Source organism: Aulonocara stuartgranti (genome assembly GCF_965226115.1).
Source record: "Aulonocara stuartgranti genome assembly, chromosome: 17".
Classification (NCBI taxonomy): domain Eukaryota; kingdom Metazoa; phylum Chordata; class Actinopteri; order Cichliformes; family Cichlidae; genus Aulonocara; species Aulonocara stuartgranti.
In genome coordinates, this window is record NC_138953.1 from 27,627,668 (window position 1) to 27,699,756 (window position 72,089).

The 72,089-nt window shown below is 39.3% G+C and overlaps 4 protein-coding genes across 4 annotated transcripts in view; all 4 read right to left on the reverse strand.

The window, feature by feature from the left end:
* Positions 1 to 4,303: 4,303 nt before the first annotated feature.
* Positions 4,304 to 9,213, reverse strand: lum (lumican). Its single transcript, XM_082509578.1, has 3 exons — positions 9,081 to 9,213; positions 7,327 to 8,205; positions 4,304 to 5,784 (listed from the first exon to the last, which is right to left on the reverse strand). Exons 2-3 carry the CDS (start codon positions 8,198 to 8,200, stop codon positions 5,630 to 5,632), a joined length of 1,029 nt encoding a protein of 342 aa, XP_082365704.1. The 5' UTR covers positions 8,201 to 8,205; positions 9,081 to 9,213; the 3' UTR covers positions 4,304 to 5,629.
* Positions 9,214 to 19,632: 10,419 nt separating this feature from the next.
* Positions 19,633 to 42,424, reverse strand: dcn (decorin). The gene is made up of 8 exons (XM_082511375.1): positions 42,180 to 42,424; positions 31,825 to 32,045; positions 26,898 to 27,010; positions 25,570 to 25,783; positions 24,302 to 24,415; positions 23,957 to 24,050; positions 22,521 to 22,659; positions 19,633 to 21,085 (listed from the first exon to the last, which is right to left on the reverse strand). The coding sequence occupies exons 2-8, from the start codon at positions 32,024 to 32,026 to the stop codon at positions 20,885 to 20,887; spliced, it is 1,077 nt and encodes a 358-aa protein (XP_082367501.1). The 5' UTR covers positions 32,027 to 32,045; positions 42,180 to 42,424; the 3' UTR covers positions 19,633 to 20,884.
* A 25,944-nt stretch (positions 42,425 to 68,368) lies between these two features.
* Positions 68,369 to 70,280, reverse strand: LOC309693038 (keratocan). Its single transcript, XM_082512019.1, has 2 exons — positions 69,975 to 70,280; positions 68,369 to 69,878 (listed from the first exon to the last, which is right to left on the reverse strand). Exons 1-2 carry the CDS (start codon positions 70,268 to 70,270, stop codon positions 68,792 to 68,794), a joined length of 1,383 nt encoding a protein of 460 aa, XP_082368145.1. The 5' UTR covers positions 70,271 to 70,280; the 3' UTR covers positions 68,369 to 68,791.
* Positions 70,270 to 72,089, reverse strand: part of LOC309692309 (uncharacterized protein) — a gene marked incomplete at its 3' end in the record, with an annotated part of 2,707 nt that continues 887 nt past the window's right edge. The window contains exons 2-4 of the mRNA XM_082510662.1: positions 71,913 to 71,975; positions 70,335 to 71,700; positions 70,270 to 70,300 (exon numbers count right to left, since the gene is read on the reverse strand). Of these exons, the coding sequence (XP_082366788.1) occupies positions 70,270 to 70,300; positions 70,335 to 71,700; positions 71,913 to 71,975 (1,460 nt within the window). The remainder of the gene's footprint in view (positions 70,301 to 70,334; positions 71,701 to 71,912; positions 71,976 to 72,089) is intronic.

Below are 72,089 nucleotides of genomic sequence, written 5' to 3' on the forward strand. Positions count from 1 at the left end.
GCATGAAGACTTAAATCAAACAAAAGGTGTGCACATTTCAACTCACTTTGTTCTTGCAGTTCTAGCTGGGCTTCTTTTTTTTTTTTTTGCAATACTAGGCTTTCCATGAAAAGGTATGCTACTTTGTTCTATTTATTCCTATTAAATGGCAAAAAGTGAAAAAAAATAAAATAAACCTTTTTAAGAGAACTATAGTGTGTAAGCTTAGTGGAAATTACAAAAACTGGGGTGATTGTTGATTGACACAGTTTATGAGTAAAAATAGCGATAAACAAAAAGAACAGCTGGAGGCAGTCTGGATTGAAGGATGATCTATGAAACTGGGTTGCCAGGCTACAACAGCTGATTATACTTTCACCTGCCATCCCAAGCAGGAAGATATTAGGCTTAAGGTTTTATAAAAGACTTTATTGTCTAGACATAGGCAGCAGGAGCTCTACCTAAGATTTAAATAGGGGCGGCACAGGAGGAAAAGGAGGAAATTGTCCTACACTTGGAATATGATTGTATAAAAACATTAGAGATGTGAAAAAGCTGTTAAAGTAAACATGTTACATTTTGTAATGGTGGTAGCGGTGAGGCAACAGCTAACTCTTTTACCTCCAGACTTGTATCAGGTTTACCTGAGCAAAAATAGCTAAAACAGACTGGATGACATTGGGAAGTGGTGTATTTCCAGCACCCAACGACAGACAGATAACTTTTCATAATTGGGTCAAACTGACGTTTACAGCAGGATTGAATTATAAGAGCCTAGCATGAGTCAAATGGGACATCTGGAATCAGTTTACATAATAGCTATAAGTGCCACGTATAATCAACTAACCTACTCTCTTTAAATGGTGTCTGATCTAATAAGAAAACCTAGACCAATGCACCAAGAAAGACGTTGTTCCAGCGCATATGGTGCTTATCAGCCAGGATTAGCAGTGTTGTTACAGTTCGTGTAAAGCTTTGCAAAGGCGCTGGTGATCCTGTGTAAGTTGTAATAAGTGAATTTTAAGTACATACCTAGAGTCAGTATGCGTGTTACTAATTTATTATGCACATTGATAATGAGGTGTGTGCATTAAATACATTATAGATGAGAGAGTTAATCACTGTGAAATTATCTACAGCTGCTTAAGACTCAAGCAAGGCTCAAAATAAAATAAAAAACCAGCCAAACCTCAGGCTTAATCTAAGTCTGACAACATGTTCAGAATGATATTTGGCAGCTGTAATAGTTGCCATGTTAATGATCTCATATGAGCAGAATGTGCAGTTAGAATGAAGTGGAATCAAATATTAGTTAATTTTGTAGATGCAAACCTAAAATCTGACTAAATTCTGATTATTACCCAAAACGGTTAAATTGATGTATTTAAATTATTATTCACGTAGGTGTTGTTTGCAAAAAAAAATATGGCTGTAAACTGTATATGTTCTCAGATAAAATGAGATGAGATGGCCGCCCCTCCCTGAGCCTGGTTCTGCCGGAGGTTTCTTCCTGTTAAAAGGGAGTTTTTCCTTCCCACTGTTGCTAAAGTGCTTGTTCATAGGGGCTCATATGATTGTTGGGTTTTTCTTTGTATGTATTATTGTAGGATTTACCTTACAATAGAATAGAACGCCTTGAGGCGACTGTTTTTGTGATTTGGTGCTATATAACTAAAATTGAATTGAATTGAAAAAAATGTCATATTTTGTACATGTTGAAACTTCTGCTGTGTTGAGGCTTGCAGAGATTTATAAACAATCTTTTTTAATTTCTAAAACAGGAACAGATAATGAAAATTGGGCATTTTAGCCTCTGACAAGACTCTTCTGAGGATAATTTTTCTGGTGATATAGGCACCTTTTGGTCCTTTTAAGATCTGCAGTTTAACCTCATGGTGAGAAGAATATACAAACACAATATGCAATTAAGTAATTGAGGAATTAAGGTTACATTTTTATTAAAGCGACCGTTTGAATTAGATACAAAGTAAATATGTTAATAAGTGTACTTTGTAGCTGTGTCTTTGACGCCTTGAAAACATCTCATATATTCATGCGAAAAAGAAGGACTTTACAGGCACACCCTTACTGCTTCCTTGGAAATTAAGATGGTAAGTAGCAGCTAATCAAATGCATTTGATTAATTAAAAGTGTGACCACCTAAATGACAATAGAGGCTTTGTCAGTTTGATGGTATGGAGCATTGAATTGTGTTAATATAATGCCACAACCTCACAGTACTGGGCATCTAGCAAATTCACCCCAAGGTCAGACCATGTAGAACCTAAAAAACTGCAAAAAAACCCCAAGAGCTATACTTCAGATTCTACAGGCTTCAGTTAGCAAAATGTTAAAGTTCATGACAGCACAAGGAAAAAGACTGAATGAGTATGTTTGGAAGGGTCACCAGAAAAAAAAGAGACTATTTTCTCTAAAAAGAACATGGCAGCACAGCTTGGGTTTGCAAAGTTGAATCTGAACAAACCACAAGGCCTCTGAAACAATGTCTTTTGGACACACCAGACCAGAGTGGACACGTTTGCTCTATGCCTGACAAAAACCAAACACAGGATATCAGCACAACAATATCAGGGATGAAGGTGGAGGGGTGATGATTTGGACTTGTTCAACAGCCACAGTACCTGGTCACCTTGCAGTCATTGCTCCTCTGTATACCGAAGTATACAGTCAAATGTGCAAGAGCTCAATTTAGGCCAAAACTGTGTCATGCAACACGACAATGATACAAAGCAGAGCAGAAAATGCACAACCTAATGGCTGAAAAAGAAAATAATCAAGGTGTTGCAATGGCCCAGTTGAATTCCGGACCTCAGTATGATTGAAATGTTGTGGTGGGACCATGAGAGAACTGTGCATGCCAACAAACCTCTATGCATAAACAAATGCCCACAAACCAATGAACTGAAGCCACATTGTAAAGAGAGCGGGCTAAAATTCCGCCACGACAAATGCGAGAGACTGATAGTCTTAGAGACGAGGATTGCTCCAAGTCTTTGCTACTAAAGGTGGTACTACAAGCTACTGAATCATGGGTTGGACTTATTTTTCACAGGACTGAATAAAGTCCAGTTTTTATCACATGACTGTATATGTAATCTCATATTTAATAATGATACATTTTCTTGTGAAGGAAAAGAAAGCATACAACTTTCCAAACACATCTACTTTATATTAACATTCAGTCAGCATGTTTAAATGGATTGTACCTCTCTGGAAAGGAATGTGTGGGTTTTATGTTTTTTTCCTCCTTCATACCATTAATCCCACATTTCTCAGACTCTGAGTCACTGTTAGTCTGAAAGCACATCATTCTTAAGATGAACATAAAACGTGATGCCTATTTTGTTCTCTACAGTTTCTTTGCAGAGGGTATGTAATCATAATAATAACAATAATAATCATGTTTATCACAGTTGACAGGAAAATAGAAAGTTAAAAATAGACCTTACTGAACAGTGAGATAAGTAAGAGTGGTGAGTCCTCCCTTTTTGTTTTGAAGGACCACAAGGAACCTTTACTGTAAAAACAATAATTTTGAAATCTTCAGCCACTTGTGGTTTCTATTTGAGACAGCTGGGAGGGTAGATTTACAGCAAAAATTATTTCCACTTAAGCTTATATCAAGCAAAACCCTGCAACCCCTGCCTACCTCGTGGACCAGCACAGCTGTTTTGCATAGCTGAATAGAAATATACACGATAGGTTGACTGTGCAGCTCCTTTAAATTAATGGCTAGAGAGAAACCTGCTGAAACAAGATGACGTTGAAGCCCACTATGCACTGTGCTTTGAAAAAGGTTGAATGTAAATAGTATGTTTAAAGAACACTAGCAGGCCTCAGAGAATAAATAAAGAATCTTCTGACTATAATAGAAATCTTATAAGATGTTATTTAAGGGTCTATTTCATTAGTCGTTCTTCTTCCACTCATTTTGCAGTTCCATAACTCAATAGTGGTCATGTACTTACTTATAAAGATTCCTATAAAACTCACACATTTTTTACAAGTGTTACAAAATTGAAATTTAGACTAGCCTGCCAATAGGCGTGAATGTGGGTATGAATGATTATCTGTCTTCCTGTATTAGCTCTGCAACAAACTGGCAACCAGTTCATGTACTCCCCTTTTGCCCTTGCTTCTGGGACACACCCCCAGCATTTCTAGGAAATAAGTCCCAAATACAGGATGTCAGATTAGTTAACTCAATTCTTTACATTTACACTAAGTAAGACTTGTAAGTTATTTATAGGCTTACATATAGGCAGGCTTACCAATGATATCATGAAAATATGTTCAAACATAGTTCGTTCAACTGTGTTTAATTTTCTTACAGTGAATCCATGAACAGTTACTGAGTCAAAGGTGTCAAAAGAAGTCATGAAAAAAAGAAAGAAAATACTAGACAGATGTAGTAACCTAATAAAATAGACACACCATTCGATCAACATGAAATTGGTGCCATTTTGATGTAATGCTGGTAAGAAACATTTATCAGTATTAAACACCAACAACAACATAGTAATGAAAGCACCTTAACTGCAAAAGCTGTAGTTTATTCAAAGAGTGGCACCAAAGGGTGCATGCAAGTAAAGAAAATGTTGTATACAAATTAGTAATGTGAATGACAGCAAATAGTTAGGCTTTAGTTAGTATACAGAAACAATCTAATCTCGAGATTACATCATTCTAACATCACAAGGTACAACTAAACAGAGAAACATATCAGCTTTAATAGTAATTTATTCTGAACAGAATTCTAATCCTTTGAAGAACTAGTTAATTATTAGGAGAAAACAGACATTTCTTAGTCAATTATCGTTTATTCAGTAAAAAAAACCCAAAACAAAAGTCAGTCATTGGGACTTCATAAAAATTTGTTTCAAACCAGTTTAAAGTATGCAGTATATAAAGGCAGACACGTTCACAACACTGATATATTCCCTAAAACCGCTATGATGAAAACACGACTGCAACGTAGCTGCTATTATACACCCACCCACCCCCATTTTCTTCTTACTCTACACATTAAATCCAAGTATGCAGTCCTTATGTGCTGGTCCTTTGCACAGCAATGGATTATTATTAATAATAAAATCCCCCTGATTATATTATACATGCTAGACACTGAAACATACAAGACAAGGAAAAAGAGAACACTAGGGCTGAATTAAGACATTGGAAAACTCTCGGTATTATTATATTGTGTCTTTATTCAGTGTGCTCAAAAACAAGTTTGGAATGTTTAAAGTGTGTGTTATAACCAAAGCATAATAGTTATTCATCTCATGGAGTTTTCGGTTATTTTTAGATTGTGTGCATTTCAATTTTTTTAAACTTCGTGATTTAGTATTGGTTGGTATGTAGAAATATTGACAATGAGTCATTTGGAATATTTGTTTAATGCCTGTTGAATTTATTGATCTGATTGCACGTGCATGCCTTCTTTTGTATCACACATTGGCTAAGCTACAGATTTGTTCTAAAGCTTGGCCAATGTTTCCCAGATTATCTAGTACCTATGTCGGACATGCAAAGGCATGGCAGTACTACGAAAGACGTATTATTAGGACATGTGAATCCAGAAGGTTATGGGCTGAGCTTTGTCATGATGATAGAGAAGAGCCGGTCCTTATTCGAACATGATATCTGAGGCTTGGCGCAGGCAGTTGACAGCGTCAGCTGGCATGCTGCTGTGAGTGACGTTGTTTCCATCGAGACGCAGATGCTTCAGACGTGAATAGTTCAGAGGTCCCATGTGCTTGCAGAAACTTGACAGGTCAAACTCTACAAATGATAAAAAGTGGAGATCGTTATAGCTGCCAGTAGGGATTTTTTTAATATATTTTTTTTACATTTTCAACCCCTTAACCTGGTAAAGAGAATGACAAAAGTGCCTTGGAGGTGTGCCAAATTACCATTCCTTCAACTGCTCTGGTTGCAGCTGCATTGAAGTCTTTGAGAAAAGGACCCTTCATTTTCCTCAATTGCTTTTTCCCCTCATCATAGGGGGAATTTTCTTTTTCTTAATTATGGCTATATCGCGAGAAAAATGGATGATAAAGCAGAGAATGCATTGGGGTATGGCGACGTTTTAACTGACATGTTGCTGATATGTGCATTAACTGCCCTTGCTTTGTCGCTCAGATCCACCCCTTAATTTGAGTTATAAGATACTTAAAAAACAGTGTAATGCTGTTCAGTTTTTATGTTAAGTACATTTAAGCTTTTTTTTTTAGGTAGTTAAAGTTGGCATCCCAAAATATATCACTAACAAGCTAGTGCTAGCCTTAGCATGTTAGCCCCAAACTTGGCTATGTCAGTTTTTAAAAAGCCAAAGTGATATGACTAAAAACGAGAGTTTCAAGACTTCAGAACTGTCAATAACTAATCAGAGATGCCATAGTCGCTATGTCCATCCTTTACATGCCTGCAGTCTATAGTTTAAAAGAACCTTGATGAACATTTGCATTACAATGCTTGTTTGCACATGCTGTAGAGTTGGAATTGTGCATTTGCAATCACACTGCTGCTTCTACTAAGAATCACACTTTTAATAATAATGATGATGATAATAATAATAATAATAATAATAATAATAAGGTTAAATATCAATGGCTTTAAATATAAAGTGAAATAAAAACAAAACAAAACATTACCTTGTGTTACCAATGTAAACTTCTCCATTTCTTCTCCATTTCAGGTCACATAAATATACACAGTTTAACCCTTCTTTTCATGTAAAAGCACTCATGCTGTAGCCAGCATCCTACTTAATGTCATTTTGTTTTACACAATGTTTTTGTTTTCAGATTTCAGCTGAAAATAAGTTATTTATATTTACAGTTTAAATTGGTTAGTTAGTTTAAATTACTCCCTTCCTCCTGATCTAATAATATGGATGTTTAGCATAGCTGGGTGTCACATGACTGGCACAGAGAACTGGACATGCTAGCCTGTTAATCTTTCATCTGGTTAGAAAACATTTAAAAAGGATCGTTTGGAAAGTTCTGAACTTTGTATCAATTACTCTGCTTTTGGAAAATGGTAATGCCAATACCCATGAACAAACTAAATGGCTTCAACCTAGAACCTCTCTCTGGTTTTACATTTGATAAGCCACGCCCACATTTAAGCTATCCAGTCATGCGTGTATAATTGGCACAAAACTGGCCTAACTAACCAATTAACCTTGGCCGTATTATTTTCACATGTTTAGATATTTCATTGAGAACACAGGAACTCGAACTTTGATGCTGTTCTAAAAAAACTTTAACAAAAAAGGCAAAACATTTAGAATCCTGTGATGTTAAAATGCTGATCACTCACTGTTGATTTCATTTGCCTGAAGGTAGAGTTGCTCCAACTGCTCGTTGATCTCAGGGATAGACTGCAGTTTGTTGAAAGAGAGGTCAAGCTCCAGCAGTGATGTCACATTGAACACTCCAGCAGGGATCCCTGAGTCCACCAGCTTGTTGTGTGAGACTCTCAAGTACTGAAGTGAGGGCAGCTTGTTCAGGTATCCTGCTCCAATACTTTCAATGACATTGTAGTCAGCATAGAGCATTACCAGTGAACTGGGAACACCAGCTGGGAGCTTCTTCAGCTTGTTGTGGCTTACATCCAGTGACAGCAGCTTCTTTAGCCCTTTGAAAGCCCCTGAAATGGCTTCAGAGGTTAGGTCATTGTGCTGAAGGTGAATGGAGGTCAAATTCTCCTTGTCAGTCAAGAGTCCAGAAGGAAATTTGGACAGCTTGTTGTTCATAATTCTCAGCTCCTCAAGGGACTTTGAGGGAGGAATGGCTGGCTCTGTAAGGTTGTTGAAGCTGATGAACAACTTCTCCAGGCCTGAGAGTTTGTCAATTGTGCCCTTTGCTATTTTAGCATTAGTGATCTGGTTATTGTCAAGTATCAGCCAGCGCAGTGTGTCAGTAACATTATCAAACACTCCTGCCTTGATCTCCTCAATCAGATTGTTCTGGAGGTACAGGTACTTGATCCCTGTTGGAACTATGGGAACAAATTTGAGCTTGCGGCTGTCACAATACATGGCGCTGGGGAAATTGAATGGGCAATCGCACTCTTGATTGCAGTTGGGCGATGATGGCCCCATCACTGGATTAGGTTGGTAATCATAGTCATAATACTGGCAGAGGGACAGTGTGACCAGCACAGCCAAGATGGGTACACGCAGAGGCAACATGGTGTCTGCAGATCCAATAGACAGAAAGAAAGGGGAGGTAGGAAATAAGATCAAAATGTTATTATTGAAAATCTGAATATATAAAAAGGAATAAAAAAAAGTAAGAATAAAATGTAAACTTTGAAGTTGAAAATTTGTTAGGATAACTCTTCACCCACCCAAGAGAATGCCACACCCACTCCCCAGTGTATTAAAGCATATTATATGATCAGTCAAGGAAGACATTACTAATTTGGAGAGCACTGAGCCCTAGATTATTTTAATAATCTGTTTGAATCACATCATTATAGCTGCAGCACAAGCCAAACTGCATGATAGAGGTTTTTTAAAACATGAATTGAAGCAGCAACATAATGTGGATGTTCCAAGAATACACAAAAGCCGATGTAAATGCTTCGAAGGCACGCTTTACGTTTTCAACATTTAAAAATACATGCTTTCTGGCTACATAATTAATGACTCTAACACATATAAAAACAAAAATCTATATTCGTTCAGAATCATGGCTTTTCATACTCAAGTCTGCAGACAAAGGAAAACCAGAATAATTGAATCCAGACCCATGAAAAATGCAGACACTGGATCCAAGAGCAGAAGATTATTTTCCAAAGTCTAAAGTCACCAAAGTCTGTCACACAGTCTTTAAAATGCATTGCAGACATATGTAAACAAGTAACAAACTAAGGCTCACACACCCAAATGCAAATGATCAAACTCCTACTTCTACTCATTAATTGTTAGTGCACATGTATTTTTTTCCTTCTCTGCTGCAGCACCAGCCAGTGCCCTAAAGCCTTGTAGTAACACTTGGTAATCCCAGAAATATGGAAGAATACTCAAACAGGAAATCACAAATCCATGCCCTCAGTCGCAAGCTTACCTGTGCTTCTCTCTCAGTGTGCGTGTGGGGTGGAGGGCCAGTAGGTAAGAAGAGTTTGGTGTTCAAAAACTGGAAGTCTCTGGAGAAAAACACAGAGAGAAAGAAGGAGAGGGGGAGGAGAGAGAGGGGTAGATGGAGAGACACAGAGAGGGAATAGGAAGGGGAGGAGAGGAGACGAGGGGACGAGGGGGGGTTGATAGGAGGCTTCTTCAAATAACTGGAGTCCAGGCATCAGATAAATTGAAGATGTCATCAAAATGAATTTCTGAAAGAGCATCATCCAAAAAGTTTTGTAAACTAACCAAGAGCAGGTGCATCAAGTAACAGAAATATTGCACCATGTACGACGAAAATAAAAGTAGTTTTCCCTTTTTATTGTTACCTGTCACTATTACAGTCAAACCATGTCATTGCATTTGTTCACACTGGAAAAAACAAACTTTAATTTTAGTAGGTTGTGCGTGGAAATTTTCAAAGGGCAGGAGAAGCTAGGTCTGGAAAAATGTGAAAACAATCTCTGGCAGACCCGTAACGCAGACACTGGTCATGAAAAAGAATATATTCAGCTGTTCTCCTCGAGCTGTGAATCAGGCTTTGGAAAATTTGACCAAGAAGATAAAAACAGCCAGAACAGACTTACATAACACTTGACGTAAATATTTCTTCTCCTCTGTTTTTGACCAAAAAAGCAGGTCAAAGCAGATCCAATTGATCCCATATGTCTACGATGTAAATTATTGTACTTTTCATTCTTGCACCCTTTATTTTGCTTCCCCACATTCTTTTACAATGAATATCTGTGTCATATTCATTTATAAACAAACAGTAAGACAAAAGAAGAATGCGGCCCGTGGTGGCCATAACTTCTCTAAATACTGCAGCTGAATAAGGAGGTTTAGGGGAGTAAAGGGCCAAATGTTTCTCTCATTCGTTGGTGGGCATCCATACCATCAATGCATTCCAGGAATTGGCACCTGGATTTAATTGGTTGCAGTGCAGCCTGTTAGCCGACTCGCATATAAATCATAAACACCTTCCTTGACACACCCCTTACATTTCATGGAGAAAACTCCCACATTTAAATTCTAACAACAGAGTTCTTTTTAACAGTTGGATCCTCGCTACACATAATGACATGCAAAGGTTTCCACAAAGCTATGTGGTTCTACAATTAATGCAAAGGACTGTATGCAGTTTCTTAAACTGTATGCAATTTAAGAAATTAAAAGGCCAATGAGGCATTATAGATATGCAGAGTTTGGAGAGGGTCCTCATGTGTCTCCAAGGAGCTCATACTGAATGGTTTGATGGGACCTAGGAAATGGGACCAACAGAATGTTTATTGGATGCTATTTTTTACGACTATGTTTAGGCACTCACTCCATGTGATTTATTAAAAAACATCCTGCAATTCTTTTGCACCTACAGTGGGATCACGTTTTCTAGCAAGGGGTCAGAGTCAGGGTACAGTCCTGTGAAAACCTTGATTCAAAAGCTTGCAGAAGCACCTTTAGCAGCAACAACGTGAAAAAAATTGTTTTTTGTCTCTCACATTGGATTTTGGCCCACTGTTTTTTACGGCATTACTTCAGTCCACAGAGGGTGTTGGGCATTCATTTATGCACAGCTCTTTTAAGATGCAACTGCAGATCTTCAGGTGGGTTGAGGTCTGGACTTTGCTGTTGTGCTTGGGTTCATTGTTCTGTTGAATGACCCAGTTTGGACCAAGCTTTAGTTCTCGGAAAGATGGCCTGACATTTCCCCCTAGAGTAGAATGCTCGACTCAATGACTGCAACGCGGTTTGTGCATTTTGGCCAAATATCTCCACTTTGGTCTTATCTATTCAAAAGACACTGTTCCAGAAGTTTTGTGGTTTGTCCAGATGCAATTTTGTGAATCTAAGCCATGCTGCCATGTTTTTATTTTAGAGACAAGAAATTTTCTACTGGCAGACCTTCCAAAAAAGCCATCCTTGTTCAGTCTTTCTAGTTGTACTCATGAAATTCAACATCTAAAATGCTGACTAAGACAAGTAGAATCTAAGATGTTTTTTTTTTAAGTTTCTCTGAGCACTGCATGGGACAATTTACTGGGATATTCATCTGCAGAGAAGATTGCAGCGCTGTGTTATACCCTCTTAATTAATTAAAGGCACAAATGGTGTACTTAAGTTTTCACTGAAATGCCAAAATGCTAAAAATCCTGTTATAGGTCACTCAGTAAACAAAACTAAGACAAAACAACCCAGTTTAACATGTGACAAATTGAATGAACCTGTCTAAATTCAGAAAGACATAACTCACAAACGTCTGGATTATCTTTGTTTTACATAGATGATTCATAGATGACAGCTAATGATGCTTTCAAGTTCCAGTTAATGTTCTTTTATTACATAAAACTTGCAGTAAATTTGGGCTACTTTTAGAGCCTCCATATTTTTAGTAGATATAAATGGCTTAGCTGTTATAGCAACACCTCAAACTCCAGACAGAGATAAGAGATGTCCAGATGGTGGTTATCAACTTTCTTCATAACAACAGGCTTTCATCTTCAGGTACTGTGCACACTCACATAAAAGGGAAGACTTGACATGTTATTTGACTCATCCTTCACACAAAAATCATCAACAGAGCCTCCCCTACCCCAACCAGAGACAACAGCAGAGGAACAGGTGACAGAAATCTATAAAGAACAGAGAATTGATCAAAAACTATAAACTATATTTTAGCTGATGCTCTCTGTGCTGCTGGAAGAGTAATCTATTAACTGCTTTATTGTGATTTATCTGTCACACATTATGTATTACAGCCCCATACTCCCTTGAAAAAAACAAAACAAAGCAAAAAAACCCCCCAACAACTGGATTTTGAACCCAATTCCCAAGAAACCTGCACTGATCTTTTGTGTTTAGGTGGACACAGACCAGAAGTGGTGTCCAAGTGACAGATGTATATCCACTACTATGTAACCATGCAGCTGCTCAGCTTCAGTTAATGTTCAGGAGCCGGTAACTTTTGTCTGTTTGGTGCGACGGGCGTCAGGTAAAAACACTGTTACTGTTACTGGAAACAGTGGCTGTAGACAATAAAGCAAATTAGTAGAAGTTGTGGACCATAAAACCTAAACAATGATCTTTAAATGCTGAGGAGTTCTGCTGAGATACGAAAAAAAACCCTCTCACTGGTTTCCTCATTATGAGTGACTTTCCTCCCACCTCACATTTAATTCATTGTTGCTGCAAATTGGAGCCAATAGTCCAGTGTGCACAAACAATAAAACCTCTTGATAATAACAACTGTCTTTGCATATTCCAGATTATATACTGAATAAAAATATTATTTCAATGGTCTCAGCACAGTTGACATATTTGCTACAAGCTGCCCAAAATGTTTATTTCTTTGAGGCGTTTGTACTTTTACCCCTGTTATTGGAACTGTTTTGTATGAACTCAGACTCAAGTTTTTCCAGACTGTTCGTTTAGTTGAGGCTGGAAAACAGACATTTAGTCATTTTGCTTAGTCACTATGTCTCTTTTTGAATGTGTTGATGTCTGCCTTATGCTGTCCTATCCTTTCCATTAGACCAGAGGACTGACACTGGCTCTCACCACAGTTTTCCTAATGCTTTATTAACTGTAACTTGTGTAACTCTTAAGTAATCATTCCAATTAACACATTGTTTTATGTGAAATATTATCTATATGGCTCACATATATAAATTTTCTCTTCATCAAATTTGAATGACAAGATTGTGCCAAAGTATTTTTTATTTTTATTGTTTTTCCTTTTTCTTTCAGAGCTCAATGTAATAACATACCTTTCCTACATTTAAAAGCCACCGTGATTCCTACTTCCTCCAAAAATATTATATATTGATATATTGACTAACAACTTATTAATCTAAAGGCTGAAGCTAAAAATGAATCACTCTAACCTGGATGACATATTCATACATCCCATGTGTGTCTGACAGAACAGATGCAGATGTAAAACTGAATGCAAGCAGTTAATGGCAAACGCTGGGGCTGAAAATGAAAGTAACATGGAAGTGTTACAAACCTCTACTGGCCTCTTGAGACTGGTTCCCAGAGGTAGACTATATGTAAAAGATGGCCATAACCAACCCGACATCATCCAATTGGTAAGGTCCTATTGTGAAGCTTTTATCGCAGCATTTTCCTGGTTGCCATCTTGGTCTTTTGATCATGATGGCAGAGCGGCGAAACTGACTGAGAAACCTAGGAGCACTTTCCGCCCATGTGGTAGTGACGTACCAGTCACAATGCTCGCACACATTATGTTAGAGTCACACTAGGGAAAACAATGGTTGGACAATATGGCACAACCAAATTTATTTGCAACTCTGTGCAATGAACTTGCGATCTTGTTACATTTGAAGTGGCTGGTTTGAAAAGGGGGACCAGGTTTGTGCCCACAGTAGAAATCAACAGAAGCAGAAATTCCTCCACAAATAGTGATATAGTTGCTGCAGGATGGTTATTTAACTACAAAATGACACTCAGTTTGTACGCATACCTTTGACGCCATGTGGATTAGAGAACATCCAAATTAACTTCAAACTTGTGCACCTTATTCTTATGTTTTTTAAAGTCATTACAAAAGTATGCTGTGTAATCATTCCACCCTGGAAAAAGAGTAGTTCAAACTTACAATATAAAGTGCCCTGAGGCAACTGTTGTTGTGGTTATATATAAATGAAATTGAATTGAACTCCTGTGTAAATGTGAAGTTGCAGAGTGTCTGAGCCATTTTATACTGCTATCCTGCAACTATGTTACTATTGGTGGAGGAATTTATCTATCAAATCTACAAATCTAGATGAATGTAAGCAATTATTGTGATTTATTTCCCCCTTTGAAGGAAGGGAGTATCTAATCAGTTCAAGTTGTTTGTTAGCAGTCTAGTGTCCACAATTTTTAGGATATAATTTTCATATGTTGTGTGATGGAAGATCCCAATAACAGTTCTAGCTGATTTAATTTAGGTGACAATTGGGTGGAGTTAAAGGTCCAGGTCAAACAAAATGTGAAAACTTGCCCACAGTTTTTTATGGATCGTCTTCAAACTTCGCAACAATATACTAGGCCTTGGCGGACATGTGTAACTAGACTGACAAAGCAATTCTCCTTGACCTTTATTGTTACCACCCAAGGTTAATCTCTTTGTACTGTAGACGGTAACAGGAATGGGATTGCTACTCATTTGTCACAGTTAACGGCTGCGTTATGACAAACAAAGTGCATGTAATTGCATCTTATTCCTGTTTCGTTGCTGTCTTAATGCACCAAAGTTGACTTCAAGACAGCTACTGGCTGTGAACAGACCTGGTCCCCATCTTTGAAGCCACCGTATCAAACGGAACAAGATCATAAGTTCAGTGCTTGCAGTCAGTTAAGTTAATGTTAGCCAATAACATAACACTCTGGTCACTGCTAGCAGTCAATATGGTGGTAACAAAGATCTAATACTGATGCTTCAAATGGCAGAGGCTCAAAAGATGGAGTCCACCTTAGTGATCATATATTGAAATATTCACACATTTAAAAAAAAAAACCCTGAAGCTCCACATAGCACATGTCCTAATGTTTGTTTTCTTTTAGTAAATTTCAAGGTAAATTACATATGGCTGAGGTTTATGATATTTTTGGAATCAGTAAAAATGGCAGCAAAACAGGAACTTGATTATTTTTTACAGATAAAATCAGATAAATCACAAAAAGGACGAAGGCATCCAAACATGGACATACAAATCACAGAATACTCTTCAAATGTAACTAGAAAAAGTGTTTTTCTTTGGTTGCTCATTGTCTTTGCTGTGTTCCTGTCAATGGTTTTATGAACCAATCTGAAATTATGCTCTTGTTTTGTTATTATCCTTAGTCAGCTTACTTGCTCCTATAAAACATGTTCTTGTTGACTTTTAACACTGTTTTCCTCTTAATTATACTATTTGTCATATCAAGCTAATTTCTTCATGATAGTTGCAAAAATTGCTCAATGATGACAACGTAGTGTTAGATTATAATATTATTTTATGCCATGTTATACCCCTAATTAAAGATTGTGAATTATTATGTAGTTTTAGTTTGCATTATTCTCCTGAATTAGAAGAAGCTGATAACTATTACATTAGTTAAACTGATTTGCATTACATTAAACTGCTGACTTGTTGTGAATGAATGATATTGTTTTATGATGCATTATACTGCTGAGTTATAAGAAATCTAATTTGTCTGAGTAGAAGAGAACAGAGTGTGCTGGAGTTTTCTGCCCCATTTCAGCAGGAGCAGATAAACAGGGAGCCAAGGTCGTAGCTTAGGCGCTGTGTGAGAGAAAGCATGTGAATGTTTAGGCTTTGTATGATAAGGTGGAGGCACCAGAGGCTATAAAAGTTTGAGCAATGCTCCACCATTTTGAGATTTTGAGGCTGTCTGCATCAGTGTCCATCTCCCACGCGTGTGTTCATTAAAATCATCGTTTGACTCAACCCGGCCGGACCAGTGTTGTTATTGTGGTTTTTTCTCTTGTCTCCATCCCCAATATTTTGAACCTTAACAGTAGTTTGACAAAAAATCTATGAGTTAGCGGTTTGCAAAGTAGAGCATTCACTGGGCAACCTGGCCAACCTTTTTCCTTCTTTTTTCCTTTAGTGAATAGTTCACTTGGCATCTGGTAAAGCACATTAGTTTAACATTAAATGTGAAATAGACACAAAAAATAAATACATTCACTACAACAGTAGCATCATAGATTGGCTATAGTCACTCAGACTAACTAGGGATGAAGCTGGATTTTCTGCAATGAAGATATAACTCTAGCCTCAGTCTTTTAGCAAGATATTGGTAGATCTAGATTTTAAAAGTACCTGCTGCATGACTCTCAAAAATAGCACGCAATTCCAAATGGTACATATGCTAACTTTGTGCAAATGACCTTTTTTGAAAGCTTTGCGATAAAAAGAGACCTTAATGGACACCTAACTACTTTGAATCCCACATGGATCTTACACAGCATTTGTGCACCATATAATATAGTCTGCACATTTTTACTTCATCTAACCTTCAACTAACCTTTTTTTCTGTATACAAAACATTGCATATTATTCTCTTTTTTTAATCAACAGATTTGCATTACTTAATGTTAGACCTTATTTCTGATCAACAGCGCACTCAGACAGATAATTGCATAAAAATAAAGGGGGATAGGAAAATAAGAGAACACTGAACAAAGTAACACACATATGCACATGGACTGCCAGGTACACGGATGGAGATCCAAGCAAGCATATTAGCAAACAGGATATTCTTGGACTTCTTGGCACCGACACACAGAAGCTTCTAATAAAGTCTCAGACAGCACTCAGACACCACCTTCTGTTCCTACCATGTGGTCATGTGGCTGTGCTTAACACAGAGAGACTCATCCCTGGCAGCCCGAGTGATTCTCTTACCTGGTGTCTCATGGGCTCACATGTGCTCCAAGAGTGACCCGGCAACAAAATTAGATGACAGGATCTACTTAACAAAACAGAGCTTTGCGCGTCTATTTGTAACACACAAACATGCCTCAATTTTCTTTAAATCCCTAAATTAAAGGATTTAGTGTAAAGTAGACCAATTTAGGCACATTTCGTGTAAAATACCTCGTGCAGTAATAACAGGGTTTAACACATTGTTAAGGTGTTGATAGGTAGATTAAGGAGAATACTACATTGATGATAGTCAGACAGATATAAGCTCAGGGTTTTTTCTATAAGCTGCATTTGATAAATGTAGTTTCAAGCAAACATCTGCATGGATCATTGGCACATCTGCTTCTCACCAGGATCTCACGACTCTCCTCTCATAACATGGTGAAGGGCACAGGCTACTTCAATTGCATAACACTAGACACTTATTCTTAGCAATCGGTGTGATCTGTGCATGCTCACACCCCAACTAGTGCTTCTCAAGTTCTCCAGCACATGAAGTAAAGCACCAGACACACATGCCTAAACACACACAAGTCCTGGCAACGAGAAGATAGACGACTGTGCAGAAGATCAAGTTGCATGCTGCTCTGGCATGTGTCTGTGTGTGTGAGACTGAGGCAGAAAGGCGGATGGAAAATAGAAAGTGCTCTACCGATAGCCACCACATGGGGGCAACAGATTGAAGAGCATTCATGTTGTCTAGCTGAACCCGCTCTGAGGTCCTGGGATGAGCGCCAGAGCTCAAACACTGATGCTTTCTGTCCTTGTCTAAAGAAAATAGAAGAACCAAGTCATATCAGAGGCAGAGAGTTCTGAGCTTTTGGCAACTCGTTAATACTTAACATAACATAGCATGTTTTTAATTTAATTTACCAAGTGAAATTATTATTAAACCCCAAACATTTTCATGACAGGATGATCTCATGAAAACTGAATAACTCATCAGGTTAAATAGTGTCTGGTGTTTTAGAACAGAAGACTAGATTAGAATAGCCTTTTATTGTCATCGTACATGTACTACAAAATTGTGTTTATTGTGTTTCTTGAGTTATATGTTTCATTCTACTTCAATAAGCCAATTATATTGTTTTCTGTTCTAACATATTATTTTACATGGACTGCTGAACAACTATCCAATGAAAAGGATCACTGCATTTGTTGCTGCTGCTACTTTCCCATGTATGTCCTCAGAGTTGCCTTTACAATAAGCAGTCCAAGTGTAAAGGCATGGTAAACTGCTTTTTTGGCTTGATTGTAACAGAAGTATGACAGAAGTAGACTTTCCACTGATACACATGACTGCAAGGTGGATTAATTAAAAAAAAAAACCTTGATCTGTGTTACATTTTTGGGAACTTCATGGGTAAGTTCCCTTTATAGGAAATACAGCAGTATATACGTTGCAATATATCCGATGATCTAAAGGCCTTCTCTGGCTTATTTCATATTTACTAATTATGTTACTGGGTATGATAGTGACGGCTGTTTGAATGGAAAAGATGCGAGACGTTTTGCACTGTGTTGATCATAAAAAAAGGCAGGCTGCTAATGCTATGACAGTTCTACTGTCAATACCTTACAAAAAAAAGCACTATTGAATTGAATGAATTGAAGGTGTGTAGTAGGAACAAGAAAAATGCTCAAAGAAGCCAAAAAATAATGATAAAACCACAGTTTTGAATTAAATAAGATATTGTAACTATATTAAAAAACAAAAAACTTCTTGTCACAGCCTTTTTTGGAGTCAGGAATTTTAACCACTATATATATCTCATGGGAGGCCAGTTTCTTTTTTCTTCAACCTAAATATTCCCATTAAAGTCTCCCAAATGACTCCTTGACTATAAATCTCCGATGGCTCACAGGCCAGAAATGTTTCTTCTGCAAATACTGTTTTTTTCATCCCGGACCACAAAACCCATCAAAATGAGTTAGAGCCTGCTGGGGTAGCTCGAAGCAAATTAATCTACCATAAGTTAGATTTTTAAGGCTCTTTACAGCCTTCACCACAGTGTTTTCACTCACCTTGGGATCTGGATGTTGTGTGATGGTGATTATAGAGCTCTGTTATCAAACCTGGTAACCTGTGTGAAGTGTACGTGATGTGTTTGTGTCTGAGCTCTGGTTTCCTCTGAAGAATCAAACACACCGCACAGGAGACTTTATGGTGATTGCACTGTGTAGTATTTGCAGTTTGGATTTTTAACCTATTCCTGCTGTAATAGGGCAAGAGGCTGGGTGCACTCTGGACGCAACATTTGCAGCATACATGTAAATATAAACAGTGTAACAGTCGACTGATGATCTGCTCAAAGTGTCTTGTTGGGAATGTCTTCAACCCCCGGAACCATACACAGCATAAGTAAATGTAGAAAACACACTAAAACACCTCTTACATACCCCACTGGTAATATATTGTACCAGTGAGTAACACAGTATACATAACAGCTCAAAATCACTGTTTTAATGAAAAGCGCTGTTTTAATTTGATGTAATAAGTCACTAAAACCCACCTGATTCTGTCATGATATGTTGAGCTCTTGCAGGCCTGTATACTATAATTAAAATAATTAAAACTGTAGAGAAGTACAGTTTTGATGGTGTGACTCACTTACTGTTGCCAGATGGCAAGAAAGCATTGATGTTTAGCGCGAGCAGATAAAGGCTGCGATAAAAGTGAAAGCAATCGATGACTTTTAAATAATCGAAAGTGAAACATAGTCAAACCTAGATCGCTTATTAGTCTGGTTTTATTCTGAAATGCAGTCAGCTGAAATAATGAAATTGAAATTTTTAGTGTTTGGGTGCATGTGTTTTTCATTTGATAACTCATCGCGCTTTCATTGCATATTTCCAGTCTTTGCCAAGGTTCTCTCTCAATGACATGCCTCCTGTTAGCATTCGAATTTGATGTGAATTTATGTTCCATATAAGTGAAGATTTCTCATGTTTAGTACGTTCGCTTGATCATTTGTGCTATCCAGTGACCTTGGAGCTAACTCTCCATTCACACCAAAGATAATAATGCTAATTCTGGTCATTGTAACCATTAAAAACTGCTACTGTTTCCACTAGTATTTTTATTTTGTTCATGACAACTTAGCTGGAGCCCCTGCTCCGAAAAAAAGAGGAACACGTTTGTTGCTGATATATTAAGTCTGAGCTATGGTAAGTGCTTGTGCATTTAAGCAATGAGAGGTTTTTATACAGCATTTATATACAGCATCTATACATACAACATTCACACCAACATGGTTGCTGCTGGCATGTCAGTCTACATAGACCCTCCAACTTCCAACAAAAAGAATAAAAAATAAAAATAAAGGGAAGGTAAACATGAAGTAGATACATACACGCATTAACACGACAATAAAGAAAGCATCAGGTTCAAGTTGAAAGGAAAAATTAAGAGCATGCATATAAATCTTTGGGCATGGCTTCTGTTTAAAACATATATGATTTATTCTACATTTAACAAGCTATTTTCACCTTGTTTTATGGGAAGCACACACTTGGAACAGAACAGGAGATGGAATGTGATGGAGAAAATATATAAAAAGATCCAGAGCTAAAACAACATGGAAGGAAGCACAAGATATCACAAAGCAAATGAAATCACTGCTGCTTTTATCTCTACTTGGATTGAGAACAATTCAAATAGACACTCTGTGTTCTTGAAATGCAGCTTGGTAATATTACACTTTGAAGTCTATTCCTAGTACACAGGCAATATCTACTACATTCTAGTATACCGGTTGTTAAAGGGTAAAACACAAGTTAACCCATTGCTGCCTGCTCTACAGGCCAGCTAATTCATACAATGCTACAGGTCTAAAAGGCGATTAAATTGAGATTTCCACTGAGTGAGATTTTTTTGTTGTTGTTGGGTTTTTTTTTTTGGTTTGGGTTCATCTTTTAATTTGTTGTCCACTGAATAAATTGCACATATTATACACATTAATATGTTACAGCACTTATGTGAACATATATGCAATATTAATGCTTGCGTAACTGGTCCCGTGAATGATGTGCCCTGTGCACGAAAGCGTCACTGTAGTGTGCTAGTAGTTGCAGTAAGCTGTGGGTACTATCGTTGCACAAACCTTGAAGCTGAATATTGAATCTGATACGTTGTGTTTGAGGTCCACAGAGTTTTGAAATGAGTATGCGAATTAACTGTATCATCATTTGTGGAAAGGCAGTGTTGGTAGGGAGTCAGTGTTGTGGGGCTGTTGTCAAACACTCACACATACAAAACTCTCACACACTCATTTACAAACACACACTTCCTTGCAGTGGCATGTAGGACGCTCTACTTCTTCCTGTAGTTGCCGAGCTGGATAGCGGAGCGGTCAAAGACACAGCGGAAGGTGACTGGCTGAACTTCCCAGTAAGGCACGGGGTTGCTGAACAGGCTGATGCCAGAGTACATGGCCTTCTTGGTGTTGAAGCCGGGAGGACAGAAGTCCTCTGTTCCCACAGCAGCAATCTTGTTGGCATGAAGGTAGACCACCTAGAGCAGGGATTAAAATAATAACAACATTCGGTCACCGAACGTGCATGGCAATAATTTGGCTTTTCCAGAATAAAGCAGATTAAGAGGAAAATAATATGTCTCAAAATGAATGATAGCAACAACCAAGCTAGGCTTTTTTCCCTCCTCTCTTCAGAATGTTTAACTAAAAACAGTGGAGAAAAGGACTGCATACATGCTAATCAAGTGGTGTGTAAAAAATATGGAGAACTCAGGAAAATGACAAAGCTGCTAGGCTCTAGGAGCAAAGGCGGGAAAGTGGCATAACATTATAATGTTAATTACAGACTTCAGAGTCACCCTGCTAAATATGTCATCATATACAATGGAAAAGTCAAAAGACAGAACAAAAAGCATGAAAGAGACTTCTATAAATAATTTCTTTGTATGTGGCACCTTTTCTAAACATCTGGTTTCACTAAAAACAATATTGTTGTCCACCTTTCTTTGTTTTTTTTTAATGTAAAAAAACACCCTAAATATCGCAGTGTAGATATTCTTACAGTTGCAATAAAACCTTCTGTTATGCAACTTCTATCAGTCCACATCGGCTGATACATTTCTGCTCATTCTATTGGTAAATCTCATAGAGGGTGTGCTATTTAATGTGCTCCAGCATGCTTACAGTTGCTGCTGCCTCTGCAAGTTTCTCCTTCTCATACTGTATCTGATCGTCATTTAATTATTGCCATGCCACTTTGGGCTTTCCACAGACTTGCGTGGGATGTCTGGGAACAGGAATTGCAGATGAATCACACAATATCCTTTTTGACTCAGAGAATGGAAGTGTCCCAATCTGTGCTGGAAGTAAAGGATTTGTGCAGACTGTGCATAGTTTGCAAATTTTGAAAGTTATATCAACAACCTGGTTCATTTCTTCCAAAAGTCTGGGATGTTTGCTCTTGACAACATTCACAGAAAAAGGTAGTTTGTAATCTAATACGTTTTGATCTATTGAGAAATTCAGGGAATTACCTTAAATGAAGGAGCCTTCTGAGATAAGATTGAAGCAGTAGTTCCACATTTGAGATATCAAAGTGCCAAACTAAACGTTAAATGGCCCGTCTACTTTCCCCCTACTTTCCAGATCAGATTGTATCAGTGTAAGCTACCAACAGTCAATAAACAAACAAAAAATGAATCCATATGACTTGAGTTATGAAAGCCTTGGCTGACTTGTAATCGAGCATTGTTAACCTAAACAACCCAAATGAAAAAACGCAGCAAAGTAAACTTTTTCAGCATGGTTTACATCAGAGAAAAGGAGCTGTGTGTGATCAAACCATAAGAGAATGAGAAACATAACTACAGTGCTGGAAATAAGTGGTTGCAATAACAACCTTCCTTTGATTAAGATGTGTATTGAAAACTGGAAAAGTGCCATAATCCTAACGTTAATCAGATGAGTATGTACCTGGATGTACTTATGGTCGGGCAGGCCAGGAGGCACGCTGGTCAGAGCATTGTTGTCAAGGTGCAGCTCTCGCAGGTGGGGTGCGTTAGCCAATGTGCCGTTTTCCACAGAGCTGATCTGATTGTAGCTCAGACCCAGCCTGCAAGAAAAATCAGGAAGTAGAAAAAAGTAGTACATTGCAAACTAAGCCAGTGACATTCACTCCAAAGTCCTCAATAGCTAATAAAATGAGCTGAAAGGAAGTGAGAGAGATTTACCAGAGGAAATGCGCATGCAGGAAAATATCCACACCTGCTGCAGAGCCCAGAATCTCCCACTCAATTACTTCATTATGAGAGAATGGAAAACAAAAAGCATCTTATGCTCCTCTTCCCTCAACTTCTGCATCAAAGTGTTCTTTGTTCTGGTTTGGTATGCCATCCCTGGCATAATCTGAGCAGTGATCTTATAAACACGTTCTAGTCAAATTTATGAGCAAACCATTTATTTTGATTATCCAGAAACCACTGTTTAGGCTTTAGGGTTTTCCAGACAGAAAATTGCTTAAACAGTAACACTGCAGCTAGTTTTCCAGGTCAACAAGCCAAACCAAAGAGTGGAAACACAATTCGAAAAGGTAACTCATTCAGAAAGGTACATTATCATAAATTATGAGCCACAAGCTTAGACTTCAGCCTGCTGTACAAATGTCTGGTAGCTCTGTATGATATCAGGGATAGCAGATATTCTTGATGTAGTACTCATGTCAGGAATAGAGCTGCACTCATAGGAGCCACGCCCACCAGCTGTCCAAACCTTTTTGAGTGGCAACAATCAGAAAAAAGCTGCCTAAAGGGAGCAGCAATGATGCAAAAGTGACTGCAGAGAAATGTGACAAAATGTGCACATTCAGAGCTGAAGCTGACAAATTCAGATGACCTAGGATTAATGGAAAAAAGTGCGTGTCTTAAGAGGCTTACTTCAGTCTCCAGTGAACCTCCCCAGACTGTTCTTCTTTATGTACTGCAGAAAAACCTAGCTCTGCAAAACTCAACCAACTCCAAACCATAGGAGAGTGAGTGCCCCACTCACTCGGCTCCCTTCTGACTGCACTCCAGCCTGTCTGCAAGCGACTGCAGGCACCCTCAGCTTAATTATCATTCAATTACAAACCCCATAATAAACTTTTTCCCTCTTACACGTAAATATGTGCCAGTGCTCTACTCTTAAATCCATTTGGGCATCTGCATTTTTTTTTTAAATTCCGGACTCTGGATAGTCAAGTTTTTCTCCTTTTTTCTAAGCATAAAGCATTAAATCTACAACTACTACAACTACTCACGGCCATGTAGTTGCAAGTGGTTAATACTGCATTGAAGTGGTCCCACCTGCACTCACTTTAAAGCTCAAAATGCAAAGGAAATCACAGTTTAAAATGATAAACATATGCATATTACTTTGCCAGGTTATTTAGGCCTTTGAGCCTGTCAGCTGTCAGCTTGGTGATTTTGTTTCCGTCCAGGTGAAGCTCAGAGAGAGAGCTGGGCAGACCTGCGAACCCACAAGACAATAGATCCACATCAAAAACCAAGTGGTATTAAGAGGTAGCAACTTCTATGACTTCTTCAATCTTCTGTGAGGGAAAAAAAGCAAGAAGAGGATATTTCTAGTCTAGGAATATGCAGTATTCCTTCTTTCTTTTCTTTTTACACTAAACCAAGTGTTTCACTGTAAACTAAAATCCAGTCGCATGCACAAATCTTCTTTTAGGAGTTATTTGTGGTAATAGATGAGAACAATACCTTTGGGGACCTCTGTGATGTTAGTGTCTGCAATGCGAATGTAAGACACCCTTTTCAGGTCAGCAAAAGCACCGGCCTCAATTCCTGCAGTTTTCAGAGGATTGGATCCAAGCTCTGAAAAAAAAGATGGAATTGAGGACACATGACGAAAAAAGAGAAATGGATCCCAAATTAGTTCCTCCCTGGATGTGTTACGGGAACAACGAGGGCTGACTAATGAAATAATTCTGTTTGCACAGTCATCTTTCTCCATGCCAGATTTCCTGATTTGTCACAGACGGAGCATCATTCTCATACCACTTTCACTGTATTTCAGCTGATTGAATCCACACGCTGGCTTTAGTTTAATCAGTGACACAATGATACTTTATTTGTGGGACAGGGAATTTTAAGAGTTAGATATGAGTTATCAAAGTGAGGAGGAAAATAATGGGACAATTCACAGCAAGTTTTGTTGTTAGTTGCCCAGATTTGGAGATTTCAGTAGTGAAAACCTCTTTAATCTTGCAAATATAGTGAAGATAAACAACTCCTGCCTTTTAGTGTTCCAGTACATTTTAATCAAACAACTTAAGTTTGATATTGTTATTATTACAGCAGAAGAATTGATAATTGAACCTAAACACCAAATTCTAAGCTATAAAAACTGTAAGCTCATCATTTTCTACATATATGATTGGGAAAGTGTCACACCAAATTGGGAAGATGTGTTGGTATTTTAGGAGAACGCAGGGAGTTTTGTTACATTTGGCTCTGCCTTATCTTGCTTGTAGGCTTCACTATGCTGAACAACTTTGCGATTTCATGTATGAAATTTGCACAAGCGTGCAATCAGCTAACATTAGAACCGAGCCAAGGGAAAAGCACAGATCCTTCTGCAGAGAATATTCAGAAGAACGGAGACACTATCTCCAAAATTTGGATCAACTCATAGCAAAACAATCTAGATAGATAAACAGCAGTACAGCTCATTGCCCAAATATGCACATTTGATTTGTAAACTGTACATTTCTGCAAAAGAAGTGGGGGTTGTATTTTAAGACACAATAGAGAATACATTAACAGGTCACACACAAAACATTAAATCAACCTTCCCAGAGGCCGTCAAGCCACCAGCTGCATACTCGGTGTGTTTACATGAGCAAGTTTGATTCTTTTAAAATGTAAATCAGACCTGCTAGCTATTCCTCTGTATGTAATTACTTGAGGGAAGAGCAAAAGAATATGTATAAATATAATGTGGTAACTATATCAGTAAATTTTTATACCCATGACGATGACATGGGACATGCCCTGGAAAGAGGCCTTTTTAATCTTGGTGATCTCATTCTCATGGATGCGAAGCTCCTGCAGGCTCTTTGGCATGTTAGCCGGCATTTCCTTTAGCAAGTTCTTTGACAGGTACAGGCGCTGCAGCTTGGTCAGAGGGCTGAAGGCCTTGGGGTGGATGATAGTGAGTTTGTTGTTCACGAGGATCAGAGCCTGTAAGAGGGAATACAAGGGAAATAATATGATATTCTTGACTGTAAAATGTTTTTATTGCTGCCTAGTGTCTATAACAGTGTTAAAGTTAATTAAAAATGCATGAAATGATGAGTTCAAGGCATTAACAGCAACATTTCAGTCTAGAAAATACAGCAGCAGCGTTTCACATCCAGATCACTGTTTGATATTTATTTATATGGAATTTGAACATTTATTTGAAACTTTACACCTTGGTGGCTTCTAGTTTTTCCACTGAGAAAGTTTCATGGCTATATGCACCATAGGACTGTGAAAGAAATCGTACTTTCCGAATAAAACCGCAACAAAAACAAAAGATATTTTGAACCCAGCAGATGTTGTGGTGGTGGGTGTTATTACTAATGCATTTTCAGAGGAATCTCACTCCTGCTGTTGCCCTCTCTTGGAGCAGACATGAAGCAATATGTGGTATGTGGACCAATCCCCTTGTGAGGCCAGTTACATTACATTGGAAACAGCTCTGGCTGTCAGACTGAGGCATTTATTGCGAGAAGGAAAGCTACGAGAGTTCAGAGGTGTAAGGCTGTGAGGCCTATAGGGATAATGCTTTCCATGGACTGGGGGACTGTGAGAGGGGCAGTCGTGGTATTTACTATTTGTATAGGGAAATGGAGGTGGTGCTTTATGGAGGTGGAGGATCTATCCAACATCAAAAAATTGATTTAATACAAGACTCCAGCTTCCTCCCACCGTCCAAAGACATGCAATTTGTGGGGTTAGGTTAATTGATTAATCCAAATTGCCCATAGGTGTGAATGTGGGAGTGAACGTGAGTGCGAATGGTTGTCTGTCTCTGTGTGTTAGCCCTGCGACAGACTGACGACCTGTCCAGGGTGCACCCCGCCTCTCGCCCTATGACAGCTGGGATAGGCTCCAGCGCCCCAGAAAAGGATAAGCGGAAGCGAATGGATGGATGGATGGACAAGATGTTTCCCAGTGTGGATAATCAAGTTTTATGTTGAAAGACAGCTGTGGTGAGTTTTATAGTTACATAACTTCAGACATTATATAATGTTGGGAATAACAAATGGTTCATGGGCACGCGACCCTGTGAAAGCGAATGATCTCTTACGTGTAGTCCTTTAAGGTTCTTGAAGTCATTTTCCTTGATCTCAGTGATCTTGTTGTTCTGCAGGTCCAGCAGGGTGGTGTCATCTGGAATATCCTCAGGGACAGCCTTCAGGCCTAAAGGAGGCGATTTCAATAAGAACCTGATTAACTGCATGTGTGGTTATGACAGTCAGCAGCATACAAGTGCAATAAATCCATCGGAATGATGGATGGTGGAGTTTGAAGTAAGGCGGTGACAGTGGTGGTTCAGGTGCTGAGAGGTTAACCACACTCTGACCCCAAGAGGAAATGGATACAAAACGATTACCCGCTATTCTTCCCTGGTTTCTGTCCGCCTTTGTCCGACTGTGTGAAAATGTGTAGTGTGTATTTGTGGAACTTTGTGCTGTTGCCAGAGGCAATGTGTGCTCAGCATGAGCTGCAGGAAAGACAGTTTGGACACAGATGTTTGAATGTGATGTCTTGAGTTACTGGTCTTCATCCTGGGAAGGAGGATTTTTTTTTGTCAGCTAACATGTGTGGATTTTTAAACCATCCCATAAAAATAATCAGATTGATACTGAAAAACATGTTTTTTTGAGCATCACTCAGTTTTTTTTGATAGTGTGGATGAATCGATGATTTCGATTTTTCAAAGCAATAAACAAAAACAGGTGTAGCTGATTTGATGATTTGTTTTTAATTTGAACAGCCAAGAAAAACAAATTTTTCACAATTTCACACATTTCATTTTTAGGTCCTTTAAACTTACAAATCCACATGTGATAACTGTTGTGTGTTTGTCTGCCTTGCAGTGTTACTGAATAAAGCCTCTCCATGATGTCTGTTGCATACTGGCTTGGGAATATCTAACAGTACAGGATGGTGCTTTGACTTTAAGATCTTAAGAACAGACATTCCAAAGGGACAGAAAAACTATTTGATGTGCTGCGAGGCACACATGGTGGAAATGGACCTTGAAACAAATTTCCTTTGGCATTAATGCAACTGCATACCTGGACACTGAGGTCACATGAGATCCTTTTGCTTGGACTTTAGCGCGGCACGTCATGAGCAAATTAAAAAAAAGGCATCTGATGTGAAAGACAAGTTTTCAAAAAAGTTGAATGAAGACATCTAGGAGATTTTTATGCTTCTGTGGTGATACAAAAAAACATACGGCGAGATTCCTAATGGGCAGTTTACATTTGAGAGGAAGAGGCGTAGAATAAACTGTTTAACAAAAAAGGTTACACTCTGTTTCTCCACTCCATACGTATGTCTTGACAAATTTTGGCTCAATAACTTGTGACTACTTCTGTTTGGCTCACCCAAACATTATTTCCTGCTGGTTTGTTTTTCTGTCAGCTTTTCCAACTTGGCAGTGCATGACACATTAACACAGCAGTTTGTGGTCATCATTACATCACTGCACTGTATAGCTCTAGTCTTACACACACACCTTTTATTATTCTTTTCTAAAAAGTCAAAACATCTCTGCTTCCACGGGCCTAAAACTCATTTTTTGATGCCTCTATTGTAAAAGCAACAATTTTGTAGAAAGCCAGCTGGAAAAACTTTCAAAAGGATGTGTTTGTGGTTTCTAATAGAAGCAAAAAATACGCCATATATATTAATATGTCAGGCAAATGACAACTGCTGAAAAATATGGCCTTAACCTAGTTTCCAACATCTGTCATCTGCCTCAGCTAGACACTATTTATTACAATTTACAGTCAACTATCTGGTGACAAATACAGCTTAATAAGTACTCCATGTAACCGGAGGTTTAGAAGAAAAATGGGTGGAACATGTGGTGCTGACTATCCAACAAAATACATGGTTTTATGACGGCATGTTTCATCTGCAGATTCATTTTTTATAATAAGAGTGTCAAATTAATTAAAAACCACCCCTTCAAAACATTTAACTTAAAACTTGGCTAAAAAGGAATGTTTTCTATTTGAGTGTGAATAATGATTTGACATCTCATGTGTGGAAAAAAATCTCGCAAGAAACTCAAAAACATTCAAGATAAAGGGCGTTGTGCAATGATCATGCAATCTGATGTGATTCAAAGTAGTTGAGCCATAAATGACCTGAATATGAACTCCATAAGGCCCAACAAATGCGTTGTTTTCTGGACACGAGTTTGGCTTAATTAATGTTCTCCATGTGATGTCATGCACGCTATGTTGGAGAGCTGTCTGCCCTGTATGTGATACAATCACTGGTTGCTAGGGACAAATCTGTATCCCTGGACTGGTTAGTAGTGATTCCTGAAGGTTGCTGGCTTTCTCGTGGGTGAAATGAGTTGGCGTGGTTGTCTGTAGTTTTTCATGTTGTTCTGCAAATACTCGCTGCCTAGCTGCCTTAAAAATAAAATCTGAGCCTCGGCACTGCAGCCAAAACATTTCAAAAGTTGCAGGTTTAACTTTGAAGGCAAACGGTCTTCATTTCTGGTTAGTTTTCACAGTTTCACTACAGCTTGGACAGTAGCTGGCCAGTAGGCAACTTTATTACCTCCATTCATACTATGAGAGCACCAATACGCTAGCGACCAAAACAAGGAAGTTTTGGTCAACTAGCTTGGGAATAAACATTTCCCCCTAAAAGCAGGTGGTTACCGGAGGGTCTCTGATCGTTCTCTAAGCCTGTGTGACTGGAGACTTTAAGTTAACCTCATGTGGTTAATGAACTGTAGCCAAGCTGTCAAATGTACTGCGAAAGCAAAGCTTGAAAGAAAAACGCCTCATTACACAATAGCAAAAGTCTAATGTTAAAAAATGTTTAAAATTACAGCATAAATTAACTGAATGTTTCACTTCTTGTTTTTCATCTGTTAGCAATCGGGAAATGAGCAAGAAAAAACTGGGCTTCGAGTTTTGTCCTCACTTCACTAATCACTCAGTTTTATATCAGAGTGATTACAATCTCAAGTGCATGATTGCTTTGGAGTAGACTGGACTAATTTGGAGCCTTACAAAGAATTAATGACACTATTTATGAAATTTCCTGTCGTTTTCTGGAACTGTGTCTGGGAAGGATGAGTTGTCACAGAACCAAATGGCTCTTGGGAAGTTTGGGACTTTTTTGGGTTGTTCAGAAGGGTGTGATGCCCAGGTTGCTCACTTTATACCGTCATATATTTTTAAAAGACAATTAGCTTTACAGGTTTAATGGGGGATTGCGCCATTTTATTACTTGTAATGGAAAAAGAAAAGCTGTTCTGCAGCCTGTCAGCAAAACCTCTTTCTTACAGATATAATCGCAACTTTTGACCCTTACACCGGTTTTCCCCCTGAATGTTTTAACTGTCATCGTGCCAGCAGCAATCAGCCTCACTGAGAAAAATCCAAATCTCTGAGTTCTTTCAGACATTTTATGGCCAGACTTGTGTGTGTCCAAACACATGCAATGTTTATACCTGTGTGTGTGTGTGTGTGTATCTGAGCATTTGAATGTCTATTGTGGATGTGCCAGCAGATCTGCGGAGCAGATGGGGGATCTGGAAAATAGTGCTGATGCAAGAGTGGAGAATAGAGTTGCATCTTTGGGGAAAGTGCTGCTGCTCACGGCCCCTCTTGGAGTAATGACATAATGGAACTGGTCTCTCTGACCGTCTGTGTTTGTGACTGCCTGTCTGTCCCTTAACCGTTTGAGTCGCCTGCTCGTATTTGTTTGCCTGTCTCCTTATGCTTCTTTTCCAGAATCTGAAACATCTTTTGTTTGTTTATGCGAGGTCTGTCTACTCCTCATCCTAGTATCCTCCATTAGTGACACTCCTCCCTGTCCTGCTCCTTCTTGAAGCTCATACTTTCCAAACAAAAACAGGGCCAAAGAATTGTCAAACCGAACTGCCTAGTCAAGCACTTTTACATAATAACCAAATATAAATGAGGTCAGGGACTTTTGTGTGTTGGATTCTGAAAGATGACTGAACCTTTTGTGTATACCATACATGAGATTAGACAAACATGGCAGATGAGGTCCAAACAAAGAAGATGACTATTGAGTAAATTGTTGTGAGTGTGATGAATGAAAAACCCAACTAATAGTAGTTCTAACCTTGGTAAATAAACCATGTAAACTTATAGAAGCACTTTTTGGTTAATTTACGGTACTAGAATATATTTATGAAGTCCAGGTTAACCTTTAATTGCTGCTGCGATTAAAGAAAAGCTGTTATCCAGAAAAAGAAGATAATCTTGTTGTTACAAGAAATGAAATAAGACTTGCAGCATCTGGAAGCAGTTAATGTATCAAAACAAGTTCTCTGGAGGACTGTGCAAGAATGAGTAACACAATACACCCTTCCAATGACCCTTTGGGTTTGGGTGGAGCGAGGAAAGCAAGTGACTTCTTTCAGGCTCTTAACTCCTTCCCCCATAAAGAACATTTGGTGATCTCTCCAGTACCCTTAATGATGAGTTTTCACACCTCTATATATAAATTAAGATGTGGTTTGGCAACTAATAGGGTGGCACTAGTGAACTGTACAGGGAGAAATAACCATCACTACCTGATGCACACCCAATCTTTTTTTAGGAAGCAGGCCTGAAATATGACAGAAAAGAGAAGCTATGGTTACCCCTAGTAGGTGTCTGAGGAGGAAAAGAGTTAAAAAATGTAATGCCATGAATGGTACAGTGGAACAAGCTCAGGCATTTTGATTCTAGAACAGGACTGCACATGAAGGACTGAATGAAGAAAACATTTCTTCTCACAAATGTTTAGGAATTAGGCCTTAAAATAGATGTTAGCTGTGCTCAAGCAAACCCAAAAGAAACATGCAAAGCATATCTTTACAGGTGATGGAGTTCTGTTTGTCTATATATACTGAAAGATTTTGGACTTTAACCATGGATAATTCTCATATTGTTTAATCAGTGCTAGAAAACAAGTCTACACAACCATATAAACCACCACTGGGAAGTGTATTGCCTTACCAAGGTCAGAGCACTGGATCACACGCAAGTGGCACTGGCATCTGAAGGGGCATTTAGGGCCTCCAATCACGGGGGGCAATGGGGACTGAGTAACAGGGTCCCCTGACCCCTCATCCATCATGAAGTCTAAGAAGCCAGACTGGCGAAAGGGCAGAGCCCAGCAGGCGGTGACCAGGAGCAGAGAGAGACAGGCAGACCTCATGGTGCTGATAGTAGGGAGCCTGAAATGACACAGAAGGTTTTGGGTGGATACACTTTGAATATAGTCTTTTAGTTTAGAAAATAAGTTTAGAAAATACCAAATTCTGTTGAATTGGATGCTGTTGAATGCTGCAATAAGTCAAAAGCAGACAAAAGAATTCAGTTTATAAGAAAAAGAATAAGAAATGTAGAAGTAAAAACACCTTTAGTTTAGAGAGATTAGTGAGGGTCATCCGACTGAGGGTTCCCTTACAGATACTGTTAAAAATAACAATCATATAAAATAATATATTTTCATTTTCATATTTTAAAATTTTTTTTTTTTACATTGTTACAATCCACGTGTCAGCCTTATTGTGACCATGGTCAAGTCTGCATTTCTACTGTTACTGCTGGAACTAGAGAAGGCTTAACATTTAAACATTTATAGAATGAGATATACAATACAAATGAAATGAAATGAAAGATTTCCTTTATCTGTCCTTTTGGCACCTAAGTTTCAGTCTGTAAGAGAAAATCATCCACTTATCCCCTTCTTACATAGAGCCTTTGTGTAATCCATGTGGATCCCTGGGTACTTTTACACCTACACCACATCAATATCCTATCCCAGCATAACCATGGCCCACGTAGCCTTTCATATTCACACGATGATACCTCCCAGTCCACTCTAGAAAAAACATCCAGTAGTGCTCCATGCTTCTCCTCCTGTATCACCAATACAGCAAACCACTGCAGAATTGTCAGTATTTCTGTAGGTTGTATTGCAAACTTTGCTGAAATTATGAGGTGTATAAGGTGAACAGGAACAGGAGACAATATAGTCTCTTTCATACTGTATCACCAATTCATACAGAGCACTACCCAAACTCACACCGAGTCCTGGCTGTCAGATAGTCCAGCGGTCCCCAACCCCCGGGCCTCGGATCGGTACCGGTCCATGAGTCGTTTGGTACCGGGCCGCGAGAGTTGAGGCTCAGGTGTGAAATGTATTTTTTTCAGGGTTTGTATTGGTTTTCAGCGTTATTTTGTTATCGTTCTTATCGTTAACTCGGTTTTCCTGGGTCTTTTCACGTGTGTTATGAATAAATCTTCTTTTTTTCGGTACCGGTACTAGTTTTATTTTGTTGTATTTATCCGCGACACCTTAAAGGCCGGTCCGTGAAAATAATGTCGGGCATAAACCGGTCCGTGGCGCAAAAAAGGTTGGGGACCGCTGAGATAGTCTACTGACATTTCCTGTATCTTCTCATGATAAATTCACTTGGAAAATCAAAGAAGGTGATCCTGTTGCTATCTAGATGGGAGTATGCTTTCTGCAGCACATACTGCAGATGTCTGCATGCTCCATTCCCAGATTTGGTCTATATGCAAACTACAGAGGGTCAAGAGATGTTTTCATGAGCAGCATCAAGTGGGCCAAGACATTTGCTTTCTCCAGCCTGCCCACTGGTCGGCTGTCTGTTGTGCTTTGGCAGAGTTTCTGAATTTCCTCCTCTATGAGCTCTTACATTTTCAACTTAACCTTCAGCTCCACCCTATCCCTAGACATGAAGACTTCATCTTTTCATTAGGCATTTCTTTCAATGACCAAAGGATTGTTCATAAAGATGTGAGATGGGCAAATGAACTGAATCATTTCTTCAACAGATTTGATTCAGCCATGAGGCAGTCTGCAACATCGGCTGCAGACTCACCCACCCCCACTGCTGCTGTTCCACCTCAGACACTTCACACCTCCTCTATTCACCCTGCTCACTCCCCCCCACCCCCAACTGCAGCATCCAATACACACTCAACACAAGGCTCCAGCCTGTCTCTCTCAACCACCCAGGTTAGGAGGGAACTGAGGAGGATTAATGGCAAGAAGGCAGCGGGTCCAGATGGCATCAGCTCGAGGGTCGTCAGGTCCTGCACGGACCAACTGTGTGGGGTGATGGAGCACCTCTTCAACCTGAGCCTGAGGTTGGGAAGAGTCCCACAGCTCTGGAAAACCTCCTGTGTTGTACCAGTGCCAAAGACTTCACGCCCCAAGGACCTCAACAGCTACAGGCCGGTGGCTCTGACATCCCACCTGATGAAGACCCTGGAGCGGTTGGTCCTGGCTCAGCTTCGGCGCCTAATAAGCTCATCACTGGACCCACTTCAGTTTGCCTACCAGCCTGGCATTGGAGCGGATGATGCCGTCATTCACCTCCTACATCGTTCCCTCGCTCACCTGGAGACCGCTGGAAGCACTGTGAGAATCATGTTCTTTGATTTCTCCAGTGCCTTCAACACTATTCTTCCCTCGGTTCTAAAGGACAAGCTGGTGAACTCTGGAGTGGACCATCACCTCACTACCTGGATCCTGGACTACCTCACCGACCGACCACAGTATGTGAGGACTCAGGGCTGTGTGTCGGACAGGGTCGTCTGCAGTACGGGGGCCCCACAGGGAACGGTTCTGGCTCCGTTCCTCTTCACCATCTACACTGCAGACTTCTCCCACAATTCCACCCAGTGCTTCCTGCAGAAGTTCTCTGATGACTCTGCAATAGTCGGCCTCATCACTGATGGGGACGACAAGGAGTACAGAGGTCTGACCCAAGACTTTGTGGACTGGTGCCAGCTGAACTACCTCCAGATCAACGCCAGTAAAACCAAGGAACTGGTGGTAGACTTCCGCAGGCACAAGCATTCTCCACTGCAACCACTGAACATCCAAGGTATGGACATTGAGGCTGTGGACAGCTACAGGTACCTTGGTGTTCATCTGAACAATAGACTGGACTGGACTCATAACTCAGACGCCCTCTACAGGAAAGGGCAGAGCAGGCTGTACCTGCTGCGGAGACTCAGGTCATTTGGAGTGGAGGGCCCACTCCTGAAGACCTTCTATGACTCTGTTGTGGCTTCTGCTATCTTTTATGGCGTGGTCTGCTGGGGCGGCAGCATCTCTGCTGGGGACAGGAAGAGACTGAACAGGGTGATCCGAAGGGCCAGCTCTGTTCTAGGATGCCCTCTGGACCCAGTGGAGGTGGTGAGTGACAGGAGAACGGCGGCTAAGCTGTCATCCCTGATGGACAACATCTCCCACCCCATGCAGCAGACTGTGACAGCACTGAGCAGCTCCTTCAGTGGGAGACTGCGGCACCCACGGTGTGGGACGGAGAGATTTCGCAGGTCTTTCCTCCCCACTGCTGTCAGACTCCATAATAAAGACTTTAACTGATCAAGCACACACATCCACACATGTGCAATAATACTAAGTGCAATAATCCTTTCTGTCATCGTTGTATTTTTACTCAGTTGTATATAGTATTTGTATTTGTATTCTATTTTTATCTTATTGTATATTTATTTTATTTTATTCTACTGTATATAGTATATTATTTTATTCTATTCTGTACAGTTGTGTACTGTATTTATTCTTATTGTATTCTAATTTTTGCCTCATAACTTTTGCACTGTCCACTCCTGCTGTGACAAAACAAATTTCCCACGTGTGGGACTAATAAAGGTTATCTTATCTTATCTTATCTTATAAATCAACATGAAATCCTTTTTGGGGAGATAGTGTGGTCACAAAATTTAATGTGTTCTGTGATTCTGCCAGCAAAACTGTTAATGTCCTGTCCATGAGGTGAACCAAGTACTCTGGTTCCAGTATGTAGCATCAAAGAAGTCCTGGATTACCTCTACAGGCTCATTTTCCATTAATTTTTACCTTTTCATTAAGCGTGTTTCATATTTTTTGCACCTGTTTCTTTTTTTTAATAACCATTTTAGCTAACAGCTGCTTGCGTTTTTACAGTAATTCAAAGAAGATGCATGACAAGAAATTTCATGGCTGCAGCTGTATATCATATTTAATGATCATTTGCTTGTCGAACACTTCATCTTCTGTATGGGTCTATATCTACAGTACAAGTGGAGTCGCTGGGAGAATCCTACTTCCTTTTTTTTCTATTTCTAAAGATAACCACACACACACACACACACACACACACACACACACACACACACACACACACACACACACACACACACACACACACACACACACATGCATGCAGAGTCTCAAAGACCCAGCAATCTGCTTGTCAACCTTAAAGCCAAACGTTCCTCCTTCCCTCGTGGTGCCACAATAATTGAAGGGCGCTTTTGAGCCACAGCTGCTAACAAACAATTTTGGAGCTGCTGGTCTGCAGCCGACCTTGACCTGAGCATCATGACCAGGATGATGAAACTTAACAAAAACCATCAGCTGGCCAGGGTTAAAAGTGACTCCGAGGTTGCTTATATGGCCTCTGAGCACACATAGGATGTTAGTGGCCCATATGTTTATTTTATTGGTTTTTTTTTTGTGTGACTGGGTTCATGTTAAGGTCTTCTCAAGTGTGGATGAAACAAAAAGTTTGTTTTAATGTGTGTTAACACAGGTACCTGTGTTGTTTTTTGTACTGTAGTACTTTTTCTATTCTATTATTAGGCATGTCACAATGAAAATACTAGATTTGTTGCTTAAACTATTTTGTAAGCTTTTAAGAGAATGGGAGTGACAGTGAGTGCTGACGTAGTGCAAATCCTGGTTAAGGTTGTGTCGGGTCATGGGGATCACGGCTCAAAGTGACTCTCAACATGAGCAGTAATTATAGTCTCTGTCCACAAAACAGCCACCAATTTGACACACTGTACAGCTTCAGTCCAGCGGTTACAGTGCTTGCATACAGTGTGACCAAGCTTGAAATCACATCCATTCAGAGGGGAATCAAGTTCAATAGGTTCGTTTCTGCCTCTTAACTTTCCTTGTTTTGCTATGAAGTGCAAAAACCAGAACCCCCCCCCCCCCCCCCCCCCCCCCCCCCAAAACAAAGCAGCTGATTCTATAGGTTGGAAATTAGAAACTGGAATTGTGTCACATGATCATGTGTTTAATGTCCAGATTCAACTTTCTGTGCTTTAAAAACATGTTGCATTTGTTTTACTTGAATGTGTTGAATGAAAAAGCTCTGGTCTCAGCAAACATCTGATCCAGAGGACAAGTTGTTCCAGTCTTCCAAGGGCTGCGTAATCTTGGCTGTGTTAGGCTCTCATATCTAATCAAAGCAGAAAATTCAATCCAATAAAAACCTCATCTACGAAACTGAATGCAGTGTTCTTTAATTTTGTTGGATTTTGGGATGTAAGGCACTCGTAGGCCAGTATTATGAGTATTATGAGCCAGTGGATGCCAGATCATATGGTACCAAAATAACTATAACCAACATCATGTTGTGCTGTTGACACAGTATCTATAACAAAGTATCTATGTCAAATTGGATGGACCTGTTTTGCATGATAATTCATTTGCTAAAGCATTATAGTTTAACTATTTCAAGCCACTTTGCCAATCTTTTCAGTGAACTACTGATATTGTAAACTCCTTACATCTGGCACATTTCAGAGGCTGAAAACTCAAATTAATCAGCAAAACCAGGTTTATTTAACAGAACAGAACAGAAATGGGCACACATAACCAAGGACTACTGAACCTTATCTGTCTGCTTTGACCTCTGGCCAAAAACACACAACTAGATATACATGAACATGTTCACTGGTGCAGAATTTCAGTTTCCCTGCCATCAATCTGTCAGACGGTGTCCATAAACACTTCAGCATCTTTTAATGGAAGCCAGACATGCAAAAGGAAGAACGAGATGAGAGCAATCTCAAACTGAGCTCTGTTAGCCTTTAACTGCTGCAGCAATACTGCAAACACAAAGCTTACTGCTTACTACTTCATGATTTATATTAAGATTTAGGAGTTGCTGATGATGAGAGTAAAATTATTTGAAACAAACCCAAGAAAAATAAAACTAAAAGCTTTTCAGACAGAGATTGTTCTTTGGGACGTTAACTAAGAAATTGGAATCATAGCTGCAGAATAAACTTTAAGTGGTATTAGCATTATTAAGTTAGGCGTTTTTGGGTCAAGAGGTGTAGAAATTTATAAACTAGTAACTAGTAACTAAAAATTTTGGTCACCCAAAGTCTTTCTGTAAGCTTTAATGTTTACTCTAAAAACCCACAGACACAATGAAAAAGTTAAAATTCAACCTGCTGCACCCCAGGCATTGCTTCCTTAATTACCAGTCTGCTCAGATGCATCTACAGGCCCCGAAGGATTGGCCTGCAAATCTGAAATATGGCTTCTCAAACAACCCGAAGGGCTGTCAGCCCTGAACAGCATGCAGGAACATGACTTGACCCTGCAAAACCCCAGATCACACCAGTGTGTGCATTTCTAATTCCCTCTAAGAAGATACAACTTTCTGTTACAGGATAAATGTGATTCACTTTATCACTTCCAGTTTTACAGAGGACACCACCAAGCTGGAGATACAAACATAACACTAGAAAATTTTATCATTTTGTTCCTAAAATGCAGAAAACATCTTTTATTTCTATTAAAAATAAAAACAAAAAAACCCAACTTTAATATATTTTTTTAGTGATTTAATGTTTGTAAAATCTCTAAATTACATTTCAAATTAAACGCACATGAAAGTGTGAACAAATAGTAACCGCATTAAACCATCTTCCAAACCTCCCTGCTTGATCTTTCAGGTCAGAGTGGCTTTATTCGAGGAACATGACGAATATTGTTGATGGTGTGGCTGTATGCCAGCTTGGAAGGTGACAATGAGAAATTCTTTGTTGACAAAAAGTGGACAGAAACTAATTGGCAAAAGCTGCTAGACAAAAGGTTTCCTGTTATTGAGCTATGAAGCAAACACTTGCACTTTAAAAACAAATGCATGTTTGAGAAACAGTGCTGCAAAAAATGTCCTCATCAGTAAAACAAAGATTAGCATGTGCAGAAGTGATATATAGCCAGTCATTGGAACCTAACTTGAGAAATATGTTTGGCTTTATAGTGAGATTTATTAAAACACACTTGGATCAAGATACTGGTGTAGTAGCAATTTTTAATCGTCGTATTTTACTGCACTGAGACAACTGATGGTTTAATGACTTCCAAAGACTTTGAAAGGGCTTCCAGTGATCATCAAAGGCTTCTCAAAGCATTGACCAAAGAATCAAACTAGGTATAGCAATGTGAAAAGCTCGGGCAACTGTGAAAAGCTTTAATCGATAAGGTTACCATTCAACAATATTTTCTTACGTATCTGAAACCTGGGATTCATCAGTCCAGGCTACTAATGAAAAAAAGGGGGGGAAGGGTTTGACATTTCCTGTGGCGGTGGCATCCTTGTCAGTTCTCCTGTCTTCAACTTTTGTCTCATCTCCCTTCCCTCCCTCCACTCTCCCCTAAAACTGGCCTCAGCATTACTAATGAATCCCAGACAGGAAACGGAGCCTGCAAGAGGGAGTAAAGCAATTTTCCCTTCTATGCTTCGTCACTTTCGATCGACCAAAGTGCAACAGCAGAACAGAAACAGATTCGAGCTTTAAACACCACAGAGCTTTAATTTGAACAAATCAAACCATGATGAACCAATCACCATAAAGCAGACGCTAACTGCCACTCTCGACCCTTGTCTGCTACCTCGCTCCTCTCCTCTTAACTCTCCACAGGCCTGCTCCTGACTTAGCAGAGTGTCTGCAGGCCATGAATCACTGGAAGGTATTTACAAGGCCACAGGACATTTAAAACACATGTGGCCCCTTTAACCTATCAGCAAATGAATATGTTTCCCCCTCCCACATGATTGCACAAACACATATGCTTGATTGATGACTATGGTAAAATTACTGAGAACTTTTAATTCAGCAGTTACCCAACAAGTCAGTGGTCGTTACAGTCAACGAATTTCTGATACATACTTGGGGGATTTTGTGAGGGAGAACATGAACATCTGAAAATATGCACAGGCACTGCCAACAAACAATGTCAGTGCCAACGAGTTCTCTAAAATTAATATGAGTAAAGCCAAATCAGTCTTTCCTTCCGTGTATATCTGCATGATGGGATGTTTTAGGCTCCAAGAAAAACCCAAGGGTTTTTCACCACTATGATTCAAAGTAGTTTCTTCATAGAGAAACTAAAAGTTTCAGACTAAAAAATATAACTGAAAGAACTTCTTGGGTCTTAAAACCTTGCCTGGTGTTTGGAATCAAAGTATGAGAAAGCCAGTGAGTGGTTAAACCACATTTCAGCTGTTCCATGTGAAGAGCTGTCAACCTGCCATCAGCCTCAGTCCCATTATCAAACGTCTGTGCTGTACAGACGTGGACAAACTGCCCAACCTTCTCCACCTTTCTTCTCTTTCCATCTCCTCCTCCCATTTTGTGCTCTCTTCCTTCCTTGCCAAGCCTTTCTCTCATAGCTTTTGGTATTTTCTTTCTCTGTCTGACCCCTTAACTTTGGCCTGAAGGACTGACATGTGGAACTTTCTGGTATTCCAACACACACAGGGGGAAAATACTTCAAGGCTGATGTCCATTCAAGTTCCATTGTTCTTTTCCTTTTTTTGACCCAAACAATTGAATTCCAAATGGAAAAAAATGCCGTCCAGCTTTTAGTTTAAAATCTGGTATTTCTGGTTTCTGGTTCAAACATTAAACAGCTGCTTAGCCCAAGAAACTATGATCTGGAGGAGTACTTTTATTGCTCTGGGTGTATTTTAGCACAATGTGTATGCCTCTTTTTGGCTTCGATTCTATTCTAAGTGACATTTTTCTTTCTGTGTTGTTTCTAAGTTTTCCCCAGTTTTACTCCATTCCATTCAGTGTCATTCAGTGCAGCTGAGCCTTATTAAGTTTTTTTCTCTGCTGGCAAAGAAAGGATGTAATGAGTTAGCTCAGAGTTGTGTGGTGGCTTGCCGGGAAGTCTTCAGACCTCTTTGATAGAGGAAGCTGTACCATTACAGGATTAATGGTGCTGTGTGTTGCCAGGTAGAGGGTTTTTTTCATCTCCTCCTTTTTCATCTCCTCTTCTCACTTTAAGTTGCCCCTAGCAATTTGGGCGCTGCTCTGCTTCTGTGAAAACACAGTTGCAAATGCCACGGCGGACAGAGGAGGTATGTACTGAAAGGAAACAGGTTCACTGAGCAGACAGATAAGGGATTGGGGTTAAAATGGCCTGAAATGAGTCACTGAAATGGAAAGTGTGAGAAGCACCAGCAACAACCTTTCCAATCAACATCTTGACATGCAGTGATGGGCTGAATAAACACAAAGAAATCCTCATTGTTGTCGTTTCAACTTTTTTTCTCCACTCATTTACTTGTAGACTGGCCAATACGCCACAGGGAAAGGAAAAAAAGAGAGACAAAGAAAGCTAAACAAAGAGAGAAAGAGAGAGGGAGAGGGAAAAATGAATGCAACAAATCAGAATCTTTTCCACTGACGTTAGCAAATAATGACAAAAAGAATTAACCAAGTTAAGGAGAAAGAAAGTCCAAGTTTTCTCCCTTTTCCTCTCTTAAACCCTTCCATAAGCATTGCAAATCTGATTCTATTGCCATGTAAAAATACAACACATTTGAATAATCCCCTGACATATGGGTTACATCTAAACAGTCAACAAATAAGTGGCCAAACACTTCTCTGGTCAGCTGCCATAAAAACCAACAAATTAGAAATGCAAGTTAAAACTGTAAAGTGAGAGAACTTCACACAGTCCTCACTGGTGGATACTTTGGAGATCAAATACGGGGAAAAAATAATACTTTTTTGGCAGACGAGCGAGGTACTGGTATCAACAGCACTACCACACCCCCTTCCCTAGTCGCTGCTTTCAGAGCTGTATGGAGATTGGACTGGGAATGATTAAAGTCTCATCACAAAGCCAAGAGTGCTGTGGGAACAAGGCTTGGCAACAAATCGGGAATATATACAACACACACATGCACACAGATGCAAAATTAAGTATGAAAGGAGGCACACTTAAACCCACTTTGCCTCACATGTAGACACATGTTTAGAAAATAACATCGTCAGCAAATAATGTCAGTTTTATATAATGGACAAAGAGATGTTCCTAATTCATCCCTATATGTGTAAGCAAGACATTAAATGATACAAAAATCTGAAGAGTTATCTCAAAACTATTCTCAAACTAAACAAATCTGTTCACAGTCAAGCCCAAGTCGTTGTTCTTGAGCTAAGATCACTCATTCATTCTCAGATTTTCATCCTTTATCAGAGTTAAAAGATTAACCTACCTGTTCTCAGTGGAAGCTAGGCAAAGAGAGTGGTTGAGATGAGCTTGACTCCCAAAATCCAGTCGAGCAGGGGGATGAGACTGTGAAGTGGCTGAGAGGGCCTATGGGGTAATTGGACTCGGAGCGCATGCAGCCAAGATCAAGCAGGTGTGCTCTGTCACAACAAGGGGAGGGGAGAGAGAGAGAGAGAGGGTGAGAGAGGAAAAGAGTAGCAGGAGGGAAAGGGGAGTGAGACAGAAAGGGGGAGGGGTCCAACTGCGGAGCTCCTCTCAGGACCGAAACAATTGGTGGAGAACTTCCTTCGTGCTTGTGTGCTCCAAAAACAGCTGGGAATGGAGAAGGGAGGAAGGAAAAGAAGGAGAGAGAAAAAGAGGGCGAGCAGACAGAAAGGAAGAAAGAAGGAAAGATAGAAAGAGAAAGAGGCAGAGTCGAATTAAAGGCGGTGAGCAGGGATTCGTCTGGAAGCAAACTACCGAGACATCTGGTAATGATAGGTCCTCTGTGGAGCTCAGCAGAGAACACTGCACACAAACTCTTTTTCTTTCTCTTTCACGCTCTGTCATTCATTCTCATTCAAACTCCACTGACTACCTCCAGGAAAAACACACACACACACACACACACACACACACACACACACACACACACACACACAAACCTCTTTCTCCTTTTTAACCCCATTGCCCAAATCTTAATGAGGTTTGTTTAGGCTGCCGTCATGAATCAGGGTGTGTTGGGCTTTACCAGACAAAAATAGAGGAGGAGCCCTCCAATCTTAGTCCTTGGAGAAAAAAAAATTACATTTTTAAAATATATTTTTATTAAAAAGAAAAAAATACCCTGAAACTCATATAGTGTTATTTTAAAAAATTACCACAGCAGCCCACCTATTGCTGTGGTTATGGATGGGGAAAGACTGAGGTAAAGGACATATTAGCTTTCATTTATCTAGCAACAAAACTATTTCACTCTTTCAGGAGCGACTGTGTCCCAGGTGGTGGATCAGTATCCTCCAGTCCACATGTCGAAGTGTCCCCCGAGCAAGATACTGAATACCGAGCTGCCCCTAATGCACGCCATCAAAGTGTGAACGTGTGAAAGTTAGACAAAGCACTTAGACATAAATAAAACCGTTGTAGTAATGAGATACGTTGCAGTAAGACTTTGAGTGCTCAAACTTAGTCAGAAGGCCTTACATAAGTACCAGTCCATTTACCATTTAGTCAATAAGTACTTAATATCATTGCAAGGGAAAAACCATAAGAAGGGTAATTGTTACAAAGTCAATAATAATCACTGTAAAGAAATATAACATTTCCCAAATGACCCGAAAGCTGTGGTCTGAGCTTCTCAGATTGTTTTAATAAGCAAAGAATGGTCAGCTGAAGGTGAAGTCTTGGCCTTGATATCTGCTGACTACACCTAAAACACTGAAATATTGGTTTTAGTATCCAAACGTTGAGTGAGATGATGAACTCATTGGTTCCCAGATTGCAATGCACTGACCATTGGCAGAGGGTGGTGAGCATTGAGTACCAAATCAGCCATCAGGTTCAAGAAAACTTCTAATAAGTGAGGTTGTGTTAAATCTTGCCTTTGTTCGTGTTTGATTGGATGAGTGTAAGCATGCTCTCATCAGGGCTTGAGCGGTTCAGTTTTTCAACTTCAGGTGAGGCAGATGTCATCTTATAATCATGACTGAAAGGCAGAAATGTGGTGTTTAGAGAAAGTGTATTGCTGCTGTAGGAAGGTCGCATTAAGTTCAACTTATGCATTACCCAATATCTCCATGTGCAGCCATGTGTTCAGTTGGCAAGCCTCTATCTGCTTCCTTGTAGTAATTTACTCTGGGTCATAAAAGTAGCTATTGTACTTAGAATGGAAATGATGAAACATGGATAAAAGCATTATGTCACAAATTTTATCCCTGCAGAGTTATTTCTGCTTTGATTGCAATAATGAAATCTCAATTTTCCCTCCAAAATCAGTTTATGGCACCAGGCCTTGCATCACCGGTGCCATAACCTGATTTACTGAGAGTGCAGATAAGTTAAGATGATGTATTTACATCTCTCATTTAAAAGGGAAAACACACCTTTTTCTCTCTCGCTTTTTTATAAATTGGGTTTTCATGCATACACAAGTACACCACAGCACCATGGAAAAATGAAAGGGAGGAATTAAGAGGGTATTTAGTAGCCAGGTGCTGCTAACTAAATACACTTGAATAATTGATTATCAGCAAGTAAGTCCACCTACAAAGCAGAAATTTTGGGAGTTTGCTGGTCTGGAGCATTCAAGTTTGTTAAGACAAACCCATTGAGGAAGGGAGCAATGATCTTAGATACAACTGCCAGACTACAGACCTTAGGTAGCATTTTAAACTTTAAAATGCATTTGGAAACAATTAGAAAAAAGCTGAAGTGGCTTGTTTAGAAGTGTTTCCCAGCTTAGGCTTGCAAAGTTGCATCTGAACAAACCACAAAACGTCTGGGACCGAAGTTGAGATATGTGGCCATAATGCACAGAAAACCAAATACAGCATATCAGTGCAAACACCAACTGTAAACCATTTTGATTTGTGTGTAATAAATCAACATGGTTTACAGTTGCTGCTTCTGTATATTGGCTTAGTTTGAATTGTTCATCTAGACATAACTCAAGGCTGTACTGTACTTTTTTTTATTCATACGACTATATTTGGTGTTATTCAGGTGTTACCCAGTTATTTTTTAACTCATTCACTGCCATTGACGTCTATAGCCGTCAATGGCAGTGAATGAGTCAATGGGTTTAACTCATTCACTGCCAATGGCTGGCAGTGAATGAGTTAAGTGAGTATATATTATTAAGTAAAATAAGCCAGTGCAGAGATGAACACCTGGGAAGACCTTAAATGAAGGTCTGAAGCTGTTACTTTTCTTTTTTCTCAAATTCATGTCTCTCCTCTTCTTTTCTCGTGTCTTTGTTGAAGTCTTTATTGTGAAAACTCAGCTAATCAAAAAGACATTAGGAGGATACATTTTAGTTCCACCATCTCAGCTCTACACTCTTCCTCTGCCTTTTCTTTGTCTCCGGCTCTTCCTTTTGAAAAAGTATCAGATAGCAGAGGAGCAAGTTCTATCCTGTCTGGCTTACTCTCTCACTGCAAAAGGCAAAGGGCAGACCACACATGGTGCGGCCCCCAAGTGTGTTGAAATGGTCCATCTTTGTCTTAACACTGTACTTTGGAGGAAAAAGCACCAAGATTTTTCTGGTTTTTGTACAAAATAGTGACCTTAACTAAAATCCACGATCTATGCTCTAATGAGACTTGAACTAGAGGAGAGAGGAAGGACACAAGCCAAACACCAGCATGGAAAAAGGTCAGAGGCCAGAAAGATTACAGCATTGTGTGAGGAACTGAAAAAAATCGGGTGTCCAGCACAAAAGCTGAGATCATACCTGGCACATATAGCAATAACTGGATGAAGACAGGGGGAAAAAAACCCCAAACAACCTGTCTGCGGCCTTCAATCTTTGGAAGATGATGGAAAACAGAAGGTGGTTTTGCCGTGACACGTGGCTGTTGTGGAGATGTGGATGTGTTGAGAAGATTTAACCCCTGACCTTATGCTTACAGGGTGGGTGTTTTGATGAAGTCTTTTGCTTTGATATAGAATGCTGAACCTTGCAGCTCAATCCGACCTCCCTCAGGCAGACTACAGTATATTTCTGCAGGCTCAAAGGAGGGTCGGATTACAAACACTAATTAAAGTCAAAAGCAGACGCAAATAAAAAGAACAAGTTTCATGAGACAGAAATATTGATAGGACTTAGAGGTAAGAATAAGCTGGGAGCAGTCAAAAAAGAGATGAAGAAAGAAGATAGGTTTAAGGAAGAGGAGTGCAGAAAGCACATACACTATTACAAGTGGGATTTCAGGTAGCCTATAGCTTTATATTTGTGTGCCTAAAAAAGAGATTGGAAGGTGGCCAGGTTAATCTCTTGTAAAGAGAAGTCAGAAAGAAAGGTCAAAAGCTCAGCATCAAGTTGTGACCTCAGCAGTGGGTTATTTTCTTTTTAAATCATAGAGGATTTGCCAAAAACAAAAGAACAATGCCTTTCTCCAAGACAATAATAACCGTTCACAGTTGTAATTCTCTGGGCAGAAAAAAAGTTGATCTCCGTCTTAAAGAAAGCCACTGGCTGGATTTGTTCCCTTCATATCAGAGATTGTTTGAACACCATTTCCAGACATTTCAATGGCATTAGAAATGTTTTACTTTTTTTTTTTTTTTTTTTACACAGGCATGTGAAGGTTTGTTTGCCTGTGCTAACATATTCAGTGACGGGAGTGATGATTCATTGATCCGTCACTCACCATACAAACACACACATACGTGATCTGCTGCAGAGAGCTGGAGGCTAAATATATGCTCTATTTCATCTCTCTGTATTTACTGTGCCTCTCTCAATTTTGGCAATCTACCAACCATTCATGCAACCTGTTCACTGTGTCATTTTTTTCCTTTAAAAATACATTTTCCAGGGAGTCTACACCATTTACATGTACTGCCTCTCTTACACGTACTCTACCGCTACTAGTGGGTAACAAAGGGTTGTGCTGAAAGTCACAGACTTTGTAAAGTACGAATATGCGTGATAAAGTTAAAGGCAAACATTTAATATTGTTGCTAAGAGGCTAGTTTAGGTTATATCATTAAGTCTGGCCAAGTATGACAGATGGATATTGGGTGTGGTTCAAGCAAGAAATGTAGCCTTGGGTAATGTCTAGATGAACAACTTGTTTAAACACCTTGCCTTTTTAATGTTTAGAATGATTGCCATTTTATCAACTGTACTTTGACAGCAGTGCTGATTGAACCTGGGCTTAATCTGGCTACCAGATCACTGCTTATCATACGCTGAGTTCCTGAGTACTGTTTTCTTTTAACTTGAAGTGCATATGTGTTGGTCACTATTCCTGTTCTTGAGAATAAATTGAAAATACGAAAAAGTCCATTCGAACTTTATCCTATTAGGTACTTAGCATAAGTATTTAGTACTAGAAAAAAAAGCTGTTTGGTATCACTTCAACTATCTGGCTAAGCTCACATTTCTTTATATTTTTCTTAGAAAATGAGAAATTGCTGTGGTGACTGATTGATTGAAACACGTTGAAACATAACTGGAAATACAGTATATTAAAAACAGAGTTTGTGAAATTCAAATGACTTTGAAAGTCAATATTTTGTATGACATTTATTCTTCAACATAGCTTAAACTTTCTTAAGCAAGCTTTCTTGTAATTTTAGTAGTCTTCAGGTATAGTTCTGCTGGCTTTTTGAAGAACATTCAGAGCTTTTCTTTGGATGCTTGTTGCCTATTTTTCCATTCTCTCTCAAGATGATCCCAGTCTGCTTTAAAAATGTTGAGGTCCAGGCTCTGGGGAGGCCAATCCATGACTGATAGTGCTCCGCTGTGTTTGTCTGTCAAGGAAGAGTAGTAGTAGATGTGTATAGAAATTTCTACTGTCATAAAATAGTGAAAACAGTTTAGTAGATATATTTTGTAAGAAGCTGGATGGATATTGCGTTATAGAAATTATAATGCACTACACTACAGTGCAGCCTTACAGCATTAATGAGGGGTATTCTGGTGGGAAGTTTTGGGTAAAGGAACATATCTTTATCGTTCCAAGATTTTATCGGCTTCTTATGGTGCCACTGCCACCAAAGTGGCTTTTATACTACATTCTGTGACAAGACAGATGTGTGTAACCTGCACGTAACCAACTCTGGGAAGAAAAATCTTTGTCATGTTCTCACATACTGAGAATGACCTTGAGTGTCGTTTGTGGTCAGCTGGACAGCAAACTCTGCTTCACCATAATGAGCTAAAATTATGTTTCATTTAGAGAGCCAGCGCTCAGTGAGCCTTAATGTGGCTTGATTTACAAGTGGAGGGGGGACTGAATCGCTGCATGTGTAAAACTACAAAACCAGATGGCACGAAGTGAAATACCGGCACCATTGTGGTTCTAGTTACATTTTTAGGGAAATTAATACAACAAATTAGGAAACTTTTGAATTCATGAAATAGTTTTTTTCTATAATTCTTCCGAATGGTAGAGAAAATATAAATAAATAATTGAATACTTTACCTGTTCCTGCATTATAGATTTACAGCTTCTGTACACATTGGTGACATTCCTTTTCAAATAAAGTTTTGTTTTTCTGTAATTCTCAGTGACAAACCAACGGAAGTCCTTAAAGTGCAGGACTGAACACACAAATCCCATCCCAGGTTCTCTAAGTAATTCACCAGCAGTGAGGTGTAGGAGAGCTGTCATTCCTATTGCTCTGAATGGAGTATCTCAGCTGTAATGGACAAAACAGACCCTCCACACACATGCATGCTCTCTGTCTCACACACACACACACACACACACGAATGAGAGTCGAGGCACCAGTGATGGCAGTGACAGGCAGACAATCGGGTTGTGGGTCAGCAGTACTGTGGGAAATGACCTTATTTGGTCCAATCAAAGCAAGGCTGTGTGTTGATACTTATTCATATGATAATTGCTGTGGAGGAATCCTGTCACTTTGGTTCACTGTTTGCACCCTTTCCTCTGAGCTACACACAAAGCTTGGGCAACTCAGTTGCCAGCCTTAATGGTGAGATGGGTGCTGTGCCGCTGCACAAATGAGTAACTGTGGCATTGGTAGTGTATAGAGGGGAGATGTCATTTATCATCTCTTGGTAAGAGGTTGTTCCTCAAAGTACTGTGGGAAATTGAAACTAAGATGGATGAATAAAAAGTGAAAGAAGAGATGGGGGCTAAATCTGATTTTTGTTTTTGTTTTTTTCATGTTCCTTGCAAATTAGTCCATATTAAGGTGAGCCACCTATCGTCACAACAATGCACAAGTCTTTTCAAATAGATGTCTCCTTCTGCATTTCACCTCGGCCCTCACATGAGTCACACAGACGACGGAAACATGCTCAAGAAGTGTTTTGATACAAACGTGCTCATTCAGGGCCGGCAGGACTTTCGGTGTCCATGGAGACAGACTCCTGTGTGGCAGAAAATGAAGTGAAAGACGGAACACACGATCAGCCAAGTTTACATCACATCCGGTAATAGAGGAGAGGGATACGATGGAATCGGCAAACACAGACGCCTGGTTGCTGAGCAGTGCTGTTAAAACATTCATAATTTTGTTTCTTAGGTTAAAAAGCCTTTACTAACCTGTTCTGTACAATAAAGGAGAAAAAAGGACAAATAAGAGTTGATGTGCAGCAGAGATTCAGTACTCTCTGCACTGCTCAGGTTTTGATTTCTAAAATCATTCGTGTATTGTAGTTGCAATATAAATACCTTGTCACAAAGTTGCTGAAAGCTTTTGTATTAGAATATTGACTCAGTTGTATTATACAGTTTTAAATCGAAGAAGCAGAATTAGGTTAAGGAAGTGCAACATATGGCATAAAAAATGGATTATTCATATGGAACCTTGGGAACAAATCAGTTTTAATTGATTTGATCTTTTGATATTTAACAAAGCTTATTCTGCTGTGTTTTCATTTTGCTTTCGTGCCAAATTAAACATTTATGCATTCTGAATTTGAACCTCGAGGTTTAAAAGGGCACGCCGGCTGTATTGCCGCAAGGCTGGGCTGGAACTTCCAGCTACACGTCCAGTCTTATCACCACAACCAGAACTGAAGGCATTTTCAGAATTTAACCAAATCACAGCCTGTTAATTTCAGGTGAGCATGAATCAATTATGGTAGATGAATGTAGTGGCTGAGCTCAGCTAATGAGTAAATCTACAAATGTTTGATGTGCTGAGAAATCTGTGAAAATAAGGAACCTCACCATACTTTTAGGGGTGCTCACGAGTGGGCAGAACACTCTTAGCTACTGTTATGTTCCCTTACAGTTTATACTTCACAAAAAGCCAAATCTTTAATCAAATGGTATCAAAAATGTTTAATTATAATTGATTTTATATAATTTAAACACTTGGAAATTGATTCACATTTATCACATCTTTATGTCTCTCACATCATCACACTTTGTCAACTTCATCAAGTCACGAACACGGTGCTGTGAGCTGACAGGCCACTGATATAAAAGACAGATACAAAAGCTTGCTATGGATTCAGTTCTTTTCTTTTTACTGTAAAGAATGATCATTTCAGAGTAAAACTAACAGATTTTATTTATTTCTTTTGTATTAAGTCAAAGACTGATTTTTCTTCTGATTTTTTGCTAAAAGAAATAATGCAAAAATGTACCATTTGTTGCCTTGGAATAAAATATTTGCCCTTTTAGCCTTTGGAAATGTAAAAATAAGATTGTTGTTCAATAATAATTATCCCTGGGGGGTAAATTGCACCTGTAGGGATAGAAAATGAACTTTACTGTTGTTTTTTTCCTGACAGTGTGTGGGATTAGACTAAATTTATTTGTTTTTCCTTAAAAACAAAAGCACTGACAAGCCTGTCTGTAAACTGTATTTTAAATGACAGGATATCTTTGTCTCAACAAATGTACACTGATGTTTTTTAAAAAGCCAATGCATTTCTACTAAGGCAGCAGTTTTAAATTGACTATTGCAGCAAAAAGTGAGAACAATAGCAACGATGGCTAGATTTTAGTGGTTTGATTCAGCAGAGTTTAAGCTCATTAGAAGAAAATACACCCATCAGTTGGCAGGTGTTTTATTGTGGAACACCACAAAAGAACAATAAAAAACACTTTTCTGATCCAACGCTTTGAGGTAGAAAACAAAGGAAAAGATTTTATCATTTTTAAACCACACCAGTGTATCAAGGTGGTGTCATTAAAAAGGCAATAAAATATTGTGGTGGTGAGGAGGTCAAGCTGACCTATTGTTTTTCTTCGTTAATTACACAATTAACTTTTATTTTATCCAATTTGGTTTGAGTTCATTGTGAGCTTAAACAAAAGTGTGACCAAAGCTGCTTTATTTTCTGCTCAACTATTAGCAACATTTTCACAGGGTGAACACTTTTTTGGCGTGTAATCTGTGCTGCTTTTAAATAATGGTGAAGGAATATAAGTGGCTATTACTCACATCCACAAATCTGCAGTGGATACAGGGTTAACTATGTGCAAGCGTCCCGCCTTGAATGTTTTTTCTCAAAGTACAAATGGCCACTGGGTGTTTGAGAGACTTCATTAATCTTTCGTATGGGCTTGCATGTGTTTGGTGGGCATTTTTTTCTTTCCATTTCAGTCTGTTTTTGATTAACTGAGCTGAGGTGAGCAGCCAAGCAGCTCTCTTGTCTGCCAACGAAGTTTGACCCTTCCAGAGCCGCTTGCTTTTAAACAGATATGTTAGCTGCCAAGCTTTATAGTGAACCAAGCTTTGAGAGCTACACAAATACTTTCCGCTCAACCTTCAAGTCATGGAAACAAAATGAAGTTAAGAGTTAACACTGTGGTGTATTTACAGAGTCAGATGATCCACAAAACACTGTATGAGCTAAATGCTACATGCCGGTGTTTCTCAGTGACAGCTCTATTAATATACTATTAACCTCACACAACACCAGACAATCTGTAGGCATTTAAGGGCTGTATGTCTTTTATACACATTTTACATTCCATGCACATGAGGCAAAACAACATTTTTCCGATATTGTTCTACCTTTGGTTGAAATTAATTATTTTGCCCACAGGACTAATATTCATCAACTCGATTACTATGTGTGCGTGTGATAATATTCATGGAGGACAAACCTTTAATAACACTACAGCATCAAGTAGCCTGGGATACAGATAGGCCCAAAAAGTGTTGGACAAAGAAACAATTTTTTGTAGATTTTAAATCAGATAATCCACATGTGATTGAAGTGCAGACAGCTTTAATCTGTAAACTGGGGGTTTACAGATTTTTTTTTTTTAGGTTAACTGTTTAGGAACTAGAACCAGTTTAATGCATTTCCTTTTTTCAGAGTCTCAAAAATAATTTGACAGGAGAGACACGAAAACTTCAGGAGTGGGCAAATCAAGAAGAGGGAATAGTCAGATCAGTACCACCAAAAGGCTTGAAAGACCACAGAAGACAACTAACGTGCACAATGTCAGATTTTCATACTTAAAAAAACAACTTCACAAACTCAGGAGCACTCTTGAAGAAATACAGTGTATCACTGTAAAGGTCTACAATCAAGAGGTAGTGCCTCCATGGATGAAATACAGAGGGTTTACAACTAGGCGCCAACCACTGGTTACACTAAACGTCTACAAGAGCCACACGATTATGCAAAGAATTCTTTGGACAGACAAAACCAAGATTAACTTGTAATGGAGAAGGAGAGAAACAGCTTATGATCTGATGAATAACACATCATAACACATATCGATGATGTGACTGCTGATAGAAACAGCAGGGAAGTATGAAGTATACAGGGCTGCTCAAATTCAGTCCATAACATAGCATGCTTTTATTAAATACAATACTGAATACAGAAAGACCCACAAACAAGCAGCAAGTGAAGGCAGTTATAGTAAAGTTAGTAAAGTTTTTTAGTATAAAAAGGTTTAATGGTGGGTGAAATATATATATCAAACATTTATTCCTTAAATGTATGCCTTTAATTTTTCCCCCAAGAAGCAGCACATTAGACATGATCTCTAATGGTCTGAATCCAATGATGGTAATTCACTGGGATGTTCCAGTAATCCATTATGGCAGAAGATATAGTCAGCAATTTGTGAGGATGGGTAAACCACAAAAAGTATTTCTGACAGAAATACTCACATCACATTTCAAATAAGCATGGCAGTGCACTTTGCAATTCATCCCAGCACAAGAATTTATGTTTGCATGCGAAGATTTGTTAATTTCCTCTAGTAAAAGAAACACACAAAAAAACATATCGGGAGTAAAATACTAGGAGCGTATGAGGCACGATGTGCAGAATTCTTACTAAATGAATTATTCAATGACCAGTGAAGATGTACAAACCGATTACAACCACATTACAAATTCAAATGTTCCCAACGGTCCATTTTGATGTCTGTCCAAACCAAATTGAAGGGAGTGTCCAGGACTTCTGCACCATCTGTTTAAACTGCCCTGTCAGTCTTTCTTCCTAAGAGCTGGTGAATCTGTCCTAACATTTCAGTGTATTCTTAACAGCTATCATGAGATGAATTAGGGTAAAGGTTTGATGCGACTGAAGGGAATGTTGGCGCAGTTGATGCTTGAATAGTGTTTATAACACAAAACTTGGCTTGTGTTAAGGTTAGATATCAAAAGAAAGCAAGGCCGGGATGGATCAGGCTACAGATTGGTAGATTTATGACATTTTTCCTTAGGTGTGTTTTGTAAAACTGGAATTTGTCCTGTTGCACAAGAGTAGGCACTGCCAATGTGTATCAGCTTTGAAGCCATCCATCAACAAAATGCTGATTTTCAGATGCTTACTAATAATAATGCCATACATATTGCATTGCTTTGTCCTGCCATGTCTAACTTACTTGCTTCTCAAATGTTGCATTAACTTATTTTGTATAAATGCAGTATTTATTCACACTAAATGTAGATTAATACTTAGAAACCTTGGAAAATAGTATCAGTATGAGAGTTTTAGTGGAAAAGAGTGGCTGTAAAATGGGTGATGTATTCAGCAGGCAGTCCAGGGCTCTCGAGTGTCATTTGGTAAGGCTGAAGCAGAAAGTGTGTGCATGGGAAACACATTAACAGTCAAACCCTGCCGTGGCATTGTCAGCTTAGAATGGGAGAGACAATCCACCTAATAAGCACTAGTCTGTGCCTGACTGTCACTGTATTCGTTTGAAGAGTGTTTATAGCTGTAAAGAGCTCTAATATAGCAATATTAGGAAGACAGAAAGTTCTAAGTTACCGAGGATGTAGTTTTTTAAAGTAATTCATTAGCTGAAAACACAGAATATGAACTTACAACAGGACATAATGAGCTAAGTTTGGGTGTTAGTCAGCCAACTCTGTTACTTTGGAGAAAACACATCTGCAAAGTAATGAGATAAACAGATGTTGAGACACATACACAGACACAGTAATGGATAGTAGCAATATTTAATGCAGCAGTCCAACAGAGATCCTGTTTGACCAGCGCACATGTGAATGTGGGGTCAGTTATTTCCCAAAATGTCAAATATCTTTAGTTTTTTTCAACATAGTCCAAATAAAGCGTTACGTGAAATAGAGTATCTCCATCAGCCTCGCCAGACAGTGGAGGGCAGATTATAAACAAGCTGTCAGCAAGATGAGACTAAAATGTTCCTGAATCTGAACAACAGGAGGCCCAAACACAGCAGGATGCTGATAGAGAAAAACACTGTTTGTGCAAAGAAGCCAAATGGCTGCAAACATGATTACAATAAAAATGGAAAAATGTCCCACTGCTCCCCTCAGGTCAAAATCTTGGGCAACTCGTTCTCATTTGGTCCAGAGTATATACTGGAACACTGCTTTGCTCAAAAACAGCTGGTTTTTGTCAACAGTTTTAGCTTTGCACACACTGTGAGCCTCACTCTGCCTCAAAATCCATCCACTTCACACCAAAACTCACCAATTGCTGTCTGGTTCACACAGAACTAGGGAAAGGTCAGTGACGTCTTGGCAACTTGGCAAGTGGATGGTGGTTGCTAGCTGTTGCTAGGTGAAATTAGTTGGAAAGAGGGTGCAGCCCTAGTAGTCCTTTTCCACTAGTACCTACTTGATGTGGCTCAACTTTCATCATTTTCCATTACCACCTAATGGGTCGTTATAGCAACGTCCCATAATGTCATTGGTATGCAACATGAATGCTACAACAAAGGAGGACGTTGAGTCGATGGTATACTTGCTGCTGTTGTGTATCCATTTCCCTCATTGCCAGCTTTCAAAATGGCATTTTTACTTTTTCCTGAAGGACACAGCCTAATCTAGTAACACTAATAACTAGTCAATCAGTTGCGTGCATTTTATTGGTGGTTTTAAATTTTTTTTTTTTTTACAAAATTTACCACAGATATTGACATGCCAACTCCAACACGAGTCCTTTGACTGAGTAAAATAGCCGATATGTAGCTACTATCCCTCTCTATATTTTTGCTAGCATTTATAGACTTAAGTTAGCTAATTTTAATTCACTAAAATCGACCCCTTAATACTAGTCCTTTTTGGAGCATTTTTAATATGACTAACTAACAGATAATATCACTTTCTGGGCCTTTAATTGTACTAACACCTTGCAAAAAGTCCCTGCTGAAGTTTTCTTCACTTTCAGTTGAACTATAGATCTATGTGGTACACCCAGTCTACAGGTGCAGTTTGCAAACCTCAAAAGCTAGTGTTATCGCCCTCACTCCACCTTTTTCTGTGATTTTTTTTCAGTGGTTTTAGTAGTTATGCTAAAGTAAACTCACAAAAATGTTGCCCAAAAAAGCAAATACATGCTTTTCCCAAAATATCTGATTATTACTTTAAATCTATCCTCCGGCTATCACGTTTTCCAGGTCTACGCCCACAGGTTTAAAGTCTGGAATGCAGTTAGGACTTTCAAATACCTTCCCTTCATTTGGCTCGGACTTTGACATTGTTGGGAACCTCAGACTTGGGTTTCTGTGTGTTTGCCATGACTAAGTGTTCCTACCCAGTTACTGCAAACAGACCGCTACAGGCTCTATTGATTTTATCACCAACTTGGGCCAGTACTGGACATAACTGATGCAACTTTTAGCAGATCCAGTGGAAAATTCTTGAACATCACCACAACAGGGAAAGAGTCTTAATCTATTCATAGACCTTAATAACTGAGTGTGCTCTTGGAACAAAGAACAGTTACTGTAAAGGAGCAGCATGGTGTTAAATCTTGTTGTGTTGCTTTTCATTAGTAATTATTCTGTAACAGCTGTACAGTGTCTTTGGAAACTTTGTTTGACCTATTTCCTGCCCCCTTTTTCAGACACGTCCATAAGAAAACACTTACATGTGTTATGTCTCCACATTGTCCCTCATGAGCCATCACAGTGTCCACACCCTACTTTGGCAGCAGCATGTGGGCTTTTGTAGAATAGTGGGTCAACCATCTATCTTCACCAAGAATTCAGGCCAATGAAGTTCAAGTACCAACGTGGATTGTAATTAAACTAAGAAGAATTGTATCTTCACCAGACAAAACACTTCCTTTGTATATGTTGGATGGCAGTTCCCAACCAGAATGACAGTAAGACAGACTAATGGCGATGTTTGCCTCCTGAGAAATGTTTTTCTGTTCTATCCACATTTATAATTCAGTGTGCCAAAAGGAGCTGCAGTCCAACTTCCCATTTTAGCTGTTTAAGTTTATTTCATCGAGGTGTGGTAGGAACATGTACTTTGTTACTGGACCAGATGTGACAGAAAAAGGAAGAAAGTGAAAGAAAACACAAACATTGTTGCTTGCTACTTCAGTGGATAGATTTTTTTGTTAATTTTACTGTTTATTGCTAGTAAAACTGACAAAATAAACTGCTGTTTGTATGTTTTAGTTTTGAAGGAAGTAGTCCTCTATTTCTGTTTTTTTAATGACATATGAGACGTTTACTTTTCACTCCCAGTTCCTCAATAACCTCATAGCATAACTATGTAAACATATCCTATCTCACTTATTGCTTCACACACGTCAGCATTCGTAGATTGCCCAAATCACATGGGACAGAAATAGAATTGGCATGAATGCTTGATATTCCACGGGAATGCATTTCAGGTGATTGGAAAAATTTGTACAGGAACTGAAGGGAGCATTCACTGAAAGATGGAAAATGCTTTCAAGTACCTGTTATGTGTAAAACACATGCTAAGGTCAACTTCAAAACAATGATGAATATTGTTCCGTTTGTCTTTTATGTGCAGGGGAGAAAGCAAAGTTGATTTTCGAAGAAAGGACAATACAGACTGACAGGAGAAAAGGATTAACACACAAAAAGAGTGTTGGTGGAGCCAATTAGGTGTTGGCCACATTTGTTCTCTCCCAGACTCTGATAATTTATCCGTGGTTGATGGCAGACCGGCTATCCATGGAACGGATGAGATGTGGTCAGAGTTTTCCCTAGTATTCTCATGAAGCTTTCCAAAGTGCACTGAACTCTCCAAAAAACAAAAAAAAAACACAAAAAAGGAAAAGAGAAAAACCTCTCTTTCATGGAGTTCTTCACTCTAGGATGAAATGAAATGTTCTTGGAGTGGCCATGTCTGATCAGCTAAATGCTGCTGCAGCAGAAAACCTGTGGCAAAGGGTCAGAATTCTGTGTCTAAGCCTAATCTTGTACTAATAGAGCCCATCATTTCTCGTACAGAACCTCTGCCTGACTGATTGAACCAGGATATTTTACCAGCAGGCCAAAAGATCATTCAGTTACTCTTGGATCAATTGAAGTTTACTCCACAGTCTGCCCCCATTCTTTCCACATACTTCACATTTTCACATCCAGGTTTGCATAGCTTTACAGTGTCTCGAGTCTACTGATGGGAAAGATGACCACACAAAAACAAGGGTGTAGTCACAACCACTTTTCCACCTTTAAAATGGTCTGTATTAGTAACCCTGGCAATGAAAGCCTAATGTCAGATACGCAGGCTTGCTTTGCCAGCCTGTAAAGTATGTAACCACATGGCAACCAAATGCAAGTAGAAGCTTAACACATTTGACATAAATATAAGCAAGTCATATTATTGAACTAAATGAATCAGTTTCCCAGGTATGTGCATCGTGAAAGCTCCTTGGACCATAGAGTTTCGGGTGATTGATGGCTTTGGAGCTGAGTCACAGATCATCATGTTTTCATTTAAATGCAAGAAAATTTGGAAATGTACTATAAGAGCTGATTAGAGTAAGAAGAAGATCATTTAATGTTGTGTTCTGACAGACACGGTGATCTTTTTTCCGCAAATATCACTCTAAAATTCTCATTTGTTAATACAGACAGAAATTTTAACAACAATGAACGACTTGTGTGGTGGGATTTTCCAGTTTCCAGGCAGCGATAACTTGCCAATGTCAGCAAAATTGCCTTTAGACTGTTGTATAAAAGGTTCTAGACGAGCTTTGCTGAAGTCTGAAGCTGGCAACTGCAGAAAGTCTTTGATAGGCAAGAGCATAATGTTTCAACGACAAGACATTTAAAAGCTTGGGTTGAACAAAAGATCGCATTGTTTGCGTCACAGAATTTGCAGTTCTTTCTTTTGAAGATTTTTCCATTCTAGGGATTCAAAGTCAGGACATCTCGACCTCCGCCTCTTCGGTTATGAGTGTTTATAAAGTTTGTAAAGCTCAAGCACAAAGAGGAAGCAGTTCTCTAAGGAAACTAAATCTGATGTTGTTTCAGACACGAGTCCTCTTTTTACCTGTTTTACAACAAGAATATATATTATCTTTCTGAAATTACACAACACATGTAGCACTCACTACAAAACTGGATCTGAACCACATCAAAGTCACAATCAGGAAGAGTCACTGATTCATCGGTGTTAGCTGTTCACAGATCCAAGTCACCCACTGGGGTGTTTTCCCATAATCCTTCTGTAGTTCTCTGTCAGACACATTGATGACCCTGGCAGTGAAAAATGGGCAGATGTTAAAGTTGGCGGTAGTATTTTCACACAAAAACATGGATGAAATATCTGATTTAAGTAACAGTCATTGAACTGTTGCACAACTGAAAATATATGGCAACAAAGAAGTCACTGTTTCACAATACCTGGCACAAACAGTTGACTGGTCCATAAATCTTTTTTTTTTTAAATATGCTAACTGGAGTTATTTCTTTTTGGTAAAGTAACTGTTATAGTTTGCATATTCTTTATTTAGATTTTGGATTTTACATTTAGATGCAATACTTTGTTTTAATAACTGTATATCATAGTGCTGTTATAAAAACAAACAAATAAACAAAAAAACATGATGGTAATCCATTTTTGTGTGGAAATTTCCATTGTTATTTAGTTTTTTATGGAAAACAAAATAAGAGAAACTATTGCCCACCTTTTTAAATGGTTCAATTTGTTTCTTAACTTTAAATCGAAATTAATTAAACCCGGATGGATAACTTTGTTTCACTGTGGAAAATCAGAGTTCAATGTCACGAATTTAGTGCATCTGTTTTCTATGTAACAGCTCATTCTTTCTGGGAAACTCTGCCCCGGATCGAGGAATTAAGTGTATTATGTTGTTGCCAAATGCTGTTTCAGTCCCTGCTGATGCAGCAGGACAAGGGATCTTTTGAAGACCAAAGTCGACATGATCTTGATTAGGTTGACGGTGTCAAGTGTAAGACAAAACTTTTTGCTTGTTATTTTCTAAACATTTGATTAAAAATTGTGCTTTAATGCATCGAGACTGTCAATAATGCATATGGGTTACAACTGAAATAACTAGAATCACCCTATTAGACACGCCTCTTCAAGCCTTTGCTTGTTCAGTTCAATAACTACTCAGCCAGTCACATGGCACCAACTCAATGCTCAAACTGAATGCGAGAATGGTGAAGAAAGGTGATTTGAATGACTTTGAACCTTCCAGATAGATTTTTCGGAAACTGCTGATCTGCTGGAATTGTACAGCACCAGGAAGGAGAAAATAGCCAGCGAATAGCCGTTCTATGGATGAAAATGTCCGGTTGTTCACAAATGTTCGAGGAGGATGGCCGGTCTGAGGTGATATGACAACCCATGTCACGACATTTATGGTTCCACATCACGACAAAGCATGTAATAGACACGCTGGAATATACTTAACTTGCTGTTTGCTCACTACCAACATCATAGCTTTAAATACATTATCTCCCCTTGCTGGTAATGCAATTTCTGCATGCAGCAATGAAACTTCTGCAAGGGTGTCCATCTCACGCTTCGCCTCTCCAAAACTTGAAATGGACATGCATGTAAACAGGCATGTCTATCCGAGTATGGTTGCTGACCAAGTCCATCTCTTTATGATCCCAGTACATTAATTAATTAATTTATTCATTCATGTCACTAAGATAAGATAAGATAAGATAAGATAACCTTTATTATTCCCACACGTGGGAAATTTGTTTTGTCACAGCAGGAAGTGGACAGTGCAAAAGTTATGAGGCAAAAATTAGAATACAATAAGAATAAATACAGTACACAACTGTACAGAATAGAATAAAATAAAATACTATATACAGTAGAATAAAATAAAATAAATATACAATAAGATAAAAATAGAATACAAATACAAATACTATATACAACTGAGTAAAAATACAACGATGACAGAAAGGATTATTGCACTTAGTATTATTGCATATGTATGGATGTGTGTGCTTGATCAGTTAAAGTCTTTATTATGGAGTCTGACAGCAGTGGGGAGGAAAGACCTGCGAAATCTCTCCGTCCCACACCGTGGGTGCCGCAGTCTCCCACTGAAGGAGCTGCTCAGTGCTGTCACAGTCTGCTGCATGGGGTGGGAGATGTTGTCCATCAGGGATGACAGCTTAGCCGCCGTTCTCCTGTCACTCATCACCTCCACTGGGTCCAGAGGGCATCCTAGAACAGAGCTGGCCCTTCGGATCACCCTGTTCAGTCTCTTCCTGTCCCCAGCAGAGATGCTGCCACCCCAGCAGACCACGCCATAAAAGATAGCAGAAGCCACAACAGAGTCATAGAATTTCTTCAGGAGTGGGCCCTCCACTCCAAACGACCTGAGTCTCCGCAGCAGGTACAGCCTGCTCTGCCCTTTCCTGTAGAGGGCGTCTGAGTTATGAGTCCAGTCCAGTCTATTGTTCAGATGAACACCAAGGTACCTGTAGCTGTCCACAGCCTCAATGTCCATACCCTGGATGTTCAGTGGTTGCAGTGGAGAATGCTTGTGCCTGCAGAAGTCTACCACCAGTTCCTTGGTTTTACTGGCGTTGATCTGGAGGTAGTTCAGCTGGCACCAGTCCACAAAGTCTTGGGTCAGACCTCTGTACTCCTTGTCGTCCCCATCAGTGATGAGGCCGACTATTGCAGAGTCATCAGAGAACTTCTGCAGGAAGCACTGGGTGGAATTGTGGGAGAAGTCTGCAGTGTAGATGGTGAAGAGGAACGGAGCCAGAACCGTTCCCTGTGGGGCCCCCGTACTGCAGACGACCCTGTCCGACACACAGCCCTGAGTACTAAAGTACTCCATAATCACTATATGTCAATCCAACAGAGCACCTTTGGGATCTGATGGAACAAGAGATTCATCAAGGATGTGCATGGATTGTGGATTGTTTACAGCCTACTGCATGTATGCCATGAAGAATTAAGGCAGTTTTGAGGGCAAACGGGGGTCCAACTTAGTACTAACAAGATGTACCTAAGAAAGTGTCCAGCAAGTCTATAAACATACACAACATTTTTATGGATTGTAATGAAATGAATCATAGTGTATGGCAACGATTATTTTGGGGTCTTAATGAAATATTAACATGAATACTTAATAATAAACTTTAAATTTGATTGATTGCCATGATATTTGTGACAAACATAATTATACGTGCTAATCCTTGTCTTTTCTTTATTGGGTTCAAATTTATAACCTATTTGATATTTTATGAGAAAAATACATGCAAAACCAATTAGGATGCTGCTCAAGTACAGCTTTGAACAGTATGGTTATCCTTAGATCCTTAGTGTTTCTCACATAAAAATAGTTGATGCCACTTAGATTATAAGTGCCAATAACACTGCAGGGAACACAGATAATGTCTGAATCATTTCTGCCAGTCACTCTTTGACTGTAATGTCTGCTATGAGGGGTGAACTGATTATTGAAATCCAGCCAACTCATCTTGCTGTCACGTTAACATAATCAGATGATCTAATTTGTCAGTCATGTTTTTGTTCGTGCAGTGGCACATTTGTTAATCTCACCGAAGTGTGCGAGGGAGATAAATTAGCTCTGACAGTGTTTTTGAGCACTCACCAATCGTGTGTCTATACACACCGCTCTACTCCACGTCTGCGTCACATCGTCATGTGTTTAGACTTGCCTCTTATTTAAAACATCCAATTGTGTGTCACAACCCCCACTGTTGACATTAAAGCTGTGTAATACCTGCTGAGAATGAACTTACCTCTAATTTAACATCTTGTTGCTAGTGTTACTAATTTACTTTACAGCTGTTAGATTAGAGGCAAAACAGGAAGTGGAGAAACAGCGTTATCAGATGTTTTAATGCTGGGTGATGATTTGTGGTGTCAGGTGATTTGTTGACTACTGTTTGAATGTATTTGCGTCATGTAATATAGTGCTGTTATGGATTAGGTCCAGAAAAATGTCACTAAGTGGCGTTGGAGAGTTCCTAGTAGTTCTTTCCCTACTTGCCCTTTAATAAAACCACTGGCTTTGTCTGTCGTACTTTCTGCTCATTGACATTCAAAACAGACATCAGTAAAATTGGGGTGGGGAAGCAATTTCTTAGGTAATGTCTGCTACCATGGAAAACCCCATGTTCTACTTGATCTTTATTTATTTAAAGTGCCAGCTGTCACTGTTTGGCTTTTTTTAGCCCATGATATTTCTAAGGTTTCTTTGAATTACTTTTTTTTTTTTTTTTTTTGCTTTTTGTGACCTGATTTGCCTCAGACAAACCTGTTTGAAGCCCATGTCAAAAGCCAACACACAGGAAGCTGGAGAAACAAACAACATGCTTCCTGAGGGTGACCTGGTTTATAGATTTCCCATGTTGATGGCAGACATATGGTTCAGAACCAATAAAAAAGTGAGACACAGAAGATCACTGGAACCGTAGATGGATTGATGGGTTGCCGAGTATCATGATCGGCACAAATCTTGTCATTCAGTGATCGTTACATGACTCAGCTGCTAAACGTCTGTCCCCTAATGAAGTCTTTAAACTATATTACATGCACCAAGTGGAATGCCATTGCATCCTGTCTGTGGTTTTGACTTGTTTTCATTTACTTTACACCTGAAAGCTCAGCGGGTTTTCAATTTAAAATGAGGAATTTTCCAAGAGTCAGGTTTAACCTTTGACTCACCAACCTAATGATCGAAACCCAAGACTGAACCAAGAGAAAACACACAAGTCAGTTCAGTTAGATTCCAGTTCATGAACTAAACGTGAGTGTTAGTGCCTCTTTACTGAATTAGAGGCCTGAAGGCAAAGGTGCATTCTTAGGTTGCTTTGTGGGCTTTGGTGAATAAATTATCGCTGCTGATGTAGAACCAAGCACAACAGACTTCTGAGACACCTAAAAAGATGGATTTAGACCACAGAAATGTAGAAAATGTAGCTGGGCTTTAGAATAAATATTTCCACATTTGCATTATAATATGTATTCAAATCTCAATATTTATCATAGTTATGGGACTGGTCTGAGTCCAGGATTAAAAGATTACAAGAAGTAAAGCCATGTCACATTTGGAAACAAAATATGTATACGTATAAGTGTATGTTTCAAATTGCATATTTAGCTGCTTGCAGATGCCCTTTCTAACATGAAGCGCAAAGCATGAAATAGTCTAGGTTGGTTGCATTCCAAATACTGGAAATACTCAGTATGGTTTTAGGTAAGGTGCCGCCTGGTTAGAGCAAGCAGAGGCTGAACATGGCACCCATTCACTTGGTATTGATCCAAGTGAATGTACCTGCAATATTCTCACATGGACCTTCGACTGGTGAGCTGGCAACTTAAAGAGTTTAATCTGTGTCAGATATTTTAATTCTCCCTTGCATCTGCATCAGATAATACAAATTTTGGAAGCTGCAGTATTTGTGCGAAAGTGGCTTATGGTTGGTTTGTATCTTATGCATGACTATTTGACAAACACCAATTCCAGGAGGTCCTTTTGGATAAAACCCAGTTATCACTGTTGTAATAGTAAGCAATGATTAATGTCTTCAAACTTATTTCGATGAATGGATATGAAGTCAGACTGTTTATTGCTCCTCAAACTGGGAATGAGACAAACAAGGTGCTTTGATTGGCTCCAAAACCAGATTTACGGGGTCTTAAAGTTGTGTGCTCTGGGAAATCCTGCAGGAGATTACTGGCTGGTGATTTTACAATTCTCAAAAAACAGAACAGCTTGGAAATTGGACAACTTTACAAGTCCGTGCTGTCTCTACTTTTATTTGGAAGGATCATATGGATCACTTTAAAAAGGCTGAGGGAATATGTAAGATGCAATGGAATATGCTTATTAATTATTTGGCAGAGATAAAAGGGAGGAAAAGATCAAAGTTGTCCTCACTGTGAATAGAGAATAGGGACCCCTGATTGGCTCCATGCACGTACAGTAATTGCTATTTGCATGAATCCCTGTGCAAACACCTTCAAACAAATGGCCAGCTACAGGAAAGCTGAAAGCTAAACAGGCATTGACTTGATGATAAACAACCATCAAGTTTAATGCTAGGAGACTGAGTTGGAAGATTTATTTTATGTGAAATGAATTGTCAACCAGCTTTTTAGGTCTGGGATAGAACACGTAAAGAAGACTTGATAAATCAGGTTATTGTGAGCATGTTTCCTGAGTACTTATAGGCTGGGAATAACTCACAGGCAATTATATTTCTGCATACTCCAACCCTGCAAAGTTTTTTTTTAGTTAGAAGCCTGTGTCAGGTGGATTTAATGCCAGTAGTAAAATGTTAAATCAATGATAGCAAATATAAGACACGTTTTCAACTGTAACAAAGAAGAGAAGAGGAAATCCTTTCCTGCTGCAAGTTTTCTTATCTGTTGTGTGACATTTCTAGAGACTCCCTCATCCTACCTAAACCACTCTCTGCTTTCTCAAACTGGCCAACAAATGAATTACTTTAGATAACATTATGTGGCCCATTTGGAGTGTAACGACTGCTTATACCACTGTGCTTTGCTTTAGATCAAGATGTTCGGTCTCGCTCCAGAAGATAAACATTTACAGGCCCCCTTGTGGAGTCTGAGTAACATATGTGCACAGTGTGTGCACACATGTGTTAGTAATGAATGCCCTGCAATGGGTGCCTTCGTTAAATGTTCCTTAGTAGCTTTGTGTAACTAAAATTTGATGGTGCAGAGCAATTTAGCATTTTGTATATGTGCGTGTGTGACTTCTGTGCTCATGCCTGTGTGTATTGTTAGTGCAGGCCTGAGGCAGAGCCATATGATGGGCTGAATTTGTGTGTATGTGTGTGTCTAGAGGTCCCTCTGGCTCCCATGGTTTCTCTCTGTATCGCCTCCTCCTTCACTTGCTGCCCTCCCTCTTTTACTTCCCTCTGCCTTCCCTTTCTCCGGGCTAACTCAAGCGCCACCTACCTTTGGCTTTTGAAATGTCACCGTGCTTGGACCGAGCTGCCATTTGAATCTCCACGAGGACTTTTATATTCTTTAGGATTACGTTTGAGATTTAGAACTGAGGTCATGTTGGTCAATCTTATCTTCAGAGTCTGGGCTTAAGGTTAGAGTTAGGATTCATCTTTTCTTTGATTTAAGGTTAAGGGTTGACAGGGGTTGAATTATAGTGGAGTCTAGAGTTTGAGCTCGGCTTAGGGGATGAATTCAGCCATTGGTTTGTATAGTGCCGAACAGCAAGATAAACAGAGAGAGAGATGGGTGTGTATGTGTATGTGTGTCTTTGTGCAAGACACCCTTAAACCCAGCACATATACACAGCAAAAATGATTTCTTTATGTGTGTCTTTCTTAGAACTGCATTCAATTACTGTATGTGAAAAAGGCCAGCCACAAATGATATGCTGTCAGTGTCAACCATCACTGAAACACTTCATCACTTCGTTTATACGTATTCCATAAAATTGTTGCTGTAGCTAATAAAACTTTTAGCATAAAATATAAATCATCTGATAATGTATACAAGTTTCATAAGTTTTACAAATATGGGAAAGGAAAAGACTGAACAGCTGAATAGTACCACAACTCAGTCCAGTCAGCCTGTGTGTTTTGTCTGGCTGGATCACATCTAGGGTGTGGTTTAATATCCTGTTCAGTCTGTTCTTTTCTGTCTTCCTATTCTCTCTTTTGTGGTCAGATTCCTCTAGGAGTTTCATGACTTTGGTCAGCATTAGAGTGAAAAAAAAAATTAAATAAATTGCATATTTTGTGTTCTCAGTCACAGCATTTGTACCTATGGGACTGTTTGAGTGAAATCTGTATATAAGTGTAAAATTGCAATGCTAAATTAAATAGACAGAATGTTTAAGTCAGTGGTGTTGGGGCTTTAGTCAAATATTACATGATTGCTTTGCCTTATAAGTCATGTTTGAATGAAAATCAATCAGTGCAAAAGCTTTTCTTAATAAAGAATGGCAAAGCCCCGACTTTTACTACTACTACTACTACTCCTGCATTCCTCCTGTTAGGATAAGCTTAAATATCAGATAGCATCGAGCACAGGATACCGACGTACACAAATCTGCCAAATCAACCATCTGCCAAACTGCTTAAATGAGCACACGGGCTCAGACTGTGTCAAGGGAGCAGTTCAGATGATCATGACGTATCTGACTCCCACACAAGTACAGAGAAGAAAAATGCATGCGCGCAGGCATGCACATATGCATAAATTGATATGCACTTTGGTTTAAAGGTGAGTGGGTGCAGGAACATAATGTGCAACAAAGAAAAAAAAGTGAGTGAGACAGATGGAGGAAGAGAAAGGCACAAAGGTATAAAAAGAAATAAGTAGGATTTCTAGAAGACCCAGGTAGATATGGTGGTGAGATTCAGGGTCAGGGTCCTGCTGGACCGTAAGGAGGTGCTGGTAAGCTCTGCAGCCAAAACTCTTCCCTTCTGGACACGCACTGAACCAGTGGAGCCTGGATCCATTCTTTGAGCCCTCCCTCCTCTCCTTCAGCCTCTCTTCTACTTTTCTCCCCCCTCATCCCGGCTCTCCCTCTTGCCCCCTCCTCCTGCTCCTCTTTCCCAGGCCCTATGGGTGCAGTGCCACGTTGCTGACTGAACTTATTAGACTGAGGGAAAGAAGGAAAAGGGAGAAAAGTGCTAAGCACCTCCACGTGGGCTAATGCTTTTACCCCATTCTTGCCTTCTGTCTTACTTTTCACTAATAGAAAAGATGCCCCTTCTTCATTTATCTTCTGTCATGTATATTTTTTCCAGGCCTGTGGTCAGGTTGAATCCTCTCTAATTTTTGCGAGTGAAATCCTAAACACATTTGCTTCAGAGTGAAAATCTTTTTATGACTCTTGCCCCTGTCTGTGTTTGTGCACGATGCTCACATTAAGTTCCCATTGTAGTGTGAGCCTTGAAGCCATAAATAACCTTAAATATATAATTTTCCTGACAGGATGAGCTTCCTGAAGCATATGCATTTAAACTGCCACAGTGTTGTATTTGTGCCAGGTAAAAACACATTTCTGTCTTTAGTTTTGCACACATACCCCAAGGCTGTCCTCATTGGAAATGTTCTTCTATACATTATTGCCATCTAGTGGCTAGTTTATTAGGAATGTATTTACATTTTTGGGCCATGTATTTACCGTGGAACAATAAGTCAACCGACAGGATAACTAAGACTGAACCTTTAAACTGCCCCATCACACTGTCTTTGTTCTTTCACTAAGAACCAGAAAGCTGGAATAGTTACAAACAGGGAAAGAGGAACAAACAATCAAATACACCAGCAAACGAGTTCTTTATTTTAACTTGTTTTTTATTGAGTCTGACAAATTTACATGATTAAACTTTTTCGTTGAAGATTTGAGGAAAACAGACATCTAGTTAAGTAAGATGTTATAGTGGAGACGAAAAGCCGAATAGAGTGTCACGACAATGGTATATAATCAGTAGAATCTTTGTTATTCAGTGACTCATAAAACATATTGTTGGTACACACAGAGGAAAGAATAGATGGTTGCAATCAGTGAGCTCACACTTTACCCAAAACAAACATGAATCCATAGGCCACAGAGAGTCTCTCACTGTCAGCATATCTGACATATCCACATTCTAGAAACTAGGACAAATGAAAACAATGCTGACAATGTTAAAAAGAAAAGTAAATTTGGATCCAATAATTAAATTAAACAAGTTTACATACATTCAACATAATTGCTTTTCTTTCTTTCTTTCTTTCTTTTTTTTAAATTTCTAATTCCTTCATCCCTTCAGTTACCTTCATATAAGTAGTCTTAATTTAACTTTTAGCCTAATAAAACAGAGCAGCTTTAAAAAAAAACAAAAACCTAATTACTGTAGGATAAAATAATAATGTTTGCTTTAGTTGGTCATGGAAAAACTGCCAGAAATAAAAACTGTCAGTAATAACATGATGATTTGCAGTCATACAATTCTGGTTCTAGGTACCTTAGGCTGCTCATGCTGCATGCAAACAGATGTTTTCCTACCATATAAGGGCTTTTGGGAAAAGCAGCCTGAGTCATAAAAATAGTCGGACACTGAGACTTTGGTGGGTCACACACACAATAAACTGAATTTCACACACAATAAATATTGTTTTTGAGTTTCATCATTGGTTTCTCATAATAGTGGCATTCACCACAGGTCTTGGATAAAACTTTCAAAGCAGGATTCAGTACTATAAACTTTTATTTCAATTGTGTGCATAAAAAAATCCAAGCCTATGAAACTTTTCAGATGCTCAATAGAAGTGCACCACCTGGAAGCCCCGTAAGCATCTGAAGGCATGTGCATCCAGCTTTGCCATATCAATGAAATTGTGCTCCAACTGCACTTTCACAAGTCCGCTGAGAGTTTTATTGCCCCAGCAGAAAGCATCACGAGGCACTGACCGAATCTTGTTGTGCTTGAGTGCTACTGAGTGCAAACCTTTAGGTAACTGTCTGGGCACCTGCTTCAGTGTGTTGTGACTCAGGTCTAACTGGTGCAGTACGGGCAGCATCCTGAATGCACCTGTTGTCACTTTAAAGATTTTATTCCATGCTAAGCCTAGGTGCTCTAGCTTTTTCAAACTTCTGAAAGCTGATTTCTTTATGGAAGATATGAAGTTTCCTTCCAAATTTAGAGTTTTAACAGATAGAGGAAGGTGTTGTGGCACCTGTTTTAGTCTGTTCCCCTCTAAGTTGATGCTTTCCAAGAACGTTGTATTGAGGAAGGAATCCCTATCTAGCCCTTTGTTTATCAGTCTGTTTGCACTCAGGTCCAACACCACCAACCCTGATTTCCCGTTGAAAGCTCCTCGGCCAAAACTCTCAAGGACGTTACCCTTAAGATAGAGTTCTTTGATTGACAATGGTAACCCCAGAGGTACTGAGATCAACATGTTGTGATCCAGGTTTAGAGTGCGCAGGTTCCCTAGAGGGGAGAGCACGCCATTAGGAACTGAATTATTCCCAAGGCTGTTGTTGCTGAGGCTCAGAACCAAGAGGCCAGGGCACCATGCCCAGGCTGCCTTCGAGATCACGGTCAGGCGGTTGTTGTCCAGACGAAGCTCCTCCAGAGAAGCTGGAAGGTCTGCTGGCACCCTTTGTAAGAGATTCCTATCCAAGTAGAGGCGTTTCAGAGCTGGGACCCCTTCAAAAGCTCCCTCAATTGAACCATCTGTGAGACGATTGTTGCTTAGTACAAGGAACTCCATAGAGTCATATTGATTTAGCAGGTCCAGCTGGATGCTGTTGATGTAGTTATTCATAAGGAGGATGTAGCGGGAATTATAGGGGATACCATAAGGAACCTTATCCACACCTTTGTCTGAGCACTGGACCACTCTAAAAACAACACATACAATTAAAGAATCATTAGTGATTTAATATTAAGAATATTGAAAGGGTATCTTAGTCTCATTTTAGTATCCTTTGTCTTACCTTCCATAGCAGGCACACTCGATTGGACAATAGTTGTCCATAAAGTAAGGAAACTGCGTTGGTGGTAAGATTTCTTTCTTCTTCTTTGGTGGCTTTTGGGTTTTATTGTTCTTCTTCCTTCTCTTTTCCTTGGACTTCTTGATGGTCTTATTTTTGCTTTGCTTGTTGTTTTTCACTGGCCTCGGTGAAGGTGTTTTGGCAGTTCCGAGCTGTGGTTTGGCTGAAGATTTGTTCAGCTGTAGTTGCGGAGAAGATGCTTTATTTTGCTTCCCTGTAAGTTTGGTGTAATTCTCCATCAGTTCAACATTTCGGTATTTTCCCATCGACTGCGACGCCGACGTGTTTGATTTGTGTGCAAGCCGAGGCACTTCAGCAGATAAAACTGCATTTATTTTTGATGTTGAGTTTGGCTCTCTGGTGAAAAACTTTGCTTCATTGGGTTGTGTTGTTGCTGTTTGGACCAACAAGATAAATTCCCCCTCATATGGTTGCACAACTCTGTTTATTTCCCCCTTGTCCTCTGCTCTGTGTGTTTGTACCTCTTTCCATGCTGGTTTCAACAAAACATTTTTAGCCATTACATCTTCTATAACTGAGCCAGCCTTCACTTCCATTTCTTTCTGCTTGAGATGGCCCCCCAGACTCTCTGTTAAGTCTGTGATGTGACTGACTGAGTTAGGAATGTGAATATTGACAGAAGGAGACTGAAAACTATCCGTGGTGTAAAGGGTGGGAGGGTGAGAGGAGTCTGGAGGAATTTGTGTGGGTGTGACAGGAAGTGAAGGGGAGATGTGAGAAGCGGGAGGCTTATTTTGAGAACGGATGATAATTTGAATTGTGGCATTTTCTACCTGAGCAGGAAATATACTTAAAGGAGATGCAATGTTGTTAATTAATACCTGATCTTCTTTTTCTATTAATTCCTTATAGACTGCATGGGCTATGTCCTCACTCTTTTTTGCACCCTTCTCCTTGTCTCCTATTTCTTTTATAGTTTGTGCCGCTCTTCTCTTCTCCTGATGACTGATCCCTGCAACTAGCTCTCCTTCTTGCTCCTCTTCAACCATTTTTTGTTTTAGCCTCTCTATTTGATCACTTCTCTTCACTTTCACATCTATCCTGTTGTGATTCGCTTCCTCTGGTATCACTGCATCATGATCATGATCTATTTTCCATTTTCCCCCAGTACGTATCAGTCTCCTGCTCTCATTGTGTGTCTCTGTCTTTGAGGCAGGGTCCAAACTCGGTCCATTTTCTCTCATTTTCGATGCAACCTCTTTATCTGTATCTACATATTCAGCTGTGTCTGGTACAGAGTAGATCTCTCTTTTTGTTCCTTCTTGTAAAAGACTACTTGTGAGAAATGTCTCAGGGGTGTACCCTTCATCACTTTTCTTTACAAAGAGTCCTTCTATACTGCCAGCTGTGGTCGTTTCACGCTCTGTGTTTTCCTCCATTTCTGTTTCTATCTGTGAAGTCAGTCCATCTCCCCTTCTTTCCTTCACAGTCTTTACTTTCTCGACAAGCTCTCTAGTAGGGTTCCTCTCTGAGGTATTCCTTTCACCCCTCTGTTCCTCAGTTTTTGTCATTTGAGTGGATTCCTCAGTAATATTTTCGGCGCCATTTTTTCTCATCTCTGCAGATGTAAAGACATCGCTAAGCTCCTTATTTCTCAAGTCAGACTGGTCATGGCTGTTCCATCCGTCTATCTGAGCGAAAGTCAGTCCTGTTGTACAATGCAATGACAGAAAGTTCATACATTTAAATAAGCACTAAAAAGCTACACTTTCACGTTACAACAACTAGCATAATTAACATGAAAGGTGTTTACGGGAATGTCAGGGCTTAGGTCTGTAAACGATTATCTTTACTGAAAGAATGTCAACTCAAAACTGCTAAAAACTTTCTAGCTTTAACTTACTGGAATGTAATACGTACTCTGTGAAAATCCAGAGACAGTGCACAGCAGGACAAGTGTGAGCGTCAGCACTTCTATTTTCTCTGTTGAGGGACAAATATCAGTAAAACAAATTTCAGACAAGAGTCATAAGAACATTCTCAGCGTTAAAAATAAAATCTGGTTACATTTATAAACCTGTTGAATCAATAAATGGC

Coding starts and splice junctions, on each gene's coding strand:
- LOC309693038 (XM_082512019.1), bottom strand. CDS start 70,270: ATGGAGAATTACACCAAACTTACAGGGAAGCAAAATAAAGCATCTTCT. Junction 69,879..69,974: donor GAGTGTGCCTGCTATGGAAG/GTAAGACAAAGG, acceptor TGTTGTTTTTAG/AGTGGTCCAGTGCTCAGACA.
- lum (XM_082509578.1), bottom strand. CDS start 8,200: ATGTTGCCTCTGCGTGTACCCATCTTGGCTGTGCTGGTCACACTGTCC. Junction 5,785..7,326: donor TCAGGCAAATGAAATCAACA/GTGAGTGATCAG, acceptor TATCATTTGTAG/AGTTTGACCTGTCAAGTTTC.
- dcn (XM_082511375.1), bottom strand. CDS start 32,026: ATGAGGTCTGCCTGTCTCTCTCTGCTCCTGGTCACCGCCTGCTGGGCT. Junction 27,011..31,824: donor GATCCAGTGCTCTGACCTTG/GTAAGGCAATAC, acceptor CGCCTCCTTTAG/GCCTGAAGGCTGTCCCTGAG. Junction 24,416..25,569: donor GTCCCATGTCATCGTCATGG/GTATAAAAATTT, acceptor CTTTTTTTTCAG/AGCTTGGATCCAATCCTCTG.